We start from the raw sequence: 72089 nt of genomic DNA on the forward strand, positions 1-72089 counted from the left end.
ATCTTAATCTAATTTGAGGTTTGGAGAAGATGAGAGTAAAATTATCTTTCTATTGTGCTAATTTTTAATTTATTTTTTTAGAAAATCAAACTAACTCTGAATAATAGCATGTGTGATACAGTTTCTTTAGTTTGAATGGGAAATTAATGGTAGGACTTTAGTCCAAAATTAAATTGGGACTTTTTGACTATATTTGAATCATAGAGGGTAAAATACTCCCATCTCAAACTACGAGGAGATAAAATAAATTTTGCCCAAAACTTTTTTGCAGAAGAAAAAAGAAATCAATAAAAACGCATTACCTTCCTCACAAAAATATAATCGAAAATAATTAATAAATTGATAAATTAAAAAGAATAGTTACATGATAAATTGAGAAGTGGTTGATAGGGGTATAAAATCGACTTACCAGCCTGTGGCTCACTCGAAGTCTGCCTGTGGCCCGACCAGGCCCGAGCCCGAGTTCCTGAACTTGGGCCCTCTATTTTGAAGCCCAATCCAACCCATTTGGCATGGCCTACCTGAGGCCCCCCGAGGCCCAATGTCTTAAACAGGCTATTTTAGTGAAAAAATAATAAAAAATAAAAATAAAAGTTAGGCCTAGTTCACTGGCCCAAGGCACGACTCCCCAGCTCAGCCGATGCCCAAGTACCTCTAAGCCTAGATTTTTCGCCTATGGGCTGGCCCGGTCGGACCCGAAATTTAGCGGGAGCCCACAAGGCCCGATTGTAGGCCAGCTAAAAATACCAGAACTGGTGACAAAAAAAATATTTTAGTCGCCATATATTGAGTTTTGGCTACTAAAACCATTTAGACGCAGAATGTAAAATAAAACTTATTTTTTATCTTTGACGACCAAAAGTATAGTCGCCAAAAACATATATTCCGCGACAAAAAAATATTTTAGTCGCCGTATATTGAGTTTTGGCTATCAAAACTGTTTAGTCACCGAATGTAAAATAAAAAATTATTTTTTATCTTTGGCAACCAAAAATTTGATCGCCAAAAACATATTTTCAGCGACACAAAAATATTTTAGTTGCCCAAAAATTAAAATATTTGAAGGGAGACATTTCAAATTTTAGAGTGATTTATAAAATTAATTGGTGACTAAAAATGTTTAGTCGCTAATGGTGTAATATATATATATATATATATATTTGGTTAACACTCACCCTTGTTCTCTGTTTATTCTTCTTCACCACACCAAACCTCACCCCACTTCACATGACCACAGATCACCGCCACCGCCGCAAATCGCCACCGCCACCGCTGCCATCGCCACTGCCACAGATCACAGGTTCTCTCTCTCTTTCTCTCTCTCTCTCTCTCTCTCTCTCTCTCTCTCAATTGAGCTATGTCTCTATGTCTCTCTCTCCCTTCCTCTATTTCCCCCTTTCTGATTGTTGCTCTAGGGTTTTATATTCTTGATTCAGTTCAATTTTGTGTTGATTTCTTTAATGGGTTTGGTTGTTGTGGTTTGATTTCTGATTGTTGTGTTTCACAGTCGAGATATAACCGTGTGAAGCAAATCAACCTTGAATTTGCACAAGATATTGAAGACAAATATCTTGATATCCTTAGAAGCAAGGTAACATTTCTGGCTGTATTATGTAGTTGCACTGGTGCCTTTAATTGAAGAAATTGAAATGTGTTGACACTCTGATTGATAAAAGAAGAAGAATTTAATCGTCTTAGTTTTCATAATTATTAGATGCAACACACATTTCATTAGAGGTTCAGAATTACTAAGCCCCTACTTATCTATGCTTTACTGTAATTATTTTTGGGTTTTATTGAAGTTTCATGTTTCTTACTATTACATATGTTTAGAGCAAATTACCAAGTTTGGTACATGGTGATGGGTATTTTAATGGCCTAACAAGTGAAGCAATAGGGAACACTGAAAGTCTGAATTCATAAGACATAGGCCTCGCTCTCAATGTGTCAACTCTCATATGTAGAAGTATTATGATCTATTTCAAATATATATTAATTGTTAACATTAGTGATTATTTGCTAACATGAATTGTTGCTATATTTAACTATGCTGCAACTTCTATGTGCTTATAATTTTGATTGTGGATTTTTTTTTCTTCTTCTAAAATATTCCTCATGTATTATATCCAGTGAAATAAATTATTTTGTGGCTATTAATTTGTGTTTGTGCATTAATTCTTGTGTAGTTTACCTGCTATCATTGTATGAATTGCATTTGCATTAATAAGTATTTGTGTGCAGATTGGAGTATGATACCCTTGGTACTTTTGTTAAAGCTGTTGTTGTTTATCTTGGAACAACATTAGTGAAGGTTCGTTGATGCAATTTCACGTTGCCACTTGGCCTTTCATTTGATTCTTTTTTGTATCTCTGATTTACATCTAATTTTCTCTATTTCGATGGATATATTTCTCATCTCCAACTTCATAATTTTAATTTCTATTAAAACTTTTTTTCCCCTACGACAGTTTATTTGCCTGGCAACCTTTCTTAAGGTTTCTGAAAATGACAGCTTTGACATATCAGGTACTTTGTGGATTTTTTTTTTTTTTTCGCTTTCTTTCTTTTTCTTTTTCTTTTTTGTTTTTTTGTTTTTTGTGATATTGGGTGTTTAGACTTTAGATTCTATATGGAGGATTGTGTCGCTGAAGTCCTTATGTTCATCATCATATATTATAATCTAATTTTATGAGCCAACCTGTGAGAGCATGAGGTGTCTAGATGTAATACCTTATGAACAATATGCAAAGCATATATCTGGGTATATATGTGTGTATAATATTCTTTTCAATTATGTTTTAATATTATTAGTTGGACAAAAATCCATTCGCACCTTATTACACAGAAATTACAATAAAAAGAAAAAGAAATCTACTACTTTTTGTTACTAGATCATTTTGCAGGTTTTATGGTCTTTCTGACCATGTTCATGGACTTGAATATTAATGATATCTAAGACTTGTTACAAGTATTTATCCTCTGTTATCTTTTCTATTAACTTTGTCTTTGAAGATTGGGATTTCCGTTGTTTAGTCATTATTATGCAATTAATAAGAAAAAAACACTGATGTATAAAGGAGATTATTTGTTGCTTGTTCATTGATCCATCCAGTACTCAACTCTATCTCCCGTCTATGTGATAATTAAGGAATTTCTTCTCTCATGATCTGTATAAAAATGGCTACCAAAAAATCTCTGATAAGGAAATTGAAGCTATTACAACAATTTGTTTTAACCTAGGGGTGGGCGCGGGTCGGTTGCGGCCACGGAATCTCCAATCCGCATCCGTCCGCCAATCCGACAGATGTGGATTGAGTGGATTGGCGGTTTGGCGGATGGATGCGAATCGGTTTGGCGGTTTGAAATTTTATAAATTTTTAACATAGTTCAACTTGTGCACTTCCTCAAAAAAAAAAATAAAATAAAATATTACGGTCAATGACTTAAAAAAGTATTACAATTACTACATGTCTCATCCAAAGAGAGAAAGTTTGAAACTTTAGAATATCACAATCACTGCATTCCTCATCTACATATTACAATCACAGCATGCCTCATCCACATAAAGTATTACAATCTGTGGTCCTTAAAATATAGAAACAATTCAAACCACTAAAACCATGAACAGAGCAATAGTAGAGATTGTATGTGTCTATATTGTTACATTTATATATGTTTTTGAAAACAAAAACCAACCAGCATATATCATATTTTCTATTTATTACTTTTAGAGTTAGATTTAAAAACCAAAAAATATAGATAAATAATACGTTAATTTTTTTAATTCAAAAAATATATTCAAGTTGAAAACTTTTTTTCAACAGAATATTTGAACTCTTCTTCAATTGAAAACACAAACAAAATATTTAAACAAATTGAAAACACAAAGTCTTATAAATTACTAAGGGTGCTCGCGGTTTGGCAGTTCGGTTGCTGCCAAAGGAACCTCAAATCCGCCATCCGTCCGCCAAATTGACAGATTGGAGAAAATCAATCCGCAACCATCCGCTCGTCATCACGCATCCGTCCAAAATACGGCGGATCGGTTCGGAAAACATGTTAAGTAAACTACAATCTGTCAATTTCTAATTAGGAAAAGGAAACATATAAATGTGTCAATTCCTTAAGGTTATACATTTGAATTTCTTCTCCATTTGTTGTGGTTCATTCATTGCATTTTCATTAGTTGGTATATTTGTTGCTATATAACTGATATTGTTTGTTATATCCTCCTAAATCATTATTTGCCTATTTTAGTTGAAATCTTTGATAAACATTCAGTAAAGCTAAAAGGAATCATTTATTGATTTTTCTTTATTTAGTCTTGCTATATCAATTGATATATTCATTGTGTTATTCATCTAAATTCAATTGAGTTAGTCATCTAATTTTTCCGTTTCCATAAGCTAAATTACTTGTTAAATAAATTGAACCATATTCTGTTTAAACAAAAATCAAGCTCTGCATTTTTTATTAGTTACCTCAATGGTTTTTCCTCATTTTGCTTTGCTATATTAGTTATAATACTTGTTCAGCTATTCATCTTGAACAAGTTAGCTATCTGATTTCTTACATCCATTAGCTCAAATCACTTGTTAAGTAAACTACAATCTGTCAATTTCTAATTAGGAAAAGGAAACATATAAATGTGTCAATTCCTAAAGGTTATACATTTGAATTGAGCCAATAATTCGTTTGAAAAGATTAATTACATTTGAATTTTAATTATAGCCTCCAAACCATAAAAAGATAATAAATTTCTTTGATCATAAAATATAGAAAGATAATAAATTTCAAGTTCTATGTTTTTTTTTTGTCTTTTTGTTTTTGTTTTTGTTTTTTTTATAATTCTAAATGCAATGTTATTCAATAAAATATTAATGGATATTGTGTTTTTGTTACAGATTGATGATGTTGGCATGGATACAGTGATGTTTTTAGGCCAGATTTGTAACGCCCTCAAAATAATAACATTAAACCCATTAAATAAGACAAGCGTTAATAAACAAAGTTCCACATTCATTCATTTCATGAAAGTTCCATTACATAAGTATTACATGTTATCAATAAAAGCAAATGCCCTACGGGCTTACAGCTTTCCAAGTTAACACTTGGTTACAACAAAAAGAGTACTAACTCATACACCTTAAGCCCTTGGCTTGAATTTACATGTAATACATCAAAAGTAAAACGACAACATTATGTCCGCCTCTAGCCTCCCAAGCTATGTCCTTGGAGGTGGCATGCTTCCTGTACCTGAAATGATATTCCCATATAGGGTGAGCCACAGCCCAGTAGAAATATACTAAACCAACCATGAACAATGACTAAAATATTAGCAATTGATAGATGGCCAACACTGATACATTCACATAAATCATATATTTATGTCACACAACTTTTGAGTCCAAGTTTCCTTTCATTTTCCCTTTTTCAACGGATAGGCATATGAGCACTACCCACATTCTCAACAGATATGTATAACCACAATATCCACAGATAAGCATATAAGCTATATCCACATTCTACAACAGATATGTATAACAACAATATCCACAGATAAGCATATAAGCTATATCCACATTCTACAACAGATATGTATAACAACAATATCCACACTTCTCAAAGATAAGCATATAAGCTCTATCTTCACTTTTCTAGATAAGCATATGAGCTCTATCTACGGAGTTCATCCCCTATCTTCTCCCAACGCTATCCGGTTTAGAGGTACATCCCCCATCTTCCCCTAAACCGCGGAGTACATCCCCCATCTCCTCCTCTACACATAACGTATACAAACACATTGGTTCTATATACAATCACACAATACATACAATTAATGTATTCTATCAATCGTCAACTTCTATGACACGTTCCATTGATTAGTTTCTGTTTGCCTAATCATCATGCATTGTCTACAACAATCACGACTATCCTCCACCGATAGCCCCAAGCAGTTATTTCTAAACAGAAAATAAATGCACAATGGATATTCAATCAACATTTCATTTCCTCATTCCTCATTCCTCACAATTAATTATCCCAATTAATCAAACAATGTAATTAGGTCATTATCCATAATTACCATTTTAACCCTTAGGTCCCATTTTCATCAATGATTCAACAATTATTCCATTTCTCCATGCCAAACATGCATCTAGGTTTATTATGAATAAAACTCCAACTTTTGTAAATTTACACAAAAGCCCCTAACTTTCACAAAACTACCAAACCAACCCCAACATCTCAAAATACTAAAATTTAAAGACAAAATCCATAGAGAGGAGTAGGATATCCCTACCTTAAATTCGGAGCCCCAAAGGAGAAGAAGACAAAACCCAACGTGCTCCAAAACCCGAAATTTTCAGATTAAAATGAAGCCCTCGACGATCAACAACTTTTTTGTAAAGGCCAAAGGCGAGCAAATCACTCCTACTAGATCAAAACCTAGAGAGAAGGTAGTATCTAGAGTGAGAGGCTCAACAATGGTGTTTTTTGGAAAAGTAGGAGAGAGAAGAGAAAGTGAAAAAGTGATTTGAAGAGTCACAAATTCGGGACTTTAACCCAGGTCTCCGCTCGAGCGTAAAACACCCCGCTCGAGCGTCCACTCACTGATTTCCGCTCGAGCGGCCAACCTCCCGCTCGAGCGCAGAATGCACTCGCCCAGCACTTTTGCAGAACCAGGCCTCCGCTCGAGCTCCCTACCCTACGCTCGAGCGGCCACTCACACATCTACGCTCGAGTGGCCAACTCCACGCTCGAGCATACAACACTGCACAACAAATACTGGATGGGTGTATTCCCCGCTCGAGCGCAAACACCTCCGCTCGAGCGGACAGGCCAAAAATCTGGGCAACTAGTTTTGGTTTCTAAACTCAACCAACCTGAAACAAATCCGCCCAACACATCCTATAACTCAAATACGAAGTAAAAAGGATGTAAACAAGATAATAAACAACTACCAACATCCACGGACACATGTCCAGATTATTGTACAACAAGGGTAAACCCGGGATCGCTATAACCTCCCCCCCTTAAAGAATTTCGTCCCCGAAATTAAGCACAAGTTTTCAAAAACAAGTTTTTCTTCATTTTAAACAATGTTACACTTTAACATTCAACATTTCGACCCATTACCGGTCATCCCATCTCTCTAACAAGAGACACCTCACAATATGTAAACAACATATGTACTTTCAACATGCATTAACATTACGCATTATCCTTCCAATTTCAACAATATATTCAACACATATAGTGTCACATTCAACTTCCATATGAGGCAAGTTCCAAAACATACTTCCAATAAACCAAAACATTTTCAATGTTTCACAACTTAAGACATATATGAAAGCTCTTAAGTTCAACAATAGTGCAAAATTTAAATACAAGATTACAAATCAACAAACAAGTCCAGATATTTCTCGCGGACTTCCAACTCACGTTCCCAAGTGGCCTCCTCCACTCCGTGATGTTTCCACAAGACTTTCACCAAAGGAATGGTCTTGCCACGCAGGACCTGCTCCCGCCTATCCAAGACCCGAACCGGTCTCTCGTCATACGAGGCATCCTCATCTACCTCTAAATCAGTCCAATCCAACACATGTGATGGATCTGGCTCATACTTCCGAAGCATACTCACATAAAACACGTCATGTACTCCAGACAACTGCGACGGTAAGGCTAACCGATAAGCAACCTCGCCAATCCTCTCAAGGATCTCGAAAGGACCAATAAACCGAGGGGATAACTTCCCACTCTTCCCAAACCTCATCAAACCTCGCCTAGGTGATATCTTCAGAAAGACATGATCACCTACCTCAAACGCTAAAGGCCTCCTTCTACGGTCGGCATAACTCTTTTGTCGACTCTGGGCTGTAACAAGCCTCCTACGGATAAGCTCAACTTTCTCCGTCGTCTCCCTAACCAACTCCGGACCCAACAAAGGTGCATCACCCACCTCGGCCCAACAAACTGGAGACCTACACGGTCGGCCATACAAGGCCTCAAACGGTGCCATACCGATACTAGATTGAAAACTGTTGTTGTAGGCAAACTCTACCAAGGGTAAGTGCCTCTCCCACGTCCCACCGAAGTCCAGGACACAACCCCGAAGTATATCCTCGAGGATCTGAATAGTACGCTCGGACTGCCCATCAGTCTGAGGATGATAGGCCGTACTAAAGGTCAACTTAGTGCCCAAGGCACTCTGCAAACTCTGCCACAACCTAGCAGTAAAACGAGGATCTCTATCTGAGACGATCGTCACTGGGACCCCGTGCAATCTCACTACATCCCGAATATACAAATCGGCAAGATGATCCACCGAATCTCTCACGCGCATAGGAATAAAGTGCGCCGACTTAGTCAACCGGTCTACAACCACCCAAATAGCATCACTACCCCGCTGAGTCCTCGGAAGACCTACAACGAAGTCCATAGTGACATGTTCCCACTTCCACTCGGCAATAGGCAAGGGTTGCAACAAACCCGCTGGCCTCTGATGTTCGGCCTTCACTTGCTGACAAGTAAGGCACTTTGATACGAAAACCGCCACATCTCGCTTCATACCTCGCCACCAAAACTGGCGACCCAAATCCTGATACATCTTAGTACCTCCCGGATGCACCGCAAGGCGCGAATGATGAAACTCTCGGAGTACTTCCTCGCGGCAAGACTCCGGTACAAACAAACGGTCTCGGTATCTCACACTCTGGTCGGGATACACCGTCAAACCCTTCTCAACTTTCCCACTGGAGATCTTCTCTCGGAGGGATTCTACCTCAAGGTCACCTCTCTGTGCCTCTAACACTCTAATCACAAGTGTAGGCTGCGCAACAACAGAAAACAAGGCCGCAGCCTCAACAGATTCGCCCAGTAGCAAATCAAACTCACCAAGTGCCCCCAACATCTCCCATTCCCGGATGGCTATATTAGCTACATCACTAATGGGTTTCCTACTAAGGGCATCGGCCACAACATTGGCCTTTCCCGGATGATAGTGCAACTCAAAATCATAATCCTCGATGAACTCCATCCACCTCCTCTGCCTCAAATTCAAGTCTCTCTATGTAAACAGATACTTCAAACTCTTGTGGTCCGAGAACACCTCGAACCTCTCACCATAAAGGTAGTGCCTCCAGATTTTCAAGGCAAAGATCACTGCTGCTAACTCTAGGTCGTGTGTAGGGTAATTCTTCTCGTGTATTTTCAACTGACGTGAGCCATAAGCTACCACTTTCCCCTCCTGCATCAACACACAACCCAAACCCTCTCGTGAGGCATCACAATAAACCGCATAACCCAACCCTCTCTCTGGAATAATCAACACCGGAGCGGTGGTCAATCTAACTTTCAGCTCTTGGAACGACTTTTCACAAGTCTCACTCCACACATACTTGACTCCCTTCCGAGTCAATCTAGTCAACGGTGACGCTAGCCTGGAGAAATCTTTCACAAACCGACGGTAATACCCAGCCAAACCCAGAAAACTGCGGATCTCAAACACACTCTTAGGCTGTGCCCAATCTTGCACTGCCTCAACCTTGGATGTATCAACAGACACCCCTTCCCCGGATACCACGTGGCCTAAGAATTTGACTTCCCTCAGCCAGAACTCACACTTCCCAAACTTGGCATACAGCCTATGGGCTCTAAGTAACTCAAGCACCACTCTCAAGTGTTCCTCGTGCTCCACCTCTGAAGGCGAATAGATAAGAATGTCGTCCACGAAGACGACCACAAATCGGTCTAAGAACTCCCGGAAAATCCGGTTCATCAAGTCCATAAAGACTGCCGGTGCATTGGTAAGCCCAAATGGCATCACCAGAAACTCATAATGGCCATACCGCGTACGGAATGCCGTTTTCGGAATATCCTCCTCCCTGACCCTCAACTGGTGGTAACCCGATCTCAAGTCTATCTTAGAGAAACAACGGGAACCCTTCAACTGGTCAAACAAATCATCTATACGGGGCATAGGGTACTTATTCTTAACCGTAGCCCGATTCAACTTCCGGTAGTCAATACACAATCTCAAGGCCCCATCTTTTTTTTTTCACAAAGAGGGCCGGTGCTCTCCACGGCGAAACACTAGGGCGAACAAAGCCCTTATCGAGTAATTCCTGGAGCTGAACTTTCAACTCAACCAACTCTGCTGGAGCAAAACGGTAAGGTGCCATAGAAATCGGCGCCGTACCAGGCACTAAATCAATAGAGAACTCTATCTCTCGGTGAGGTGGTAAACTAACAAGATCTTCGGGAAAGACATCTGAATACTCACAAACCACCCTCGGTAACACAATCTGGGTCTTATCACACTCACTACTCTCAAAGCTAGCAAGTAGACCACTAAGCTCACTTCGCTTTCGCGAATCATACCCCGGTGGCAAAACACTACCAACCCGGTCTCCCAAGAAATGGAACCACTCCCCGCTCAAGGTACATAACGTGACCCTCTGGCGGTAGCAATCAATAACAGCCCGGTATGACGATAACTAGTCCATACCCAAAACAACATCAAAACCCTTCATGGGCATGACAACAAACGGAAAAGCAAGCCTATAATCGGCAACTTCTATATCACATCCTCTAACACCCTGTTTCAGGATCAACTCACCACCCAAAGGCGATACCACACAAATAGGAGATGCCAACAGTGCTAACTCCAATTCCAAAATAGATGCAAATGCAGCAGATACAAAAGAATGAGATGCACCCGTGTCTATCAACACATTAGCAACCGAGTTGCAAAACAGAAAAGTACCTCTCACTACTGATGGAGCTGGTACTAAATCCGGCGCGGTAACAGCATACACGCGCCCCGTAGGCCCCTGGTCTACCTGCTCACCTCTCGGAGCAAAAGACTGCTGCACAGACTGGGATGACGAAGCTCCCGGATTGGCCCTCGAGGCCTGCACAGACTGAGCTGGCTGAAAACCCTGCGTCTGCCGAGAACCAGACGCCCCCGAAGTGGCAGTCAACTGTGGGCAAAACCTCTTCAGGTGCCCAGGTTGTCCACACTGATAACAAGATAAGGGCTGCCCCCTGCCCAAACTCTGACTCTGCGGTCTAGCTGAAGAAGAAGCAGCTCTCTGACCCCCACCCTTCAGCGGGCAAACAGAAACCTTGTGACCCAGCTGGCCACACTTGTAACAAGTAAAATCCCCCTGATTGCCTCTCCCCGAGCCTGCACTGGGCACTGGAAAGGTCGATCTAGCAACACCACCCTGCGACTGCTGAGGGTTAGAACCCCTCTGCCTCCTGCCATCACCCTGGCTATCTTGGCTCCTCTTGGAGCCTCTCTGCCCCTCATCCTCCTCCTGCATCATGAGCTCCATATGAGCTGCAGCGTCCACTAAGTGTCTATACTCCCGAATGTAAGACCCACCAATTCTCAACTTGAGGCCCCGCCTCAACTTCCGCTCAAACTCATAGCAACGGCGTTCCTCAGACGCCACCAGTTCCGGTGCAAACCTGGACAGACTGGTAAAGGTAGCCTCAAACTCGGCCACTGACAAGCCCTGCTGATAAAGCCGGCTAAACTGATCCCTCAGCTTCTCTCTAGCTGCTGCAGACAAAAACCTTTCCTGAAAAGCATTCACAAATGCCTCCCAAGTACCACCAACACGAGCTTTCTCGTACTTCCACCACTGACCCGCATCTCCCTTCAGCTGGAAGGATGCCAAGGTCACTTTCAGTGCTCCGTCCTCGATGCCAAGCATCTCGAACGTCTTACTCATTTGCTCTAGCCACTCATCAGCCTTCAGTGGCTCCTTCGGATCCCCGACAAACTCATCCGGATTAGACCGGAAAAACTCTCTCTTCAAGAAAGAAGGCCCTGCCTCAGCTGCCTGATTCCCAGCTCTAAGAATACCCAAAGCTCCTGCTATCTCTCTGGCCAAGGCACCCATGGCCTGCTGACCCACTGGCTCGACCACGTTGGCCTGACCAACTCCCTCCTGCACTGCCGGAATCTCACCCGGTAACGGTAATTCCCGCCTCGCGGGTCTACCACGCCTAGCACCTCTTCCTCGTCCTGACATCCTAATAAAGGTAACACAGAACATTAGCACATTCATAAATGTGCCGAAACTAAACACTCACGTCCTAATGCATGGACAATTGTAATTCACTCCACGTAAGCACATAAACACATAAGCACTTACGAATTTCATTTCCGGATAATGATAGTCCCGAGGCATTACTAGAGTTCCGGTTAGAAACAGCATTGATCAAGTGCTTTTCCAACAAGACTCACAGAAACCCAAGGATCCAATCAACATCCTAGAAATTAAATTCCATACCCACATAGCCACATAAACATGTTATCAAATAAGCACATAGCATATGATACTACATCAAAGTCTCTATCAAGCGAGACAAACCCATTGTGATCCTAATCACTTCCCACGTACCCAAAGTATTCGAACCCGGTACGCTCTGATACCAAGTTGTAACGCCCTCAAAATAATAACATTAAACCCATTAAATAAGACAAGCGTTAATAAACAAAGTTCCACATTCATTCATTTCATGAAAGTTCCATTACATAAGTATTACATGTTATCAATAAAAGCAAATGCCCTACGGGCTTACAGCTTTCCAAGTTAACACTTGGTTACAACAAAAAGAGTACTAACTCATACACCTTAAGCCCTTGGCTTGAATTTACATGTAATACATCAAAAGTAAAACGACAACATTATGTCCGCCTCTAGCCTCCCAAGCTATGTCCTTGGAGGTGGCATGCTTCCTGTACCTGAAATGATATTCCCATATAGGGTGAGCCACAGCCCAGTAGAAATATACTAAACCAACCATGAACAATGACTAAAATATTAGCAATTGATAGATGGCCAACACTGATACATTCACATAAATCATATATTTATGTCACACAACTTTTGAGTCCAAGTTTCCTTTCATTTTCCCTTTTTCAACGGATAGGCATATGAGCACTACCCACATTCTCAACAGATATGTATAACCACAATATCCACAGATAAGCATATAAGCTATATCCACATTCTACAACAGATATGTATAACAACAATATCCACAGATAAGCATATAAGCTATATCCACATTCTACAACAGATATGTATAACAACAATATCCACACTTCTCAAAGATAAGCATATAAGCTCTATCTTCACTTTTCTAGATAAGCATATGAGCTCTATCTACGGAGTTCATCCCCTATCTTCTCCCAACGCTATCCGGTTTAGAGGTACATCCCCCATCTTCCCCTAAACCGCGGAGTACATCCCCCATCTCCTCCTCTACACATAACGTATACAAACACATTGGTTCTATATACAATCACACAATACATACAATTAATGTATTCTATCAATCGTCAACTTCTATGACACGTTCCATTGATTAGTTTCTGTTTGCCTAATCATCATGCATTGTCTACAACAATCACGACTATCCTCCACCGATAGCCCCAAGCAGTTATTTCTAAACAGAAAATAAATGCACAATGGATATTCAATCAACATTTCATTTCCTCATTCCTCATTCCTCACAATTAATTATCCCAATTAATCAAACAATGTAATTAGGTCATTATCCATAATTACCATTTTAACCCTTAGGTCCCATTTTCATCAATGATTCAACAATTATTCCATTTCTCCATGCCAAACATGCATCTAGGTTTATTATGAATAAAACTCCAACTTTTGTAAATTTACACAAAAGCCCCTAACTTTCACAAAACTACCAAACCAACCCCAACATCTCAAAATACTAAAATTTAAAGACAAAATCCATAGAGAGGAGTAGGATATCCCTACCTTAAATTCGGAGCCCCAAAGGAGAAGAAGACAAAACCCAACGTGCTCCAAAACCCGAAATTTTCAGATTAAAATGAAGCCCTCGACGATCAACAACTTTTTTGTAAAGGCCAAAGGCGAGCAAATCACTCCTACTAGATCAAAACCTAGAGAGAAGGTAGTATCTAGAGTGAGAGGCTCAACAATGGTGTTTTTTGGAAAAGTAGGAGAGAGAAGAGAAAGTGAAAAAGTGATTTGAAGAGTCACAAATTCGGGACTTTAACCCAGGTCTCCGCTCGAGCGTAAAACACCCCGCTCGAGCGTCCACTCACTGATTTCCGCTCGAGCGGCCAACCTCCCGCTCGAGCGCAGAATGCACTCGCCCAGCACTTTTGCAGAACCAGGCCTCCGCTCGAGCTCCCTACCCTACGCTCGAGCGGCCACTCACACATCTACGCTCGAGTGGCCAACTCCACGCTCGAGCATACAACACTGCACAACAAATACTGGATGGGTGTATTCCCCGCTCGAGCGCAAACACCTCCGCTCGAGCGGACAGGCCAAAAATCTGGGCAACTAGTTTTGGTTTCTAAACTCAACCAACCTGAAACAAATCCGCCCAACACATCCTATAACTCAAATACGAAGTAAAAAGGATGTAAACAAGATAATAAACAACTACCAACATCCACGGACACATGTCCAGATTACTGTACAACAAGGGTAAACCCGGGATCGCTATAAGATTGATGATGTTTGCATGGGCGCAATTTACATTATATTTTTGTTTATGGAAAACATGTACACCTGATATGTGTTGTTATTAAGATTTTTTTTAAAATTTTTTTTTTAAATTTGGACTCTTATTTATGGATTCTTATTTTCTTTGATATGTACGGTTAATAGTTAAGTTTTGTATATGGTTGAAAATTGAATGCTACAGGTTGTGGAAAAATATTTTTATTGAATGGTTGAGAATTGAATGAATGGATGAATAATTTTGTATATGCATAGGTTATAGGTGGTGTAAAAAATATTACAGAAGAAATTATAAAAACTAAACGAGACTTTTTGGGGACTAAACAAATATCACAGGTTGACTTTTGGCTACTAAACTTTTAGTCGCCAATTGTAAAAAAGAAACTTTTGGTAACTAAATTTTTAGTCGCCAATTCTCAAAAAGTGAAACTTTTAGCTATCAAATAGTTAGTCGCCAAACATACATGATCAATTGGCTATTAAATAATTTAGTCATTAAAAGTAAAAAGTATATATATTTAATTATTTTTTAAAAATATATGACAACTAAAGTTTTAGTCGCCAATAGGTCACTTTTGGCTACCAAAAAAAGTTTAGTGGCCGATTGTTTCCCCGACAAACTGTTAGCGACCAAACGGGCAACCAAATATATTAGTTGCCAAAAGCAATTGGCGACTAAAAACAAGGCTTTTGGCGACTAAAATTTTAGTTGCCAAAAGTGAAATTTCATGTAGTAAAAATTTTCATATAAAATGATATAGTTTCAATATAAACTTTTTACTTTAAAATATAAAATTCATAAAATAATTTTATTTATAAACATAAAATTATCATATCATATTTATAGAGTTTTATGCATAAATTTTATCAAGTGCATATTTGCTCACTACAACAAATTAAACTTTTTGCGACTAAATTTGCCAACTAAAAACAATTTAGTCGCCAAAAGTTCCACAGTAGGTGACTAAAAAAAATGTTTGGTTGGCGTTAATTTAGGTTTTAGGCTACTAAATATTTTTAGTTGGGGTATATTACTTTTTACCGACTAAAACACATTTAGTCGCCAAAAGTTTCACAATAGGCGACAAAAAAAACTTTTGGTCGGTATTAGTTTAAAATTTAGGCTACTAAATATTTTTTTAGATGCGACATATTAATTTTTCCTGACTACATAATATTTTCGTCGCCAAATAATTAGCATAATTTGCAGGAGGTAAATTTAATCTTCAACAACCCAAAATTTGGTCACTATTGTCACAGATTGGGTGTTTGTCATCCTCCCGAGAAACCAGCTCCACGAGTGGTACTGCATACCCCGTGAATTAAGCCCAAGGACCAACCCAGAAGATGTGATTGGGATCTACCCTGCTTGTCTTGCTGCTCACAAACTGATACGCTTGCAAGGTGCTTAGTGTAGAACTCGCATCCCCAATGAGTCGGTATGTGACTTTTGGCGACTAGAATATAATTTGGTTGGTTTTAGTTCATATTTTGGCTACTAAAGAATTTTAGTCGCCATATATTGGTGGTGTTTGGGAAGTGGTTTTTTTTTTTGTTTTTTTTGCCAAAAAAATACTAAAAGACAAAATTGGTTAAAAAAAAAAAAAAAAAACAAATTCAGACAAAATGCCACATCAAATCCAAAATTATTTCACTTTTTCTCTCACAAACATCACATCTAACTACAAAAAAATCAACTATCTTCCTAAACACAAAAATTTTAACCTCCTAAAATAATCAAAAACTAAAAAAACCTACTAAAATAATAACTTCCCAAACACTTCCATTAACATTTTTCGAGTAAAACATTTTAGTTGATAAAAACAGTGACTAAATAGTCGGCAAATTGTGCAAATGTGTATAAAAAAATAGTGGAAAAATTGCCGCCAAAATTTTTGTTCCTTTTTTTTTTTTCCTATCAATCTCTTTAGTCCTTCACAACCAAGTTTTTTTTTTTTTTAATCTCTCTTGCTCTCTCTCTTTTACACAGAGAATCAAGAACCACCGTTGCTCACCATCGCAGATGACCACCGCCGCTTATCTTCCACCGTCGCACATAATCACATCGCCACTTCCGCTCACCATTGTCTTGCCTCCCATCGACATTCAGGTTTTTATTTCTCTCTATCCCTCTCTCTCTTTCTCATTCTCTCTCCCCTTTTCCCCAATTCACTCTAGCTCTAGAGTTATTTTATTTTTTTATGCTGTAGGATTTTGATTTATGTGAAATGAGTAAATGGGTTTTGATTTGTGTTATTGATTTAGGGTTTTTTGAACTAATTATTGGTGTGGTAGATGAGATTTAGTGATTTAGCCCTAATTTCTAATCGATTCCTTTTACCAGTTGCACATGGGTCTCCCTCTTTCCTCTCTACCATGCACGCAAGAGTTCCTTGCCCCAACCAATCTCCGAAGCTCTCATCCACCAGGTGTTCCTCTTGCCTGTCTCTCTCTCACTAGCCCCTAGTTTCTGAATCCTAACAGGTCTCTCTCTCTTTCTGCCCTCTCCCACCCCTAATTTGTGAACCCTAGCATTTTTTTTCCTGCACAATGTTGCTGTTGCTCTCAGCCACCACCGTTTCCACCATTAGCCACTAACACACTCACTCGCATTCCCCTTTTCTCTTGCTCCCCAATTTGTGATTTTCAATATTTTTTTTTCTTTGATGAGCTTATTGTATTATAAAAAATAGTTATATTCTTTTGTAGTAGAATTTGGTTCTCTCAATATTTTAGGTATTTTCTGTGATTGTTGTGGCTAGGTTTTGAAATCATGTTGAATAATATTTGGATTATGCTTTTCTTTTTTTCTTTTTTTTTTTTGTTTATTTATTAACTTTTGTGATTGTTCTGGTGAGATTTTGAAAATACTAAAACACTCTATTAGGTTTTACTTTTTAGATTTTTTTTTTAATTTTTAAAAAAACTAGAAACTAGTTTGGAGAAAAAAGAAAAGGAAAAAAGGAAAAAGCACTCATCAATTTCATATCACTTTCTTTTTCTTGGGGTTGAAATAATATTTGAAAATTTGAAATTATCATTTTTCTTGTTAATTGCTTTCATACAATTTATGTTTTTTCAGATAAAAATTCAGAAAACAGGTTTTTAAAATGAAACCAAATAGGGTGTAAGAGTTTTCGAAATGTTTTTTTCTTTGTCAAAAACAATATCATGTACCAAATTCAGTTGGGGAATTACATTCAACGACTAAAAAATAATTTTTGGCAACTAAAAATTTAGTCGCCAAATTTGCAATTTCTTGTAGTGGTTAAAGTTGACTTTATGCTGAAATTGATCTATTATTTGACTGACTTTGATTCACGTCGGTAATCTAATCCGCTCATCTTATGGAACTAACAAAGAAAATTATTCATGCAAAAAATAAATTGATCCAATATCAATTTGTCATACTATTAGACTATTTTTATTTATACAATCAACATGTTCTTAAGAATAGACCGTCCATGTGTTGAAATACATATGTGATTTGATCATGTGATTACTTATGTTAGATCAACTGAATTTTTTACATACATGTTCTTCACCGCTTATATATAATTTTGGAAACTAAGTTAAAAGCCAACTTATTGACTTTTTAGTTTTTTTAAGTCATATCATCACTTTACTTTTTTGCACATTTTTTCAAAAAAAAAAAAAAAAAATAAAGTCAAAAAAAGTTAAAATGTTAGCTTTTAACCTTTCTCACGTGTTGTAAGAATCACATGTAGACCAATGGCAGAGCCAGAAAAATTGTTTAGAGGGGGTACTTATTAATTACAACATCAAATTTTTTTCTTCTTATAATCAAATAGATTAAAAAAAAAATTGATTAATATTAAACACAAAATCTTAAACATTTAACATAAGAGTTTTAATATATATATATTTTACAATTGATCATGTAAAATATCATAACTAAAAATATGATGTTACTTGTAACCAACTAATGTATTATAGGTAATACAAATGACTTTATGTCTTATGATAGATTATATATAATAATATACAAAGAATAGTAATAGCAGATCATTATCGATATATGGTATAATAATGTGATTTTTTATGCTTTCTTTATTTTCAATCAAAACAATCACCATTATTTTTGAAATTTTAAAAATGACATTAAGAAATTATTTTAAATGTTATTTCTACATAAATTTTTTATTTGTTAATTATTTTCCTTATGTACAAAACAAACAAAGAAAAAAATTGCAAAATTAGGGGGGGGGGCATGTGCTCCCAGACTCTTCATATATCCGCCACTGGTTGATTTCTTCTTGGTCTTCCTTTGTGTCCATCTTTGTTCCTTGTAGATTTAAATTTTTGCGTGTGTTGTGTGTGCGGGTTTTTTTTTTTTTTTGTGGCCTTAATTAAAACGAAACTCTAGAAAAACTGCAAAGGTCATAGGATCCAAACGCTACTTGTTGCTTAAGCGGTTGCGAAGGCTCTTTCTTATCTGTTTGGTTTTGTGTTCTAACCGCCTCCTTTGAATGAATGAATTAAAAATCAGTGGTCGTAGTGGACTGATAGTTTGAATCCATTAATCAAAATAAGCTAGTTTTTCCAGTTAAAATTGTTTTAGTCCTATCCAAACCATCTTGGTATCACCTCGGCCAGAGACTTTTTGATCTATTAGATTGGGTGGAGTTTTCTTGACACACTATACTTTGATGTTGATATTGAAATATAGATTACAATTCAAAATGATGACACTATTATAAATTTTTTAAATTGGGTGAACTTTTCTTGACACGCCACATTTTGCTAATGAAAGTTGAAGTGAGACAAATAGTATAGATTAAAAATGAATGTGTTGGCTTTTTTGGCTTTCGAAGGTTAATTATATAATTTTAAGCGTGTTAGCAAGGATCAATAAGTCCTTATAGAATTTATAATTGCCAACCAATTAACAAGCGATTGTGTTGAAGTTTTTTCAGCCTCAATGAAGAGGACTTTTACTGGTGGCTTGTTTAAGGGAAAGTTGTGAATAATAACAAGTAAATACAATTCAGAAAACGAATTTCATTAAGCAAATAAAAACTTACAATGAAGTTATAATGACCCAGCCTCGACGAGGTTCACAGCAACAAACTACTGAAAAAACTAATCCTAGAAAATGAAGTGCGGTACTGGAATTGAAGTGCTGGAAATGCAAAGAACTGAATACATAAAATTGGAAAAGAAATATAAAGTAGATAAACTAGTTTCTGGATCTGAGTCTGGGTCTTTCAATTTGGTGTCTTTTCTGGTATTTATACTTGTTAAGGGTAACCGTCGAAGTGGGTTTCCAACTGTTGAAATGTCCTCCCATGATTCTTGATCATGCTCTCTTGCAGTCAGTCCTACTACGCCATTCTTGCAGTTAGGCTTTCCTCCTGATTTTGAATTCAAATTTATGAGTAACCGTTAAGCCACGTCATCTCTCGTCTTCTAGCTGTTTCCCTGCAACGCAGACCCACCATTATCCATATGAGCTGCCACGTGCCTGTTGTTGATTGGAGACTTAAATTAACCCCCAAAATTGCCCTTTATGTGCCACGTGCTGAGCTGCAATTGGCCTATACAAAATATATAGCCAACACTACCTCCTGTACTAATATACTTAATACTTGGTGATATTAGTGGACCAGTGCACTTTGTCCACATCCTAGGACGTGCATGGACTTAGCTGAAGTATAACTGTCTTCTTAGAAAATGAAGAACTTCATTAAATCCTTCTCCATGCTTTGACCATTCCCTATACTATTTGCGAATACGATGAGACCAATACATCTCTAATGGCCAATCCAACCTTCTCTTACATTGATCGAGCATACGAGGCGGCATTTGTCAATGATGACCGCCTTCGAAAGAATGTTCATGCATTTATTGGCCACATTTATCCGCCCCCATTCATACAAGTTATGGAAGCTTTTGCACCATACGAACCTCTGGACCAAACATTTTCACAAATGGACCTTGGAAGCTATTCATCTGCTCCAAAACTCTCTACCTGAGACGAAGTTGCTTCATCTTCTAAAAATATTGGTTGGGATGGGATGCTTGGCCCATACCCACTCAACCTCAAACAAGGGGAACGCATACACCATTGATTTCCCAAATTTGATGATCCCACTGCAATTCATCCCTCCATGCGTAGTTCTGTAGTATATCCATACGTTCCCTTTAACCGTCTTTGCAGTCTTGAAGACAACTTGCTTTCAGCATGGTATACTTCCACCTTACTGTCAAAAATAGTGCGAAGGACTCCATTCCCTTTTGAAGCCTTAGGCATCAGTCTTGCATTCTTAGCCAAAAAAGAAAAACTTTGCTCTTCTGATTGGCTAGAATGTGTGAACCGGCCTGAGTTCCCACCTTCATTTGGAGGGGACCCAACTGCTTTTTCCCTGCCCATCAATTCTAACTGGATTGAAGAACTGAAACTCACCCTTTTCAAGAGCCAGCATTTTGCTTCCTACCAATCTTTAGTTCCTCCTCGTTACCAATAATATAGAGCCCAAACTCTGCTTGCTGATTTCTCCCATTCATCCTTTGAGGTCCTTTGAAACGACATTCCTTACAAGAACTTATTATGGTCCTGTGATATTGTCTCTCGAAGCCACATCCTCAATCCTGTGAACCCAAGCAAAGCTTTATACGTTCTTGGATCAACTTCATCTTCTACTCAACTGGCACCCAAATGCTTCTATTACCAGTGAGTTAATAGAGAATACCTCCGCTGCTCATTCAAATTCAGTACTGAGCAAAGAATCTTATTGAGGAATATGAAAACTTTAAGAACCAAGATTCAGGGTACGGGGAAGATGTCATTATGGGTGATGCACCTAGCGAAGGAGAAATGGATGAAATGGAAAAGACTCTTAGACAAACAGAATTCGAAATGAAGGCCCAGCAAGTCTTCTTCCACCTAAGGGCTCATCAGCTAGATAAACCAAATTTAGATAGGATAGAAGATAGGTTAGGAAAAGAGTATGTATTTATTGAATTTTGCTGGACAAAGTTCCATGATCTTGTGACTTTATCCATTTCTTACTTTTGTGAAATTGAGAATGTAACCAAGTAGGTGTTCCTAATGTAAATATTGCATATCAATAAAACTGAGCTCTTCAAATATCATCTGTCATAATCTGGTTTTATATTCCAATTGCATGATCGATTGCATGGCAATTATGGCTTTATGCCTTACTCTGTCTATGTAATCTGTGAATAATAGCTTTGAAGCAACCAACTTGCTTTGATGCTTGGCTTTAAGTGCTTCGAAGCATAGATTTTCTCATAGGAGCATCCATATTTGACTTAGGGTTTTCATGCTCTAATCATCTAATTAACCTATCATATATAAATCACAGTTTCTAATTGACTTGCTTCGAAGTGCTTACTTATTTCAGAATTCACAACTCTAAACAAGATAAGCATTTTAGAGACTCTTTCGAGGACATTACCTTGCAAAGATAATCTAGGAGTATGCTTATAAAGCCTTCAAAGAAAACAAACCTTAAATATAATTTTGTTTAAGCCATAAAATGGCTTCGAAGCCAACCACAAGGTTTCGAAGCCAAGCTAAGTCTTTGAAATAAATTTTCCTACCAAACTTACTCTTGAAAGAGACTGTGGCTTGGGACCCCTTGTGTTCTAAAGATAAAGTTTTAATTCCATATGAGTCAAAAGCCCGTCAAATAATTTATTTTGGGTTTACTTGACCCGTTAGGCTAATTGGGTACTTGGGACAGAAAAGTTTAAAACCCCTTCTTCTCGCATTTTTAACCTACTCACTTGTCCAAAAAACAAACCCTTTCACTTATATTGCTTTCACTCCTATTGCTCTTGACTACAACTCTTTGCTCTTTTGTGCACTTTCTTTGTCATCCTCCCTAAAAGTGCTAGTCGTTGAGCGTGTGAGCCCATCTGTGGCTTTAAAGAGGTGTATTGACGAAGAGATAGCCAAGTTCAGAGCTGGTGAACCGAGTGCCATAGATGGTCGCCTCTTTATTCCTCGTCATAGTGAACAACAGGAATACGTCTTGGGACCTATCTTCAGGAAGAAGCCTTAGCTCAACTTCTTGCTTTATATCCCTGTCTAAAGGATCACTACCTCTTCTATGAAGGGGGGCTTGATTGGGGAAGTTGGAGGATGAACCGACCCCACCGTTGCTGACCCACATTGAGGGTTGAATGGGAGGAATGGTATGACAGGGTTGTGTCTGCTAGAGGATGGGACTTGCAAATCCTTGATGTGCTACGTCTCTCCAGGTTTATTATTCCTAAAGATCTTTTCTTGATTCCTACAGCCCTTTGTTTTTGGAAATCGGCTTTCAATTTTTTCCAGTTTCGGTGTGGTATGATGGCCTCCACCGTTCTCGATATTTACCATCTCTTAGGGCTCTCACCACTTGGTGCTCCCTTTACACCTGGTTATCCAGACCTTCCAGTCAATTTCACCATTCCACCCTTAAACTCTTCTTTCAACGATTTTGTAAAATTTGAGAACAAGAAGGTAGGTTCTGTAGGTGACCGAGAGTTCTTTTCTTTCATTCTATATTAGTTATGCAAGTTTCTCTTCTGTATATTATCTCAACAGATTATGCCTGAGTTTGCCCCACTTGCCAAGGCTCTTGCTTCGAAGAAGATGATAGCCTTGGCTCCTTACGTTTTAGGCCATGTTTATAGGGCCTGTTTCTAATTTTGTGAGAAATCTCTGTATGTTAACCAAAGAGGCCCCCTCTGGGTATTATAGCTCTAGCTCTTTGCATACTTCACTGGTCTACACTCCTAGTGCTGGAAATTTTTGGTGCAAGAACCCACCACTTACAGAGAGAAATTTGCCAGGATTTCCCTATACCCCTCTAGTTTTGCCTATTATTTGACTTTCTTCCATCAACTTCCAATTCTCCACTTCTTTGGCCCTGTTTGGTAGAGCTGTGGGAAAGTGCTTATAGCTTATGCCTTAATAGCTTATAGCTTATAACTATGAACATAAGTTGATTTCTGACTTATAAATTAAGCATCTCCTGCCCCACTCAAAGAATAAGCTGATTTCTGACTTACAAAAAGCTATAAGCTGCATTGTTAAGCTAAACCAAATACATCAAAATAGCTTAAATTAAGCTGAAAGCTGAAATAAGCAGCTTTTAAGCTGCACCAAACAAGCACTTTCTTTTGTCCCTTCGAAAGCAACACAGGACCAACTTAACTAAGGACATTTTTGGCTGATAGGTAATGTTCCAATTCGCTGCACAAAGACATATGGGCCTCTATTTTGTTGCCAAGGGAGCTCTTTATTGGTATTTTGAATTCTGGAGTCTATAAGTGTATGTTTGAAGTTTACTGTCCTTCCCAATTTGCCAGGCCATTCGAGCTTACTCAAGAAATTCATATTCCTCTCTGTAGCCTCTCCAATACCAATCTCACAGTCAGAGACCTGAAGGTGCCCAAAACCAAATTGGAGGAAGCAACATTTAAACTATTACAAGAGGCGAGCAAGTTTAAATTCATCCCCTTTATCCCACATGGCACAGCTTTAAGAAGATTTCAAAGTTGGTGGACAGCCAATATGGAGGTGCACCTGGCAATACCTCCTAAAGATCTGCTAGTAGGGCTAAATGTGCCCTCTCAAGCCAAGCCCAAAGAGACTGGGACCACTGTTACTGTCTCCACTACCTCTATCATCCCAGCTCCTACTCATGCTGCTTCATTACCTCCTCTTAGGATCACTAGGGCTGCTTCGAAGAAAGGTATGCATTCTTGCTTCCCCTTTCTATTTCTTTTATAATGCCTTGGTCATTTGTTTATAATTTCTATTTTTATCGCAGGAGTTCCACAGGATGACTCTCCGTAGAGAGCTCAAGCTTTGAACATTCTTAAGGGCAAGCAACAACAACAAAAGAAAAGAAAACTTCTGCTTGACCTTGAAGAACTTGAGGCTCACCTGGAAGAGAAAGAAGCAGAGAAGGAAAAAGAGACACCATTGAAAAGAAAGAAGAAAATGACAATCTCTCTTTCTGATCTCATTGGTGATCTTACTCATAAGGTGGCTGCCATGGCAGTGGAAGAAGAGCACTCCAAAGAAATTATTGTATTTCAGAGGTTTGAAAAGAGAAGGCAGTAGCAAATACTAAGGGATGAGGTTGCTGTTGTTGATGTACTACAAAGGGAGGCTGCAAGGAAGAAACAAATTGTTGAGCATTGCTCCCTTCGCAGTTCTCCAACCAACACCACTACAACCTCTGAAGCTAGTAATTTCTTTTAATTCCCTTTGATAATTTTCCTTTCCAGGGTTTAACAAAAAGTTAACATTTTCTCTCTATTTTCTGATATGCAGCAGCAGTCATTCCTTCTTCGACATTGGCTTCCTCAGCCTCAAAAGGAACAAGGAAGGCTTATACTGAAACGCCAATGAGTATGCCCATTTAGATGATGCTTCTACTTCCCAGCTCTATACTCCCCATGCCTTCCTATTTGAAACACAACATCCCTCCTTCTTTATGCCTAGGCTTAATTTCATATTTGTCCCATCTATTTTTCATCTCATCCCATTCTACCCCTCCTGTAGTCTTGGCTGCCCCTTTACCACCTGAGAGAATTCCAGTTGCCATTTCATCTTTAGTGGTGATCAGTACTAGCAAGGAAGGCACTGGTGGCTCACTAATTCCTTTCCCACAGTCCAGCTCTAGTCCCTCTTCTCTTGACCTACTGGCGGCCAGGACAATAGACACTGCTAGGGACAACTCCACTTCTTCTCCTATCCTCAAGTTTCCATCTTTTCCTTCAATCAGCGACTCTTCTATATTACCAATGTCAGAGGATGAGATGGACATCATCGAGGCTCAACTGGCCAGCTTATTTGGCATATCTTCACGAGTTTGAGCACCAAGCAGTGAGATTGAGTCATTGGTCCTTGCAGACTTTCTTTTGGAACTTATTGAGAGCTCCTCAACTACTACTGAAGCTTTTTTGCCTCGGGTGGATTTGGATGCTTGCTTAGACTTACTGCAATCATTCTCAAGGATTCCATTTGAAGCCTTACAAAAGCCTATTATTAAAAATGGTTTCCTTTAGTGCTGCAAAGTATTCGAGCAATCCAACATGGCCTTTTCAAGTCACTTATCCCAAGCAGCATCCACCTTAGATTGTCATGTCAATATCTACCAGATGGCCAAAGCTACAGAAGAGAAATTGCTAAAAGGTAAGGAGTTTGTCTCCCATATACATGCTAAAGTGTTTGAATTAAAGGGACAACATTTCTATGCCTCCCAGTTTCGAATCCAACTCTTAGAGAAGAAAGCACAACTGGAAGAGGAGCTAGCCGCAGTCAATCTAGCCTTGGATCGAAATGCCAAAAAGCTCCAAATTACTAACCAAGGACTGGTTGACAGAAGGCAGGACATGATTATAGTCATTCAATTGTTCCCATCCCTTAGGAGTAGAGAATCAATTGTAAGGGAACAACTAAAACACTGTAATGATTTTTGGGCTAATTTATGGCTACATGTACTTAAATCTTTGTGAAATGAAATCCTCATTATTTATCCAAGTGTTCCATGCTCTTTTACTATTCTTACTTAGCATTTCTTACAGTTCTTGTGTTTCCCACACAGTTGAATAATAAGGCTTCAAATACTTGCCATTGATTTTCTTGGGATGTACATAGCCATTAAGATTTCTCAGATGGTATGCTTTTCCAGGCAAAACTCTATGAACTTGATATGATACTTTTCAGTTAGGTGACCATTTGCCAAATTTATAGCTTTACTTCTTATCGGAAGTATTGTTTTTCACACCAAATCACCTTCATCAAAGCTAATGTGCTTCTTATTATAGCTTTTGGCTACCTTCTTCTTTTGGAAAAGAATACTATTTAATGCCAATATTCTAGCTTCATCTGTATTTTCTACTTCCAAGAACATGTTAATTGGTCTTGGGACTTCACCCTCAAGGACTTAATGTTAATCTCCACAGTCAACACTGTATCATGTCCATATATTAAAGCATAAGGAGTAATCTCTGTACTTGACATTGGAGAAATTCTATAAGCCCACAACACATCTAACAATAAGTTATGCCAATCCCTGGGATTGTTTTCCACAACTCTTTGTATTCCTTTTTACAAGGACTTGTTAGATGATTTAGCTTGACCATTTGCTTATGCATAATAAGGGGTAGAATTAATAAGACTAATCCTAAATTTTATTGCGAAAGATTTCACCATCTTTCCATCAAACACAGTCCTATTATCTACAGTTATGGTCTGTGGGATGCCAAATCTATGGATTAATTCTTTGATGAATCCAATAATTTCAATTAGATCTATAACTTTGTATGGTTTAGCTTCGACCCACTTAGTGAAGTAATCTGTGGCCACTAGAATGAAGCAACGCTGCTTCAAAGGGGGTGAATATATTTTCCCTATCATATCCATTGCCCATCCTCTAAATGGCCATGGCTTTACCACTATATGTAAATCAGTTATTGGCACGTGTCTTATCCTGCTAAGCTGATGGGCACCACAAATACCTTCATGCACCTCAGCCATAGCAGTCAATGCTTCTTTTGACCCTAAATATTCCAACAACAATCCATCTGCTCTCCTTTTGTAAATAGCATTGCCGTATACTATATATTGCATGGACTACAATTTAATTTTCCTACTAGTCTTCGAAGAACGACCAGTTAAATATTGAATGATTGGATGTCTCTAATCATGTTCTTCCAAGTTATTCTGGTTCACTTCTACCATGATACCCCTTTTAATCAAAGGTAGTATTAACTTTTGATATGTTGCTTAACTTATGTTCACTTGGGTATCCTCATTTCTTCTGAAATTCGAAGCCTTTTGAGCTACATCATTGGCCTTGTGATTCATGAATCTTGGGATATAAGTCACATTGGCTATCTAAAACTAAGAAAGCAAATGCAATGCAGCAACATAATATGGCAACATGTTGCACTTTGACATTTGAAGATTCTTTTTACTTGGTTGATTACCAATTGGGAATTCTTAAATATATCAACTGCTTGAGTTTGTAATCCAATAAGTATCTCAAGTTCCATTATTAAAGCTTCATATTCAGCTTAGTTATTGGAACAAGTGGTTTCATCAACTCTGAAACCATGTGTAGTTTCTACCCTGTATGATGACTTAATTATAACACAATTCCAACCAGATCATTGGCTTTTGATCCATCAAACCACATTTGCCATGGCTCAATATTGATCATACCAAGATCTATTATCTCTTGACTTTCTGTTTGACATGGGTGATCTGCCAAAAAGTTAGGCAAAACCTGTCTTTTACTGCTTTTTGGGAGACATATTCTAGATGAATCTCTGAAAGAGCTAATATCCATTTGCAAATTCTTTCTCTTAACATAGGTCTAAATAACATGTATTTAACCAAATCTGTGGTTGTAATTACCAAGATAACAGTAGACAAAAGATAATATCTTAATTTTATTATTGCAAAGTACAAAGCAAGACACAACTTTTCTACAGCTGATTATTTACATTCACAAGAATTTAAAAACCTACTAAGGTAATAAACTGCTTACTCCTTGCATTCTTCATTGTCTTGAGCTAGGAAAACTCCCAATGAGTCCTCTGTTGTAGCAATGAATAACCTCAAGGGTTTATCTCTCCTTGGTGGCATCAACACTGGAGATTTGGCCAAGTAAGCTTTAATTCCTTTGAAAGCAGCTTGATGCTCTACTGTTCACACACTCTTCGTCATTTTTCAGTTTTAACAAAGAAGAAAATACTTTAGTTTTCCCTGCAGTGTTAGAAATAAATCTTCGAAAGAAATTAACCTGACTAAGGAATTTTTGTAATTCTTTCTAACTTGTTGAAGGTTTGGCCTCAATGGTGGCTTTGGCTTTGGCTTTAGCTTTATTCTGATCAATCTGTATTCCCTTCTTGTACACTATATACCTCAAGAAGTTTTCAGCTGATACATCAAAAACACATTTGAGAGGGTTGAGTTTCAAGTTGAACTTCCTTATGCTTTCGAAGGTTGCTGTCAAGTGAACCAAGTGCTCCTCTATAAACTAGGACTTTACAACAATATCATCAATGTAACACTCTAGGTATTCTCTAATGAGATCATGAAAGATAGTATTCATTGCCCTCTGATATATTGTCCCAGCATTCTTTAAACCAAATGGCATTTTAACCCATTCGAATGTGCCAATATTCCTAGGACACCTACATGTTGTCTTGTGGACATCTTCCTCTGCAATGCAAATCTGGTTGTAACTAGAATGCCCATTCATCATAGACAAAATCCTGTGCCTTGCTGAGCTGTCCACTAAGAGATCAACTATAGGCATGGGGTATTCATCTTTTGGAGTCGTCAAATTCAGATTTCTAAAATCAATACATACTCTCAGCTTGTCATTATTTTTAACCACAAGCACAATATTGGACAACCATTCAAGATACCTGGCTGTTCTAATGAAGCCTTCCTTGAGGAGTGAGAATTTCCTTTCACTTTCTGAACCACTTCAGGGCTCATCCGTCTTGGTTTTTGCTTATGTGGCTTGAAGTTAGGCTTCATAGGGAGTTTATGTTCTACTAATGACATGTCCAATCCAAGCAGCTCATTATAAGACCATGCAAAGCAATCCTTATATTATTTCAAGACAACCAATAACTGGTCCTTGTCATTATGATTTAACCAAGCACTGATATAGGTAGGTTGTTGTGCTGAACCTTCATCTAGGTTAACTTCTTCCAATGGGTCTTGCACTTGGGTATTCACTGATGTTTCCCCCTTACATTCCCCTGTCTTCGAAGTAACCTTTTTGTCTAATTCTGCCTTTATCCTTCCAGGTTCCACATCTTTGCTCTCTTCTTCGTAGACAAAATTTGTCCACAAGGCTTCTTCTTTTTGTATCTCCTAGACTTTAGTTTCAATATCCAATGCACAGTACTTACTAAGAGCAAAAAATCTGGCCTTTTGTTGCTCCTGATTAAAGCCAATCACCTTGGCTTCTCTCTTTTGCTCCTGCACCTTCTGGACTATTGATTTTACGTCCAATACTGAAAACTTGATTAAAGCCAAGGGTCTGGCTTCTTGGTCTTGATCTTCTTACTTACAACCAGGCATCATTGTCATCTTCGGTGATGAACTCTTCATTAGCACTCCCCTGCACTAAGTGCTTCAGGTGTGCTACTTCTTCATCAGCCGTCACTTCAGCTGTTCCATCAGGCTTTCTCAGCACACTGAGTGGTGTCACTCCTTCAGTGTATAACTTGGCCTCTGCAAAGTCAGCATAAGTAATAAAGGATTGGGGGTCTACGTTGATCTTCTCTGTCTCTCCATTGCATAATGCTATCATCATTTCTGATGCAGAGAGGAAGGCACACATTTGTTGGTGTGAATCCAATCCCTGCCATGCAAAGCATTATACTTGGCATTACTGTCTATAACAAAGAATGTTGTTATGCAATCTCTAGTTTCCATACTCAGGTTGATAGGCAAAATGCCCTGAGCCATTTGTTTGTTCCTAGCAAAACTAGCAATGGTTGTACTGGTTGGGATCAACTTGGGGTTTCTTTTTCCCAGCTTCTTCAAAGAAGACTTTGGAAGCAGGTTCACTGCTGAACCATTGTCCACTAACACCTTGGTTATTTGTATCCCATCGAAGTAAGCCTTGATATACAAGAGCTTAACGTGTTGAGTCATAGATATTGTGGGGTACTCGAAGGGATATGAGAGGTTAATGCTCACCTCCTTACTTTCTTCATCAGTTTTTATTGGCTTGGCTACTTCTGACTCATCTTGAATCATGCTAACCAATGAATCTTTACTAGAAACTGGAATGGGGTCATCTTCCTGACTTTCTTGGTTTCCTTCTTCAACTTGAAATTCCCGTGGCAGCACATATACCATGTTTACTGGTACTGAAGGGAATGAACCAAATTGAACTACTGGCTGTACTTGTTTCCCTTCCAAATTAACTTGTTATACTGCTTTAGAAGCATCTTCCATGCTACATTTTGGTACCTCTGTGCTAGCAGGTTCCTTCGAAGCAGTCTGTTGGTGATCTATCTCTGTTGGCTTGTCAACCAGAAAGGTCTGTTCGGCCATGAAGGCCTCAAACATTTTGTCTTTAGCCAATGTTTTCTCTTGGCCTAGTTCAATCCCTTCGTTTGTTTCATCATCACATTCCATTAAGGCCTTCTCAAGGCCTGCTAAACTAGATTTCTCTTTGATTCTCAGTTTAGCATGAACTTTAGCCAATTGCTCCATGCTGGTACTCCTCTTGATCTTAGGAACAGCTTCGAACCTACCCCCTCATCTGTTTGGTCTTTTGCTTATGCCATGCAAGTGCTCTCTCCACTTTCTTTTAGATCGTTTTGATACTGAGTGTATCTTCTTTGGATTTTCCTTCTTTGAGACCTGGAAATCATAGAAACCACATCTGGCTCCCTTGTTTTTGGGTTCTTTAATAACACCCAATTGTTTGGAGCCACCAAGGGAGGTTTGATCATTCTTCCTTGATCTCCAAAAACCTTTCTTTGGATAGGTATTTCCTTAGGTTTGTTTTGCATGACAAACCAATTTGGAACTATTGGGACCCATGAGCCCACTGGTCTGGCTGTTGGATCTGTTGTCCCACTCTTTGAAGCAGTCTTCGAAGCAGTCCTTGGGGGCCAACTATCAGTCTTAGTCCCATGCCTTGCACTGAATCCATGATTCCTTTCAGGCTGGTTGTTTACCTTGTAATAATTGGGTGGCCTAGTTTCATACAGAGAATTCTTTCTTTTTAATTGCATCCTGGTGTCTGGTGGGGCTACCAAAGATGAATGTTGTCTAGGGCCAGTTGGGTATGGCCTCTTGTTGTAGGTTCCGACTATTCGGTCCCTTTGCACCTCTTTGTAATACTGCTTCTCATCCACTGGAAGCCCTTTCAGTCCCTTGTAACACATTCTGCACCTGGGACGCATCGTTTGCATCACAGTAACTTCGAGGGAGTCTTCATCCAACATCCCTTCACTAGAACCTTCTCTTTGGCCTGTAGAGCTTTGTCCATCAGCTAGTGAACTTCTTGTGCTCTTTCTGAAGGCAACCTGGCTAGCCACATGCATCTGCACAGTAACTTCTTCCAATTCCTTCAAGGATAAGTTTTGAAAATTTGGCATGCCAACATTGGTTGTAGCCTCTCCAATCTCTGGAAACGGGTTGGTGTCAATTCCCATAGCTTTTTTAGACTTGGCTGAAAACTTTAGCCTCTCCTTTCGAATCTGTTCTTGGATCCTGTCTCGGAAAACAATACAGTTTTTAGTTGAATGAGACCAGGAATTGTGTCATTTACAATACAGTTTTCCTTTAAGTTCTTCTGGGGTAGGGATCTTGACTCCCTTTGGTAACTTTAGGAAATTTGCAATAAGCAAATGATCAAAAATGTCATCTGCTTTTGTTAAGTCAAAAGAATACTTCCTATGAAGGTCTTTCTTTTTAAACTGCTGATCTATTGTATTGTCTTTCTGAATTAGTGCCTCACAGGTCAGAGGCTCATTTCCTATGATATCTGTTGCATCAATTTCATAGTTAGGGTCCCTATAGTAGGTTTTATATGATGCATTACTTCGATCTTGTTATTTCTTGAGTAAAGTTTCATATCTAGACACCTTATAGGTTAACTCTACTAAGTCTTGAAACTCAGTTGAATCAAATTTCTTTCGAAGTCTAAATTTCAAGCCATTTTGAGCCAATCTTACAAACTCAGGCTCGAGTAGCATGACCCTACATTTGTTTCATGCCCTTTTAAATCTAGTAATAAACTGAGCAGCCTTCTCATTAGGCCTTTGGCTCAATCTTGCCAAATCTGTCATGGAAATTTCAGGTTCTGTTTGAAAAAATTAGGCATGAAAAACTTCCTCCATTTGCTGCCAAGTTTGGATTAAGCCAGGTGTAAGGTTTACATACCATACGACACAACAACAAAAAAGGTCTATGGTGATGAAAACGCATGATGAAAAAATATTGTCTCTAAATATATATGTTTTAGTAATGAAAATAAGATTTCGTCTCTAATTATATTATTTTTAGAGACGAAAATTAAATTTCGTCACTAAATGCTTAAAATCAAATAAAACAATAGGTGACGAAAATTTTATTTTTCGTCACAAAACAATTTCCCTCCCTTAGAAAATTTGGCGGAAGATCTGGCGCCATTTTGGAGACGAAATTTTTTGTCAGCATTGTAAAAAATTTTACAGAGGAAATAATTTCATCTCCAAATGTATTATTTTTAAAATTCGCCACCTAAGACATAGATATCACTCTATTTAGATGCATCTATTTTACTTTCTATATCTCTCTCTCTGTTACTCCCTCGCCCATCCATCTCTATCACACCGTCCGTCTATCTTTGTCGCACCGGCTAACCCGCATGTCGCAGGCTGGCACTCGCTACAACTGGTATCTCTCTCTCTCTCTCTCTCTCTCTCTCTCCTTGTTTTTGCCTCATTCTCTCTCTCCCTGCCCTCGTCTCGCCTTTTTCAAGCTCTCTCTCCCCTTTTCTCGCTTTTCCGACCTCTGTCTCCCCTCTTCTCTATCTCGCTATCCCCCTTCTAGTCTCTTTCTTTCATAACTCGTTTTTTCTCAATTTGAACCCTAATTTGTTGGATGCTTTGTTGCCTGCGACCTCTTCACTTGGTTTTTCTCTAATCCTAACTTGGTTGCTGTCTCTCTCTCTCTCCCTCTCTCTCTAGTTGTCCCCAATTTCTAACCTAACTTTTTTCATAATTGTAAGTTGCTGTGTAGAAATTAATTAGTGATAGTTACTGATGATGTAGTTCTAATTTGGGGTGCAGAATGGGCTATAAATTTCGGGTTTTTTGTAGGCTTACTTGTTAATTTCGGTCAAGTTTTAGATCTTGTAAGCTTAAAGGGAGGCTTATGTAAAGAAATTCGTTTACATCTCCTTGCGGAAGGGATTTTACAGTAAACAATTTGAAAACTTCTGCTCAATCAATCAGAAAATGCAATCAGTTGTATTCCAATCAGTTCATAAATACACAGGTCTATCTTATACTATATTATTCCTAATATTTCATTTGTAATCAGACATAGATAAAAGTTGGATTGCCCTACGTAGCACGGCTGATGGGTTATGGGAATAGTTTATTTGCAACCCCATTATTTTGTTCCACCAGTTTGTTTTACAGTAAAAACATTTTCTGAATTTTTCTGCACGCATACAAAATTACTAAGTTTTGTTATTTCTGTGAAATTTCACATCCTTACTTGGTTATTCTAGGACTGACTTGGTTCTGCATCATGCCTTTTCCAGGTTCGAGATTATATAGAGGATTGGCCTCTTCAAGTTCAACCCGTTGCAGGGAACTACGATCCGGTAACATTATCAACTTATATTTTACCGAAATTAAGTTCAAACTTCAAACCTGGCAATAAATGATTTTTAGGCAGAATTGTCCATGTACAGGTGACAGATCCAAAATAAATACGACATTCTATGTTAGTAGGACTGACATAGCGAGTTTGGCATACTCTTTTTTCTGAATTTGCTCTATGCAGTGAAGGTGTTCAAATTTTAACAATTTATATGAACTAGATGATTGAGGTTTGTGATATTTTTTATTCTTTATGATGGCCCAACAATCAAAATGTCGGCTGAGATTTAATGGTTGAATAAATTGCCTCAGGTGCTAAGACCTTTTTTGATTATATGTTTAGATTTTTTCTCTACAAAAAAGAGTAAAAATGAAGGTGGGACTACTTGGATTGGTATATTATATAGACCAAGGACAATAAATCTATTTGAATCCGGTAGTGTAGAATAATTGAAGATGACATTTTATCTTTTTAGAAGAAACATTTTATGGTTTTCCTCAAATGATGTGCAATAGTTCAATCTTTTCCTTCTCATTTAAATTAAGATCAAATGAATTTTGGTAGTATTATCGAATAAACCTTCTAGCTTCTATTTTTTAGCTCAATCTCGGAATTTATACAGTGGACAATAAATCTGAATTCTCAATCTTGGTTGATTGTGCCGATGGCGGAGCCGGCATTGAAGATGGAGAAGTAGAGCTAATGCTTCATAGGTTTACATAATACTTTTTTCATTTATTTTCTTCCCAAACATTGACTGGTTACCAATATCTTTTATTGATATGACACTTTGGAATAATTACCTTTCTTGCATACACAGGACTTACAATCTTTGATGACTCTAGAGGAGTTGGTGAAGCCCTTGATGAGACAGTGTGCGCTGAAGGCCTCACGGTATGATATCTTTGCTGTTTTTTTAAAGGCATCCTGTTTGATATGTGGAAGGGAATATCCTTTATCTATAAACACGAATGGCAAGGAAAATCAAGTCCATGCCTATCAAATAGATAGCATTATGCCTATTTAGACACCTTCGAAGAATCAGAATAATTGGAAAGCTATGAAACCACGACATAAGGGCAAAAGTTCAACATTTTTATATAACCCTCATGAGAATGTGAATTATTCTATCTTTGTTAAGCGTACGATAATGACATGATATGACAAGAAATGCCCTATTTTCTAACATGTTACATTTTGAATCACTGAATGATTGTTCATTTATATATAGGTTAAGGCATCCTTAGCACAAGGTCCTTACCCGGGGGTAATAATACTGTGGTTCACGTATGTTACAAGTTCAAGGATGTTACAAGTTCTTAGTACCGAGGGATTCCTTTATGGAACTAACAAGAATGCTATATATTGACTTGTTAGTGCTATTGAAGTGACAAGTATAATTAAGTATGAATTCTGATTTCTGTATATGATTCAAGCATAATGCATATGTATGAATTTGTTTCCGTTTATGATATGACATGATATGTATGGTTGGTCTGTAAAACCAGTTAATTACTGGTATGGAACAAAGTTCTACTTGGAACTAAGTGTTACATTGTGAGCCACCTCTAGAGTCTATGTGAGACACCTCTTGAGTCCATACATATATGAACTAGGCTTAAGGTCAATCTGGGCCTATGGCCATTCTGTATGATCTATTAGGCCAGAGGCCATTCTGTATTTCTAGTATGGAACAAAGTGCTGCAAGGCGAGCCACCTCTTGAGTCCATACATATGTGAAAGTTATGAGGCTGAAAGCCATTCTGTGAAAGTTATGAGGCTAAAAGCCATTATGTTGTGAAAGTTATGAGGCCTATGGCCATTCCGTATAAGTTGTTATGATATGAAACAAAGTGCTACACAGAACTAAGTGCTACGATGGGAGTCACCTCTAGAATCCGTGTGGGACACCTCTTGAATTCATACGAATATGTTCAAGGGCTATATGCCAACATGTTTAAAGGCTTCATGCCATAAGTTCAAGGGCTATATGCCAACATGTTTAAAAGTTTAATGCTACTATATTCAAGGGCTTTATGCCACTCTGTTCAAAGGCTTCAAGCCGTTATGTTTCAAGACTGGGCCTAAGGCTATTATGAAATTAGTACAGAATCAATTAACCTTATGCCCTCTTATTTATGTATGCATTGAAATGTGTTATAATTCAAGTTGAGTATTGAATTGTTATATACTATTATTCACTGAGCTTCGCTCACTTTGTGTTATGTCCGTTCTGTAGGTAATCACTTTGGGAGTCTGTCCTAACCCTTAAAGCTCACCCTTCAGTTGTCAACCTCAGTATGCCCAGGCTCCCAGACCAAGCCCATGCATTTATGTGGAGTGTTGTTAAGATTTTGGCTTGCACATTAATTATTTACATAAGGTTGAAATGTATGTATATGACCCATTTCTTTACCAATGTTCGGTTATACGCTCCATTATGTGTATGGGTATGTACATAGATAAATGGCTCTCACGTATGTGATCCTGGCATGTTAGTTTTAGCTCAATGGATATTATTCCATGTTACTTTGTAATATTAAATGCTTCTGTTCAGGCCCCATATATTATGTATATCAGGTTACGTGTCCATTTCTGCATAGGTTATGCCCGAACTTTTAGGGGCGAGTTTGGGGCTATGACAAAGGGAGAGGGTAGAATGCTAGTTGAGCTGGACTCAGCAATGAATCGAGATGGCAAAACTTCCCGTTCGGGAGGTAAGGCATTTATAGCACGTGACAGGCGCCACTCTCCAAGTCGACGAAGCAGGTCACCGAGGAAGGAGAAGCGCCAACGGGGAAACTCCCCTCATTCGCGAAGTGAGGTGAGTGAACCACCACGCCCATTGAGCTTTTCGATTTTCGTCAGGAACAAACTGATGATGGAGGCAGATTCTATCATCCGCGATCCGAACATGGCAGTCGAATTTGCATGACAGATTTTTCCGCCTGAAGTCCAGCAGTCGATGGTTGGTAGACCTGACTTCGAGGTGTTTCGAGAGGGTGTTCATGGAGCAATGAAAGGGCTGTACACCGCCTATAAAATCGGCATGCACCTCCTTGCTGCACGTCGTGAAATAGAGAAGAAGGATGAACGAATTCGAAACTTAGAGGCTCACACGGAGAAGGCTGAGCATGAGCTAAGGAAGGTCAAAACTGCCGAGCCGCGCGCGGCCGGCCAATCTAACCCGGTTGTGGAGGAAAGGGTGACCCAACGGCTGATAAGTCATGCGATTGCCAATCGAGAGACGGCAAGCATGTTTGCAATAGAGACTGCAAGGTCCAGTGGTTATGAGAAAGGCTTCCACGATGGTCGGGAAATCGAGATAGACAAGACCAAGGACAAACTCGCCGAGGAAGTATGCCAATGCGAGAATCAGGGTTTCAGATATGGGTGGATTAAGGCTCTCCAAGCCGCAGAGGCTCTGAGAGAAGCAGGCATCGAATCGGCATCTCCGTTATACCAACGTCATCACTTTCCCTTTGGCATTTTTGAAATCGAGAAGAGTGACGAGGAGGGTGAGGCCGAATAGAATTGAACGTATTGTAAATGCTCCAACAGATTGGGCACAAATTATGTACTTATTGGTTAATTTAAGAAAATACCCCGTTTCAAATGTGTGCATGTTTCAATTTATGTTTTGTACATTCTGAGCCAATCGGTTAATGTAATGAAACACGATTTTACATGCTTGCATGTTTTGACTTTTGTCAACAACACGTGCCTTTTAATTGTGAAAATCATCAGCAGCACGTCGAAGCAGAATTGTTATTCGGCCCTAGTGCGTCATGCGCGGATGGCCGCTCTGAATCCGGAGTCTCATTCAGCCCAAACGTGACCTGCTCGGATGGGGCTCCGAATTCGGAGGCTTTTTCATCTTGGCCAATCATGATATCCACGAAGGGAGCTCTGAATTCGGAGTCTCATTCGGCCCAAACGTGACTTGCACGGATAGGGCTCCAAATTCAGAGGCTTTTTCTTCTTCGCCAATCGTGATATCCACGAGGGGCGCTCCGAATTCGAAGGCTTTTTCATCTTGGCCAATAGTGATATCCACGAGGGGCGCTCCGAATCCGGAGTCTCATTCGGCCCAAACGTGACCTGCACGGATGGGGCACCGAATTCGGAGACTTTTTCATCTTGGCCAATCGTGATATCCACGAAGGGAGCTCCGAATCCGGAGGCTTTTTCATCTTGACAAATCGTGATATCCACGAAGGGCGCTCCGAATCCGGAGTCTCATTCGGCCCAAACGTGACCTACACTGATAGGGCTCCGAATTCGGAGGCTTTTTCATCTTGGCCAATCGTGATATCCACGAAGGGCGCTCCGAATCCGAAGGCTTTTTCATCTTGACAAATCGTGATATCCACGAAGGGCGCTCCGAATCCGGAGTCTCATTCGGCCCAAATGTGACCTGCACTGATAGGGCTCCGAATTCGGAGGCTTTTTCATCTTGGACAATCGTGATATCCACGAAGGCCGCTCCGAATCCGGAGGCTTTTTTATCTTGGCCAATCGTGATATCCACGAAGGGCGCTCCGAATCCGGAGTCTTATTCGGCCCAAATGTGACTTGCACGGATGGGGCTCCGAATTCGGAGGCTTTTTCATCTTGGCCAATCGTGATATCTACGAGGGGTGCTCCGAATCCGAAGTCTCATTCGGCCCAAACGTGACCTGCACGGATGGGGCTCCGAATTCAGAGGTTTTTTCATCTTGGCCAATCATGATATCCACGAAAGGCGCTCCGAATCCGGAGGCTTTTTACTTCGAACTAAAATTCTGTAGAGTGATACAAAAAGTTGCATTATGATAGTGAAAGTTGTACACGGCGAATACACAAAACAAGTCATGACCCACATGCCGGGTTAATGATAAAATTTACGCAGATGCATGGAATTCCAAGGGCGTAGCAGACTCCTCCCAGACATATCTTTGAGTCGATATGCCCCTATACCCGCTATTGAATCGATTTGATAGGGGCCGTCCTAGTTAGGACCCAGTTTTCTGTCAGTCGGATTCTTGGCAGCCGGAAGTACTTTCTTGAGGACCAACTCTCCTGGGGCATAGCGATGTAGCTGTACATGTTGATTATACGACTTAGTAAGCTGCTGCTGGTACCATGCCATGGATGCAAGGGCATGGTCTTTTCGTTTTTCAATCAGAATCAAATCCAAGGCCAACATCATGTCGTTTCGGTCCATATCAAAAACTTTCGATTTCAAGGTTGGGAGGCCGATCTCCAAAGGAATGATTGCCTAGGTTCCAAAGCATAAAGCAAACGGCGTTTCCCCAGTGGATCGCCTCGGCGTAGTTTGATGAGCCCACAACACACTCGGCAATTCTTCGACCTATTTGCCTTTAGCTTTCTCCAGCCTCTTCTTGATGCCGTCCAAGATGGATTTGTTAGAGGCTTCGGCTTGACCATTGCTTTGTGGGTAAGCCGGCATGGAGAAATAAGACCGGATACCATACTTGCTGCACAACTCTCGGTAGACGCCACAATCAAACTGAGTGCCGTTGTCTGAGATAAGTGCTCTTGGAATGCCGAATTGTGTTATGATAATTCTCCATACAAAGCGCTTAACATCAGCATCTCGAATGTGCGTTAGTGCCTCCGCTTCAACCAATTTTGTGAAGTAATCTGTCGCGACAATCAAGTATCGCTTGTTCCCTGGGGCCCGCGGCAATGGTCCGACGATATCAAGTCCCCACTGGGCGAACAGCCAGGGACTAGTGATAGAGCTTAACTCTTCGGCAAGCAGATGGGTTAAGGGTGAAAACTTCTGGCACTGTTCACATTTTTTCACATAACATTCGGCATCAGCTCTCATTGTCGGCCAATAATACCCCTGTGTTACAGCTCGATGAGCCAAAGAGCGCCCACCAAAATGGGCACCACAGCTACCTTCATGTATTTCAGTCAGGAGTTCCTCGACTTTATCCGGATGAACGCATTCTAGGTAAAACCAGAAAGGGATTTTTTTGTAAAGCTTTCCTTGCTAATCCAAGTAGTATCGCAGGGCTTTGTTTCGCAGCTTGTGCGCTTCTTTCTTATCTGATGAGAGCTATTCGGAAGATAGGAATGCAGCAATGAAGTCCATCCAACTCGGACCTGACTCTGCGACATTGATCTGAACTTCCTCTGAAGGGCCAATGCTCGGATTAAGGATGAAACCCACTTCAATTGTCCGTTTAATCTCTGAGTTAATGGCGGAGGCTAGACAAGCCAGGGCGTCTGCATGTGTGTTCTGATCACAGGTTATTTGGTTCAATTCATGATGATCAAATTTTGCCAAGGAATTTGCCGTTTTCATGTAAGTGGCCATACGGTCGTTTTTGGCCGCGTACTCCCCCTTTAGTTGATTAATCACAAGTTTTGAATCACAAAATATAAACAAACGCCGAGCACCCAGGAGGTGTGCATTCCGCAAGCCGGTTAGCAGGGCTTCGTATTCGGCCTCATTGTTCGATACTTCGAAGCCGAGTTTGACAGCCTGCTCACTTATTGCTCTGTCGGGAGCCATGATCACTACTCCGGCTCCGCTACCGCATTGATTGGACGATCCATCACAGTACAACTGTCAAATGTCCCCAACATAAATTCTCCAGTTCGGCTTAGGTTGAATTTTTTCAGACTTCAAGTCGGTGTGACCCCCAGTGAATTCGGCCACAAAGTCGGCAGCAGGAACTAAATATCATACTAGCCGAGTTCAATAGCCCACTTTGAAACATGCCCTGATGCTTCTGCACTGCGGAGCACTGCCCGAAGGGGGTAGTCCGTTAGTACCCCGATGGTATGCCCCTGAGTAATGCATCAATTTTCTTGCTGCCACGATGAGGACTAGGATGAGTTTTTCCAATGGAAGGTAACGTGTTTCGGCATCAACCATTGCCTTGCTCACATAATACACTGGTCGTTGCTCCCCAAGCTCTTCCTTTAACAGTACGGCGATGACAGCCCAGTCGGAGACTGCTAGATATAAAATGAGCGGGTCACCTGCCAAGGGTGTTGTCAAGAGTGGAACTGATCGGAGGTAGGTCTTAAGACCGTTGAAAGTGGCTTCGCACTCAGAGGTCCATTCAAAAGCCTTACCCTGCCGTAGGGTATGAAAGAATTGTCGGCAGTGATTTGTGGAATGATTGATGAACCTATTGAGTGCGGCGGCCATCCCCATCAACTTTTGAACCTCCTTCACCGATCGAGGGGAGCCAAGTTCCAAGATTGCTGTGATTTGCCTCGGGTTGGCTTCGATTCCACGATGGTTGACAATATAGCCAAGGAATTTGCCGGATCCGATCCCAAATGCACACTTGGAAGCGTTCAGCTTCATTTTGTACTTTCGTAAAATGCCGAATGTCTCCTCTAGATCGGTTAGATGAGTTTGCTCTTCTTTGGACTTAACCACCATATCGTCAATGTACACTTCTATAGTACGGCCGAGTTGCTCCTTGAACATGGCAGTGACTAGTCTTTGGTAAGTTGTCCCTGCATTCTTCAGCCCAAAAGGCATAACCTTATAACAATAGGTTCCTCTTGGGGTGAGGAATGCAGTTTTATCTTGGTCCTTCGGATGCATGGCGATTTGATGGTAACCTCTGTAGGCATTTAGGAAGCTCATACGTTGATGACGCGCTGTGACATCTACAAGTTAGTCTATTCTGGGGAGAGGAAAACAATCCTTGCGACAAGCTTTATTTAAGTCCGTGAAATTCACACAAACACACCAAGTCCCATTTTTCTTATTGACAACCACAGTGTTCGACAGCCATGTAAGGTAGGTAACTTCTCGGATTGCCCCGGCATTGAGCAACCGGTCAACTTCCTCAATAACGACAACAGTGTATTCTGCGGCTGACCGCCTGCTTTTCTGAATAATCGGCTTGCATTTAGGGTCAACGTTTAAACGGTGCTGCGCAATAGACAGATCCACACCCGGCATCTCATATGGTGTCCACGCAAATATATCAAGGTTGCCGAGCAAGAAGAAAATTAGCTGTTGCTTGTCGGCTTCATTCAGGGAGTTGCCGAGCAAGAAGAAAATTAGTTGCTACCTGTCGGCTTCATTCAGGGAGTTGCCGAGCAAGAAGAAAATTAGCTGCTGCCTGTCTGCATCATTCAGAGAGTCCCCGACCATGAAGAACCTGTCTGGATTCCTGTCAATTTCAATTCGATCTAGGGCTTCCGTGGCCTTTTCACTTGGGAGCCGCCCAACATCGTCGAGGCTCTCTCGATCCGACACCTCAATAGAATTCACTTCCAACTCTTTTGGTGTCTTTACAGCAAGGAGATAACATGCTTGTGCCGATTTTTGGGAACCACGTATTTGCTCAATGCCGCGTTCTGTCGGGAAGCGGAGTAGTTGATGATAGGTGCTTGGCACGACCTGTATGGTATCCAATCAAGTTCGCCCCATGATGAGATTATACGGCGAAGGTAGCTTGACGACCAAAAATTCCACATCCACTGTTCGGGAGCCCGCTTGAACTGGTAGTGTGATTTTGCCCAACGGGTATTCTAGATTATCGTTGAAGCCGAATAATGGATAAGGAGCCGGAGACAGGTCTGACTCGGCGAACCCGAGTTTGATGAAGGTCTGGTAATACATAACCTTTGAAGTACTCCCCTGGTTTATGAGAACGCGTTCAACGGTGAATCAATTTACGCGTAGTTCGATGACCAATGGATCAATGTGGGGGAGTATTACGCCGATCAAATCAGAATCGTCAAAGGAGATATTCGGAGCTTCATGGGGCCGTTTTGTTGGTGTGATTTGCTTTTGGGGGCCTGGATGCGACTGAATTGCATACATAGTTGGGGCTGTTGGCAAGCTGTATATCATATGGATGACGCCAAGCAACGCCCAGACCGTTTTTGGGGGTTGTCTGATCAAAGAGCTGCAGAGGGCACTGCTGGATATAACCCCATCTTGAAGGCGGTAATGGCCATGGAGTCATTGCAGGCATCGTCTACCAGATTAAAACATTCCCAATACCACGCCGAATACGCACGAAAGGTTTCCCTCAGTTGAATTTGCATTGCCCACAGAGAATTGGCTTGTTTCGGCTGGACCTCATTAGTGATGAACCTTGCCCTAAAGGATTTTTGGAGTTGGTGGAAGCGCTTGATCGAAGCCGGCTCCAGTTTATAATACCACTTGACAGCCAGTGGTCCCAAACTGCTTGGGAATATTCGACACATGAGGGCCTCGTCGTCTGCATGGAGCGTCATGGCTTGCTTGTAATGGCGAATGTGATCGGTGGGGTCTGATTTACCATCATACAAGGTGAATGACGGTGCTTTGAACTTTTTGGGTAGCGCTGTCCTAGCAATCCGTCGTACAAAGGGGTCATGCTGATCCTCTTTATCTTAACCATTTCTTTTTTGCTTTTTCCGTGCACGCGGACTTCCCTCAGAGGAACTGGAAATGTTGACTCCTCCCTTCTTTCTAGATTCCAGGGATGATGAGTCAAAGCCACTGCCACTATCACGTCTCCAAGTTCGAGATCATCGACCATCACTTCTCAGAGGTCGTTCTGGCTCTTGGTGCGCGGCTTGTTGGGATTTTGCCACTTCCAAGGCCAAATCTTATCGAAGGCGCTCGTTCTCAGCCATCATGTTTTCTAACCTCTGTTCACTTTGCTTCACTTGCTCCATAATCGCTTGCATTGTCTCATGTGCTAATGTCGAGGGTGAATCGAAGTTCAGGACCCTTCTTGCGGTAATATTCTCTGGCCCAAGCGTGTTGCTTGGAGTGGTTTCGTCTTGTGGCGTAGGGTCGCTAGTGACTACCGGAGGATCTTCCGTCGTGCCCGCCATGGGTGTGCTTGAGTATTCCCACAGACATCGCCAATTGTGGGGGAGTGGTTCTGGAAATACTCTTTGGATCTAATGGGGCACTCGAGATCCTCAGGTAGTAACCTGAAAAGAATGAACACTCCTGTCGGGGGTGCTGGAATTAGCACTCCGATGGATAAGTCAGTATATACTCTCTTGATTGATTTTATTTTAAGTTAAGGGTACTAGTTCTCACATACCTCTCTTTGGTCGTTATTCTTCTATTTATATATGATCTTGGCCGTTAGGGTAGGGCCCACTCTTAATCCGCCATATAACTATTTACTCGGCTCCTCACTTAACTGGCTATGCGGCAGATTAGGATACCTTTGGATTTGTACAAGATTAGGCTGAATACAATGTACATACCTCGACTCTCCAAGTTCAATTATTCGGCCTCTTTGCACCCCCTGATCCTCGGCCCTTCATTAGTTATAGTGACGTGCTGAGATGTTTTGAAAGGAATGAAACTAAGTAGGAAATTTTATTTAACTTACAATTTCCTTTGCAATTTCAAAATGCTTGTTGTGGCAATCTTTTGCTGGCCTCAAAGAGTCATAGTGTCTTCAAATCCCATAAACATTGTCACAGACCACAATTGTCCAATGGTTGTCGTGGTTGATTAGGAAATGGATATATCTGTTTTTTATTGCTTCTGGAAATGGTTGTCCATTATTTTTTCTCTCAATGCTTGATCTTGGTTTTGTAGTGGAGTCTGTAATTTATATATGTTTGAAATATGTTATAAAACTATATAGTAAGATATGTTAAGAAAGTAGAAAATTTTGCAATTTGAATAATATTGAAAGGTATGCTAAGTTTTGCTTACATTGACGAGTGTTGAGAAAACGTAAGATCTTCCCGCGTATGGATTTCTTGCAAAGGCTAGATCATGTTTCTCAAATTCTTCAATTGATGGTTGGAGTGCCAGTTTCATTTTTGCGAAGGCATCAATGACCTAAAACATGTTATATATGAGAATAGGTTAGGTTTGTGGAATAGGTTATTGAATATGAATAGAAACTGTAAAATTGTGCAGTTGGAGACCTACATTTCCATATAAGGCTTCCCTGTTGGTCAATCTGCATATATCTGAAAAATATATGCAATTTTCATCTTCGCTGCTAGACCAGACACAAGCACTTGATTGTGTGTTGTTGATGAGTTGAATTTGGTCTTGGTCTTTTTTGGATAGGCTATGCCAAACCTTGTTTGTTTTGCAACATGAAATGGCAAGTGGCTTGTTGGGGATTGATTCTTCCTTGAAATCCTCATCACTTTCCAATACTTGAACTTGTGTTTTCTCTTGATTGGCATCCTCTTTTGGCTTGGTTTCAGTAACACCTTCTTTCTCTTGGCCAATATCTTCTTTCATCTTCTTTCTACTGCTATTTTGTTTCATGACCACCTTCTTTTTGCTCGGGTTCAGTAGTAGGTTCTTTCTCTGTTGCGATTTTTTCTTTTTTCTTTTCATTCTTCTTCTCTTTTTCTTCATCGATACCCTCGTTGGTTTGGGTACATCAACAACAGTTTCTGTCTTGTTCCTTGTATCTTCTTTGGCTTTTGTTATTGGTTAGCATTCAAAATCTGGCTTATGTGCTTGTTTTCTTGACTTTTGTTTGATTCTCTTGACCATTGATCTTTGTTGGGGACTTCCAGTTTTTTTGGCGGACATTTCCTTCAATTGGTCTTCTTTTTTACGCAATTCAGCCATGAATTTTTGTTCCATTTCTTGCATTTGTGCTCTCATGGCTGCTATGAGTTTGTTCTTGTCGTCCTCTTTGGTTGATGTTTGTGCTTGGTCATCACCTATAAAAATGTTGGATTGTGTTTTGGTTAGTTTAATTAAATTTTGCAGTTTGCTTCAGTATTAGACAAGAGTTTACCTTGTGCATGAAATGTGTCAGATTTCTCTTGGAATTCTTCTTGTTGTTTTGTCCTTTTTCTTCTTATTGTTTTGCTTGTTCTTTTTTTTCATGTTGTTGTTATTGTTGGTCTATCAGTTCTTGTTCATTGACTTATTATTGTTAGTTTGTTGGTTCTTCTTCTTGTTCTTGTTGTTAACCTTCTTCTTCATCAGTGTCTTCTTGTTGACCACCTTCTTCTTTTTCTTCTTTTTCTTCTTCTTCATCATTATCATTGTCTTGTTGTTCATCAGCTTCTTCTTCTTCTTCAGTCACTTGTTTTTTTTCATCATCACTCTCTTCTTCTTGTTCATCACTTTTTGATTCTTCTTGTGGTTCTTGCTTTCTTTTCTTTCTTTTTTATTGTTCTTCTTGTTCTGATTCTGATTCTGATTGGTGTTCTTCTTCGAGAAAGTCATCCTCATCACTGTTTAGAAGTCTTTTTTTTTTTTTTGTTGCCTTTGTTTGTTTTTTCCGCTTATTGTCCTTTTTGTGGTCATGTTTCTTTACTGAAGAGTCTGTTGATGTGCTTTGATTGATATGCAATAACTGTATTTCTTGTTCAGTTGAGGTTAAAGCACTTTGGTCACCTACATTGGAACAATGTGGCATATATCAGTAATACTGTAACATTGATCAGTTTCATAACATGATTTGTACTGTGAGTAATGTGAGTTAAGTGTTGAAAATATGTTGTTTGAACCTAAAAGCTTTTACAGTTTCGTAACATGATTTTTACTATAATGACTGTGAAAGGATTGTTGAATAGATTTGTGCGTTGAAACTGTAAATTTTTACAGTTTCATAACATGGGTGATGTTAAATAGGTGTGTGCTTTGAAACTGCAAACTTTTATAGTTTCGTAATATGATTTGTACTGTGAGTAATGTGAGTTAAGTGTTGAAAATATGTTGATTGAAACTGAAAACTTTTACAATTTCATAACATGATTTTTACTATAATGACTGTGAAAGGAGTGTTGAATAGATTTGTGCTATGAGAGTATAGAAGAGTTTGAATTCCTTTTCAAAGTCAGCAAGGCTGATGTGTTTCCACTTGGAGTACATTTTGCCAAGGTTCCACTTCATAAACCTTGGGAAGCTTTCTTTGTTAGATGGTCGGAAGAGTTTACTGTGCTCACAGTACCGGTACTGTAAAAAAAAAATTGAAATATGTTAGATAGTTCGAAATAGTTGGATGTTTGATATTTTTGTGTGAAGTAGTTGAGTAGTGTGTTTACCAAGAGTAACATGACGCATCCAGTGACATGCCTTGGGTTGTTGTTTGCATTTGCCATTGAATTCATCAGTGTGTCTTTTATTGCCTCAACCCAATTGTACTTCTTGATGTTGTTGAGATTGTCAACATAGTTGAGGAAACTCCAACTGAGTGTATGGCCTGTTGTAGGCATGAGAAGTTTCAAGCACAAATAAAGGGTGATGACCCTTACAAGAGCTTGACGATCATTGGTTGATTTTTCTTTTTTTGTTTGTTGAAACATTTTGGTTGATGACTTGCCATCCAATCTCTTTTCTGATTTGCACATTCGTTTGTAAAATGCAAGCTCAAAATCCTTTGGTCTTACATAGGATTTGGTGGTGATGTTGTCTTCTCCACAGTCGATACCAAAAATGAGCCTTACATCACTGTTTCTGAGTTTCATTTCCTTTTTGCCAAGTATAAATGTTCTTTTTCTTTTGTTGTAGAGTGTCATCATTTCTGCTACAATGGAATTGTAGCATCTGCACCAAGAGGCCTTCAGTTGTGTTGAGGAGAGAGCATTTATAATGGGCCAAAAAAGGGGTTTTTTGCAGCTCTGTTTGTTGGGCTGTTGTGAATTTGACCCCCTTCAACAGTTTGATTACTGTTCTGATGTTGGAACGGTAATTAAACTGTTGGACTCTCTTTGCAGGGACTGCTCCTTTTTTTCTTTTTGATGGCTTGGTTTTTGTTTTGGGAGTTAATTGGCTTTCTTGGAGCTTTCTTTTTTTGGTTGGAGGAGCTTCTTGTGTTTTTGTTGGCTTTCTTTTGTTTGTTTGTTTGTTTGTTTGTTTTTTTTTTTTTTTTTTTTTTGTGGTTGGAGGTGTGGTTGGTGTTTGTTGTGTGGGTGTGGTATGTGGTGTAGTTCTTGGGCTTTTTCTTGTAGGTAGTGTGGTTGTTTTGTGGATTTTTTTGGTTGCCTTTGGTTGTGGTGGTTGGGTTTTTTGTGGAGGGGGAGATTTTGGTGGAATTTCAGTGAATATAGGCGAAGGACTGTCAAAAGGGGAGATACTTAAATCCCTGATTAGATTTTTGGGCATATGGGTTTGTTTCTTCCAATATCTTCCAACAGCTATTTCTGAAAAAATGAAAGCGACTGCAGAGCATGAGTAATATAGTGATAAAACTGTATAATTTTACAGTTTTATATGCAGTTTAATATGAAGTTATATCTATTTGTTGTTAATAGTTACAAAATTGTATAATTTCACGGTTTGGTTTGCACTTTATAATAAGTTACCTATTTGTTTTGAATAGTGATGAAACTGTGTAATTTTGCAGTTTCATTTGCAGTTTGAATAAATTTAGATATGTTACTTGTAGAGTGATGAAACTGTCTGATGTTTTAGTTTTATAAACAGTATCAACAATAAGAACATCTCATTGTATTTTGTAAACAGCAACAATAACAACGAGAAGATTAAGTATTTAACAAAATGTAGCAACAATACGAAGAAGAAAAGCCAATATTTAACAACAAGAAGAAGCAAGAACAACAAGAATAAGAACAAGGAGTTGAATGTGTAAAAACAGAGATTTATGTGTAAAAACAGGGGATTAGAATGTTTAAAAATAAGGGACTATAATGTTTTAAAACAGAGGATTATATATAAAAGAGGGTTTATACATTTTGAAGTATGTAAAATGTGTTTTACAAGGGTTTTTTTTTTTTTTTTTTTTTTTTTTTTTTTTTTTTTTTATGGAAGTGTTATTGAAACGGTATATACGAAATATGAAAGAATAATGTACAAATTTGAATGAAAAATAATAAATGAAGAGAGATGTTACTTTTTTTCCCCATTTTTGTGAATCGGAAGTCAGGAACTATGAAATTTCTTCTGAGTCGTGATGGTTCTTCGTGTTGTTGAGAGTCGCCGATTGGAGAAGATGAACGACTTGGTGTTGTGTTGGTAAGAGTCGACGATTGGAGAAGATGAACTGGTTCGTTTTGTGGTTAGGGTAGGGTTTCAGAGGTAGTGGAATCGAACGGTAGAGAGATGGAGGGCTGAGAATGCAGAGTCGAGCGGCGGAGATGTGACAGTGTACTGATTAGATTGAGATGATCGTAGGTGAAGGTTGCGCGCGTGTAAATTGGATGATATTGTGGGTATTTTCGTCTGATTGATAATTTGAAGACTAAATAGAGTATTGAATTTGTTTTGGGGCTAAATGAGGCATAATATGTTGGGCTTGGACCTTTGGGTCAGTTTCCCAAAAAAAAATCATAAATTTTGTGGATTTGGGATGTATGTTGTCACAAAACCCATACTATCAAACCCATGAGATTTGTTCCAATTATATTTTGATGATCTGAGCCGTCATATTATAGGATTCATTGAGTATATCTTTCATATAAAAAATGAAAGTCATCGGACAAGTATAACCATATAATCAAGCTGAATAATAATTATAAGAACTTATTAAAATCACTAGCTGTATATTTTTCTTAAACATAAACATGATCTTGTTACGGGTCACCTATGTCTAATTAATTTAATTTTTTTTTCATGGATGATCTACTCAACAAACCTTACATTATGAATAGTTCAAATTATTAAAATAAATTCAGGACACGCTTGTGCCTAGGTTGAAATTTTATACGTTTTAAGTATATTTACATTTAATGGATTTAAAAGTTTAAAAAAATGTATATTTTTCTGATATGTTTGTTAGTGTTTAATGATTTTTTTTTTATTTAAAAAAAGTCATAAATTTTATACATTTAAAAAACTGTTTAGATTGACTAGATTTGAAAATTGAAAAATATTAATTAAAGTATTTAAAAAAATTAACTAAAAACAATAAAAGATGGATTGAAATTCAACAATTATTTTTGAAAACTCTAAAATCAAAGAGTGTTTTAAAAATTATTTCAAAATCACTAAACCAAATGAGTTTTGGATCTTCAATTTTTTAAAAATTATTTTCAGAATGTACAACCAACAAATTTATCATATTTTGTATGTTAATTCGAGTCTTACCCTATTTTCTCACCTTTTTTATTGTTTAATTGTGAAATTCACTTGGCACATAGAGAAGTCAAAATTTCAAAACACCAGAATAGATGTCTAGGGAACAAATTTCTAAAGTAGCATTTACATACAAAACCTAGCAAAATATTTTTCTTAGATACAAAACCTAAAAAAAAATTGATTCAATCTATTTCAATGCAAAGAATTTCTTAGACATTCTAGGTTTTGTACAGAAAACATAGATTGCTAAGAATTAATTTCGGGATACAAATCTTATTCAATCTCATCATTATTTCTATTCAATCATGCCTAACATATAATTTTACATGCCTCTTCCTCCAATTTTTTTCAAATACACACAAACAAACAGAGGGAAAGCAAAAGCAAAAAAACAAAAGAGAGAAAAAAAATGAATGAAACCTGAATGGAAACGCAAGTGATTTCGATTGTATGCATAAACGACTTGAAGCTAAACCAAATCGGGAATTCCACAGTTCAGATATGCATCTTTGCTCACTACATATATATAATAAAAATAAAAATAAAAAAGCATTTTTTTTAACAGCTACAAGTCATCGCAAATAATAGAAATATATTTGCAAAAGACCTTTCGTGACGGCTCATGTGACGGCAAATGGAAGACACAAACGTGGGATGACAAATACTTTTTGCAACTGCAAAATTGTGACCACCTAAGAGCATCTCCAACGCTGTACTCAAATTTTTTTTTATCAAATTTCACTTGCTAGATCTGATATCGCGCGTTCCAACAAAGTGATTTGGGATTTCATCTGTCGACTGGGAGGATGACTGGGGGGACGACCGGCCGATCGGTCAACTGGCCAATGTAAATTTTTCAAAAAATTTTGCAAAGAGATGGTCGGCCGAGGGACAACTAGGGGGACATCTGGCCGATCGTCAGATGCTCAAGAGCTAATGGCTCTCTACAGTAATTTGGTGAAAGGTTCTAGCATGCTCAATTGGATGAAAAATTTGAGATATCCTTAATTTGATAATACAAAAGATGAAGAGTTGGAGCACCAGTTTTGTACAGTTTTTCATCAATTTTAAATTTGATGAAACGAAACAATCAGGGGGACATCCAGTCAGTCGTCCGGTGCTCAAGAGCTAACAGCTCTCTGCAGTAATTTGGTGAAAGGTTCCAGCATCCTCAATTTGATGAAAAATTTGAGATATCCTCAATTTGATAAAACAAGAGATGAAGCGTTTGAGCACCAATTTTGTATGATTTTTCATCAAATTTAAATTTGATGAAACAATAAACGATTGGAGATGGTCTAACCTACTTATGGCGATTGATGTTTTGCCGTAGCCCAAAAAAAAAAAAAAAAAAAATACCAAAAATGGTTTTTGATGTATACTTTCATTGCCCAATAACAAAGAGTTTATGAAAGAATCTTGGATAGGTTTTCCACCTCTCAATCATGTAAACAACAATGTTGATTCCAACAATCTTTGTAATAACCCACCCTAACACCTAAAAAACTAGTATATGGAAACAAGAAACCGGCACTCCTTTATAGTCTTGTTACATAGTCTGGAAGAAGAGCAACAACTCTTGATATTTTGTTTTAACTTTCTACAGAGCAGCTCCATAGTACGCAAAAAAGCTAAAGAAGAAATCTTGCCATCTAAAGTAATCACTCGATTATTCAACTAGATACTCACCTTCAATGTCACACCTCATACAGCTTCACAAATTGGAAGTGGTTTAAGAAACTTTTCATGAAATTACAGTTACATGCATCTTCTAGTTTCGTCAACTGTTCTCTACAAACAACATAGTTCAAACTATCACTATGAAAACTCTGCCTTGTATCATTCAGCCATATAAGTTGATACTTCATATATAGGGAAGAAAACCACCAGTATAGTAGTAATCTCATACATCCAAGCAAACAAGTGTGTGTGTGTGTTTGTGTGTGTTTATGTAAGCCAGTTGATTTAATCAAATAACAAGCTACAAATCAACCACTCGATCCTAAATTTTGGAGCAAAGGTATTTATAGAGTATTCATCTTCTACTTGCATGTTTTGAGAATAGCTTAGTTATAATAATAGTTGTTTTTGTAAAAAAACCAAACCACCAAAAAACGTTTCTCCTTGAGTTTTGATTTCAAGTTCACAATAATTCTGATGGGAATGCTGATTTAGTGCACTAATAGCTACAAAATTGATAGTTTAGGCTGATTTCAAGTTTCAGTTTGCAATACCTAAAGCTAAAATCAGTAGCTCATAAGTTGTAATGCATACAACTATAATAATAAATTAGTTTCCAATGTGGAATGTCATTGATACTTTTAATAGTTGTATTCTACTTTTTAAATTGTGCTTCTTAGTTCAATTGATAAAAAAAAAAACAACGCCCAATTAGTACACATTAATATGTGTTTGGGAGGAAAAAGATTGGGTACACACCTAACATTTAGCATAGTGTACAAAGTGGTTGCCCCATGACTTGAACTTATAACCTCAAGGTTATTAGGCCAAGATTTTACCATTGAACCAATGGTAAAATTGCATACACATTTAAAATTGCATACGTGAAGATTTTATTGAGCAATAAAAGACACTCCTATCTCAATCCGTCTATCAGTTAAAACATGCAATAAAAAGCAATTTTGATGTTTGATTAATAATTTCACGTTTCAAGTAGAGCTTTGAAATTTCATGCACACAAGTCATAGAAAAAAGGCAATTTCACTATCACTAACTGGCACATATAGATGTGAGGGAATACTTCCCCAACAACAAGATTCTTGTGGCTGTGACAAGGTACATGGGTTTTTAGAATGATCAAGTTTAGGCCAAGGTCTTTGTAAAACCTTTGAGAATTGATCGAAATAAAAGGAGGTGAGCAATTGTGAGTGCATAGGGAGAGAGATTGTTATCATACCAATTACAAGAGATACAGGATGAAGACCATATTTTTCTGCAATGTCAATATATGGCTGCAAAAAAAATAAGTTAAGCATGTATAAAATACTTACTACAAACAATCTTGAGCTTAATGAAAAACTCCAACAAGTTAGTAATTATCATCTGTTCCATTTTTTATCATAGTTGAATGCTTCACAATTTCAAGAAGAATATGTTGTCTCCTCAGTATCTCAATTTTGAGCTACTACAAAAATAAATCTAATACTTAGTGTAAACAATTTGCTTACTTTGGTAGCTTTTTTTACAAGAGTGTTGGACATGTATCTGGACTTCCCTTCTGAATACCTTGGACAGGTTGTATCTGGACTCCCCTTCTGAATACCTCCATGGGCAAAAGAAATGGAGCAATGAGATATATTCATCAAGAGGTTGCAAGATTTAAACAACACTACTAAAAAGCGGACCTTTCGCGATAGTCTTAAACGTCACAAAAGGTTCACATGCTGTCACAAAAGACTTTTTGCAACAGAATAGCAACATGAAATGAGAGGTAGCGAAAAGGGGCATGACAAAAGGCATTTGCGACGGTTACAGACTGTCGCTTTCTTGTAGCAACGGCAAATCAATGATTTTTGCGACGATTTAACCTAACACAAAAAAGTGAAAAATATACCACTTTTAGCGACGGTTTATGATGTCGTCACCAAAAACTTTTTTAGAAAATAGTTGACATCGCAAAAAATATTATTAGCAACGGTCTAAAACGTTGCAAAAAAATAGAATTAAATCAATAACGTATTCTTGACAATTTAAACCGTCGCTAAAGAATTGAACTAATATGTATATGTGACAAGTTAATCCGTTGCTAATAAAATACAAAAAAATGATGATTACATTAGCGACGATTTATTATTGTTGGGAAAAAAAATTATTTTCATAAAATAAATATATATTTTATTAATTCATTCCTTTTACAAACCAAACAACCAAGACTTAAATCCCATCAAATGGGGTCAACTACATGAATCCTTCTTTTCCACGTAGCTTTATCAAAGGTCATTTCATTAGTCAAATTAAGTAGAGCCATATCTCTATCTACAATGCTATCCAACATTAATCTAGGCCTACCCGGTCCTTTAACACTTCCATCTACCGTCACTGCATCGCATCTCTTCACTACTGCCTCTATTGGTCTCCGTTGAATATGACCAAACCATCTCAAACGATTCTCTCTCAACTTATCTTCTATCAGTGCTACTTTTACCCATTCTCGAATACACTCATTCCTAATTCTATCTTGTCTAGTCTTGCCACACACATCCATTTTCACATTCACAAAATCATATATACGAATAATAATATATATGTATCCTATAACGATACAGTGTTAACCAAACATTCTTTACAAAAAATATATAAAACATCATCCAAATATACTAATAATTTTTGATAATTCAAAAACTCAAATTTGTATCTAAAACAAAACCAAAACCAAAGTATCAACGGTACAAATAAAAAAACATATATATTAATAGCTTGTTTTAGTATCAACAAATAGCTCCAATATCAATATGCAAAGATATCATCACGTACTCAAAAGGATAACATATGCAAAAAGAAACAAACAAAAAAAATAATAATTATTATTTATAACATAATTAATTTCAAACTTACAAAAATGTAAAATATTTTATATTTATTTCAACAAATAAATAAATAAATAAATAAGATTGTAACATATGCATAAAACAAGAGCCACACAATGTATCTTCCAATAGCTTTTCCAACCGTTCTTAGACCTCGGGATGGTGTTTCCAAACGAGCATTTGGTTTTTTTGCTTTTAAGATAAAAACTTTGCAATATTTGGGCCCAATTGAAACTCCATCAATTTCACACAACAGATCGTCACTAATAAGAAGTCTCTACGTCAATTGGACTGCTGGTATACATGAAATATCCAAAGAAACTTTAATTACATCCTACACTGATGGTAATACTATTAAAATCAAGTATTGATTGAACACATTCCGCTATAATCTAACAATAATAGAATAAACACAAAACAAGAAATTTAGCCAAATAATTGTGCTTAAACACAGACACAGCAACCCCTAGTAGTTCATGCTAGTAGACGTGAAACAAATGTGAGATTAACAACAATAAAAATGCAATATAGGTGACATAAAACACAGAACAAATAATCAATGTCAAGAGACAGAGTCTCGTCTTTTCTGACTAGTCATTTGTACCTAGTAAGTCATGTGTGTTAGGTTTCGTTGACATCCGACGCCGTTTGAGCATTTTAGTGTGAACCGGTTCGAAAAAAAGTTTCTAAAGGATACGTTTTCACAAATGGAAATTAGGCTCTAGATTCAAAACTGAGAATTGGTTTTAAGTCCCGTCTTTTCCTACAAGTCATTTGTGCCTAGTTAGTCTTGTGTGTTAAGTTTCGTTGACATCCGACAACGTTTGACCATTTTAGTGTGCCAACCGATTCAGAAAAGAGTTTTTAAAAGACAAGTTTTTACAAATAAGAATTAGGCTCTAGATTCAAAATCAGGAATCGGTCTCGAGTTCCGTTTTTTCCTACAAGTTATTTGTGCCCAGCAAGTCGTGTGTGTCCAATTTCATTGACGTCTAACTCCATTTAACAATTTTAGTGTGTCGACCGGTTTGAAAAAAATTTTTAAAGGACAAGTTTTCACAAACGGAAATTACGCTCTAGATTCAAAACCGGGCATCAGTTTCGAGTCCCGTCTTTTCCTATAAGTCATTTGTGCCTTGTTAGCTGTGTGTGTCAAGTTTCGTTGACATCCGAAGTCGTTTAAGCATTTTAGTGGGTCAACCGATTCAGAAAAAGAGTTTCAAAATGACAAGTTTTCACAAACGAAAATTAGGCTCTAGATTCAAAACCGAGAATTGGTTTCTAGTCCCGTCATTTCCTACAAGTCATTTGAGCCTAGTTAGTCGAGTGTGTTAAAGTTTTGTTGACTATTATCACTTCTATTTTTGGAAAGAAGATGAGCTACGTTGGCTAAGATTTGGATTTCATTAAGTTACTTATCAAAAAAAATAAAAGAGTTCATGAAGTTTTTTCTCATTAATACGTCGAACTTTGACTTCATACAAAAACTATTGAGAGATCAAAAAGGCCCTAAAACAAAAATTGAGCTCACCTATGGAATCTACAAGAAGAAAAGAGGATGCAGGGGGAAAAAAAATTCATTTACACCAAAAATTATAAGAATTACCTTAAGCTTTAAAAGTACATCTATTGATTTCTCTCTCCCCATGCACCACATAATACATAAAGCTGCCACAATCCAAGCTTTCTTCTTTCCGGCCGCCCACCCTCTCCCCCCCCCCCCCCCCCCCCACACGACAGCATCAAGTCCTAAAATTCAGCAACCAAGCAGGGAGAAAGCCTTTTCCCTACCACCCCCCGCCGCCCCCCCCCCCCCCCCCCCCCGACAGCATCAAGTCCTAAAATTCAGCAACCAAGCAGGGAGAAAGCCTTTTCCCTACTTCGATGCCCTTATTCCACCCATAAACCACTAAATCACATCCAGTCTACAAGCTCTCTCAAGTTCCTTGGGTGAATAAATAAGTTTTACCATCAGGACCAGATCAAGTCATTGAAATGCTCCTAAACAAAGTTTTCAACACAAGCTGTAAGGATAACTTTTTGGACAGGCATGATTTCTTCAAGTAATCAACCACGAGAATTTGCATCAACTATTCAACAAAACTCTAACCAGAAAACAATAAAGAGATTAGCATCCCTTAGAGGGCACTGTACTATTAATTCATATGGTACAAACTACAAAGGCTAATCCAATTGGAAAACTGATTGTTGAGCACAAAGCCTAATCTTCAATACTAACGAAACAGATAATTGCAAAATCCAAAGAATTAAACAAAACCCTAAACCCCAATTGCAGGAATTGAGGCAAAATACTTGAGACCCAGCAAGCTTCTCAAACTTCTTTACCCAATCCTCCATCATAGCATCCTTCCCGAAATCCTCTACACCGGGTTTCAATCATAGAGGTTTTAGAAAAGATTGAAACTACTATAAAACATTTTGCCTTGTAAAGTAGTTGACAAGCTCTTTAACGCCTCCAATCAAACTGAAGGAGCTTTTGATTTTACACAGCAACACAAAGCCTCCACTTTGGGTAGAGATTTTAAAAGTTTCCACTCAGATTGACAACTTTAGATTTTTGACAAATCCAATACCCAGTGTGGAGGTTTTAATGTGGATCTGGAAGAATTTTCATTTACCTCAAACATAAAGTCCCTAACTTTCCTAAGACCTTTCTTGAATTTCAATGCGGCTTATTCATGGGATACCCATCTTAATTGGTTACAAAAAGTATTTATGTTCTTAACATGTCTAGAGAGATGGTATTGATTGAAGTGGGGCATCATCAGAAGATGTTAGCCTCCAGGACTGTCATCATAGTGCACCCCTTCATTTTCCAAAATACAAAACCTAAGCAAATTACATGAGCTGAGCTCTAAACCCACACCTGCAAAGCTTAAAAAGAGACTCGCTCCATGAATATAACAATTTGACTTCTCCAATTGATGAAGTACTGAATGAGTTGAATACCACAAGACTACAAAGCCATGCATGCCAAAGAGAAAGAGGTCATTAGTTGCAACAAAATACAGGGACTTCAAACGTAGATGGCAATTTCTCAATATCTTTCCACAGGAATATCATACAAAAGCAGCACAACATATATTACACAACTGAAAAGTAAAGAATAGATTAGATTTAAAGGTGCAACAATAAAGCCGCATCAGATCCTGCAGAGCTCAATCACTTTCAACATTCCCATGATCATTAAATAAGTGTCATCACAACCATCAAAATAACAAAATGCTCCCTTGGAATTTGAACAACATTAGTAAGTAGTCCCGACTCCTGAAGAACCTAAAATAAGCAAACAATTACGTCCATCTGTTACCAAGACCAAGGAACAAAACAGTTAACAATAGTTCAGGCCTAATCTGCCATTCCAAAAGGAGTCATATTAACAAGATACCCCATATCCAGCAATGCACAAGTTCAACTAAAAATGTCACTTGTTCAGATAAAAGTAAAACCAGAAGGCAGAATATTAACCAATAACCACTATCAGTGTTTCTATATCAGCTAGACATTCAATCATATGATAGTTGAAAGAGATATACATCTGTATTCCACAAAATAGTTAGTCCAAAAAGAACTTCTAGGAAACCAAGAGCTTAAATAATTAACTAAAATAGTTACATTTTTATTGCCAACAAAACTCAGCAAGAGTGCCAAGTACTCTGGTGCAACATGTTCTTTACTTGATTAGCCCCCTTGTATGCATATCAAATCCCAGAAAGGCAATATGACCAGAGGCAACTCCATAATCCAGCACTGGCTCGGCTTCATGTGTCACTGAATTAAACTATTACACTCCTGTACCTGTATTGTCCAGATTCAACCCACTGCCTTCATATTCTGAAACACCATTTGTAGCATATGTCTGTGCAGCAGAAAACCTATCCCCCCCCCCCCTCTCTCTCTCTCTGTCTCTCTCCCCCCGATCTTCGTTCTCCTTACAAATCAAGTGACCTCACTTTCTTTCTCTTATTCTCTTTTACTGATATCTATTCCATTCTCTTCGTATGAGATCAAAATTTCTCCTCTCCAAATCAGCTCTCTCTCTACAAATCCAATGTGCAGTCTGATTCAATTTACATGAAGATGAATGACAGTTTGATTCAGAAATTAATATTGAAGTCAAAATGAATTCTTAAGTTATACATTACATCCTTTCCAAATTATATATAAACCACAGGCAGGAATTGCAGCAAGACTTTGACGAAACAAAAACAAAAAAAAAAATTTGTAAAAAGTTTCTAATAAGCTGCATAAAACAAGGTTATTGAATAATTAATCAGCAAAATGTGAAAAGAAGTTTATTAATTTGGCGGTACTGCTAATAGAGAATGTTAGAATTGCAAGTCATGGATAAGTTGGGGGGGGGGGGGGGGGAGGGGATATGAATCACATGTGCCGCTGCTGCCACCATAAGTTGCTATTATTATAGTAAATAGTACAAAAGTGGAGGAGAGGCGGCTAATTTATGTAAAAGTTGAGCAGGCCGGTAGAGCATAAAAAAAGAGAACATGTTATGTGAGGTTAGCTAATAGCCATGATATCTTCTATGACTTGGGAATGGTTTTAAATTAATTATTTTGGTTTAAAAATCAGGTACAAATCAAATCATCTTTTTGTATGAATCGAATCATGTGATTATTTGGTACTTTATAGTGTAACTATGAAATCTCACATAGGCTGTCAAGTATTTTACATTGTGCTCGGCAGCCAACCCTTATACAATGTTACCTGACTAACTTTTGTTAAAGAGTGGCCTAATTTTTCACATACACAGAGAGAGAGGTTGTTTAATTTTTGGGTCCACCTTCTTTAGAGAGAGTGACAGAGAGCGAGGTGGGAGTTGGTTCAACTTTTGCAACCACCTTTTTTGGACTTCTGAAGGCCAAATAGAGAAGAAACCATGAAGCAGAAGAGACAGCAAGTATAGAGTACAGGTTGAATTTTGGAGCGTCTTCTTTTGGACTTTTTGAAGAGACGAACAAGAGACTAAAGTGCCAAACATTGGATTCTCATCATTGTGTCAAGTTCTAGTCTAGATATGGAAGTTCGTCATCATCATAAAGAATGGTGATTCAGAATTGAACAATATGATAGAAATTAGTTAAAAATAAAATAAAATTGTGTAATGAAACTCCCAATATGATACAACATGCTGTCAACAGCCAATGCAGGCCCATTAAGTCATCTGGACCAAAGAACCGGGTCTTGGGTATTTCAAACTCTTCATTCACCCAATTTTTGGTATTAACATCGTATCTTCAAAGGACACGATACTCAGGCCAACCCACCACAATACATGGCTTGGGAACATGTATAGCTGCAGAGAATATACGTTTAATGATAATTGGAAAAGGTGGAATAGGAGCAGGGTTAGGTAGAGACTCCCATTGATTTAGGCTCGGGTCAAAAGCTATGGCCCATGGTGATGGTGGTGGTTCTAAACTACCCAGGCAATAAAACTTGTCATCCAGAACCAAAGTGCGTATATCTGTCCCTAGGGCATGAGGCAATTGAGGAAAGATGTCTAATTTCTTGGCAATAGGATTATTACCAAGGTCAATTCGAACCAATTGATTTCCCTTTTTGTCATTCCTTCATTGACGAACGAACTAGTATAATGAAGATTTGTGAATCACCTAGCTAGCACCACTTAAAGTATGCAATTTTGTAGTCAAAATGGGTTTGAGAAATTGATCAGAACCAAAATCATACCTTTCATAGTCGTCTTGGTGAAAAGGAAGACGAGGGTTGTTGTAGGGAAATTGTTGATTGTCATGGTCGACGTCCTTGGAGACTTGAAAAGCGTACCAATAAGACTCATCAATATCAGTTAGACAAATATAGGCAATTTTTGAAGAAGAAGATGAAGAAGGTGGCAGTGGTAATGGTGAGCTTGATGAGATTGAGGGTGGTGGTGATTCAGAATATATAAATGGATCAGGAACAAGATGAGCAATTTCTATAACAAGTTGGAGACCGACTCGCTTTACCTCTATGTCGGAGGAGACGTGAAGAAGATACCAATGAAAGCTGTTACAGTCGGCAAGACAAAAATAGACGAGTTTTGAAGATGGAGAAAAAGGTGGTAATGGTGAGAGCCGTTGCAGACCGACTTGCTGATCCTCGTCGTGGTCATCGAAAGAGGAGGGAGGATTGGGGTTGCTACGATGCATCATCATCTTCTTCTTCTTCAATAAAACCTAGGGTTCCAAAGCAAGAGGGACTCCCATTGCAGGAACAATGTTAATGTATAAGTAGGGAAAGAATTGTTTGGTTTGTTTTTCAGAAAAAATTTTGGGAAAAATTCTCTATAAATAAATTTTTAAGATAATCAAATCAAACAAATTTTTTTAAAAGGAATCTCAAAATTTTGTTTAGTTACTTACTTTCCAAAATCATTCCTTCTTTCATACACATCAAATCAATCATTTTTTTTTAAAACTCTCTCCCCAAAACAATTTTTCAAAATTATTTCTGAAAAAAAACAAATCAAACAAGTTTTCATACTTTTTATCTCAAAAATTACTGTACAAACACAAACTAAACACACCAAGTGTTTATGAAGAGGCGGCTCCGTTCATAAAAATAAAAAAACGTAAGGTGGTGTTTGGATATATTTGGAGTATGATGATAGTGATTTAGAAAAAGAAAAAAAATATATGATGATAGTGATCTAGAAAGAAAAAAAAAAAAAGTGATTGTCATTTGTTAAAAAAATTTATTACGCATAAAATTTTATCAAATATTTTTGGTTACTTTTAGTAGAATTTTAGAATTATAATTTAATAATAAGGTTGTATTTTGAATTTGTAGTTTTGAAATTATGATCTGAAAAGAGAAAATTTGTTTGGTTATGAGTTTTAAAAAGAGTTTTCAAAACTTAATTCAAAAACTTATAACTCATAACTAAACCCAAAACTCAAAATTCTATTCAAAATTTGTGGGAGCTGAATAATTTTTGATCAACAGGAGCGGACCAATCCGGTCCAGAACATAACTTCTATTCGGCATTGACCCTATCCAACTGAGGGGCCGAATAAAAGAGCCAGCATTCCTGCCAGTGAAACAAGGGCCGTGTAGAAGTACACGGCAAGGACTAGGAGTAAGAGAATACTATAAATACAAAATCTTCAGTCCTAAAGAGGTATGTGAGAATTATTGTGCTTAACTTAGAATACAAGCTTCCTCGAGTGTAGATACTAACTTGCCTGTCAGAGTGCTAATTCCGGCACCCACGACCGGATTGTTTATTCTTTTTCAGGTGACCAGAAGAGGATCACGAGCATTCCCCAGGATCCTGAAGAGTATTTCCAAACCACTTCCACAATTGGCGCCATCTGTGGGAATACTCAAGCACATCCATAGCGAACGTGACGGAAGATCCTCCGACAGTCATTGTCGAACCCATACCTCATGATGAAACTACTCCAACAAACTTGCTTGGACCAGAGACTATCACCGCATGACGTGCCTTGAATTTCGCCTCACCCTCGACTTTGGAGCACGAGACAATGCAAGCGATCATGGAACAAGCAAAGCAAAATGAACAGAGGCTGGAGAACATGATCGCTGAGAACGAACGCTTCGTGAAGATTTGGCCTTGGAAATGGCGAAGTCCAAACAAGCTGTGCGCCTAAATTCGGAACGATCTCCGAAGGCAGGTGGTCGACAACCTCGAGCACGACAAGACACTGATAGCGACTCCGACTCATTATCCCTAGAGCCCAGGAAGAATGGACGACATGAAACCACCAGTTCTTTCGAAGAAAGTCCCCGTACATAGCAGAAGCGAAGAAGGAAAAGTTTGGACGAAGACCAACATGATCCCTTCGTACGACGGATCGCAAAGACTGCGCTACCAAAGAAATTTAAAGCACCGTCGTTCACCCTGTACAACGGTAAATCAGACCCCACCGACCACATCCGCCACTACAAGCAGGCCATGACATTGCATGCAGATGACGAGGCCCTCATGCGCAGAATATTTCCCAGCAGTTGGGGACCGTTGGCGATCCGATGGTATTATAAACTAGAGCCGGCTTCGATCAAAACCTTCCACCAACTACAAAAATCCTTCAAGGCTAGATTCATTACCAACGAAGTCCAGCCAAAGCAAGCCGACTCCCTCTGGGCAATGCAAATCCTGCAAGGAGAAACACTAAGAGCTTATTCGGCGCGATATTGGGAATGCTTTAACCTTGTCGATGACGTTCGCAACGACTCCATGGCTATCACCGCCTTCAAAATGGGACTACACCCAGGTAGTGCCCTCCGCAGTTCCTTAACTAGAAGACCCCCCAAAACAGTCTGGGGGTTGATGAAGAAAGTAGAGGAATACTGCAAAGTGGAAGACGACGCCTTGCGGGTTAAAGTTGGACACGTGGTCAACAAAACTGCCCCTCCCGAAATCTCTCAGCCAATAAGTTCCGTACCACTTCAAAGCCCTGAACCACGACAGCGGGCTAAACGAGACAAGAGACAGGATTCTCGCTGATCCAGCGATCGATGCCCATACCAAGCCAATGGGCAACTGCAGGTCGATAGCAGGCGCACAAAGCGCGCTGACAAGAAATATACGGAGCTGTCAGAGCCAATCAGCTCAATTATGCCCAAGATTCAACATATTCCATTCTTCAAATGGCCATCCAAGATGGTGGGACCTCCTGACACGAGAAGGCGGGACAGACGTTGTGAATATCACAAAGATCACGGTCATGATACGGACAGCTGTTATGCCTTGAAAGACTACCTTGAGGAATTGGTCCAAGATGGTCAGCTCCAGCAACACGTCCGGAAAAGCACAATCAAAACTGTCGCCCTTCGGCAGGAGTCACCTCCCCTCGGCTTTATACATATGATATACAATCTTCCAACGCCACGTACCGTGCATGCAATCCATTCAGTCCCCCAGGAGCAACGCACACAAACGAAACAGCCCCACCAAGCGCTGAGCATTATCTTCGACGATTCCGATCTTATCGGCATAACACTCCCCCATATTGATCCATTGGTCATTGAACTACACATGAACCGGTTTACCATTGAACGCGTCCTCGTTGACCAGGGGAGCACTTCGAAGGTCATGTATTACAAGACCTTCATCAAACTCAACTTCAACAAATCAGACCTATCTCCGGCTCCTCATCCATTGTTCGGCTTCAACACGAATCCGGAGTATCCGTTGGGGAAAATCACGTTACCCGTTTGGGCGGGCTCCGAAACGGTGAAAGTGGAATTCCTGGTCGTCAAGCTCCCTTCGCCGTATAACCTCATCATGGGGCAGACTTGGTTGCATACTATTCAGGCCGTACCAAGCACCTATCATCAGTTGCTATGCTTCTCGACCGAACACGGCGTTGAGCAAATCCGGGGTTCCCGACAATCCGCACAAGCATGCTATCTCCTTTCTAGAAAGACACCAATGGAGACGCAAGTTAACTCTATTGAAGCATCAAATCAAGAGTCTCGACGAAGTTGGGCGGCTTCGTGATAAGAAGCCACGGAAGCTATAGGCGATATCGGTAGCAGCTTCTCAAGACGTTTGATCAACGCATCCAACTGCGCCGCTGTACGTCGATAAAGTTGCCCCTGAAGGCATTTTTGGACGATAGAAGGCTGGTTGATGGAGAATCAGGCACGCAGCCTTGCTCCTAACGCACTTGCGTGAATTCTATCATAAAATCCGACTTGTGGGAATGATATTGGTTCTGAACAGCTCACCATGTACACTTTCCACTTATGTAATGCAAAGATGCCTGTTTACTGACTCTGCAATCCAGTTCAAAAGCCTCCGGATTCGGAGCGCCCTTCGTAGATGTCATGATTGGCCAAATCAAGTTTCCAGATTCGGAGCCCCATCGGCGCATGGCATCCTTGGGCTGATAAAATCTCCGAATTTGGAGCGCCCTTCGTGGATGTCACGATTGGCCAAATCAAGTCTCCGGATTCGGAGCCCCATCGGCGCATGACGTCCTTGGGCCGATAAAGCCTCCGGATTCGGAGCGCCCTTCGTGGAAGTCACGATTGGCCAAATCAAGTCTCCGGATTTGGAGCCCCATCGGCACATGGCGTCCTTGGGCCGATAAAGCCTCCAGATTCGGAGCACCCTTTGTGGATGTCACGATTGGCCAAATCAAGTCTCCGGATTCGGAGCCCCATCGGCGCATGGCGTCCTTGGGCCGATAAAGCCTCCGAATTCAGAACCCTATCAGCGCATGGCGTTTTTGGGCCGTTAAAGCCTCTCGAGTCCTTAGGCTGATAAAGTCTCCGGATTCGGAGCCCCATCTGCGCATGACTCTTTGGGCCGATAAAGCCTCCGGATTCGGAGTGCCCTTCGTGGATATCACGATTGGCCAAATCAAGTCTCCAGATTTGGAGCCCCATCGGCGCATGGCGTCCTTGGACCGATAAAGCCTCCAGATTCGGAGCTCCATCGACGCATGGCGTCTTTGGGCTGTTAAAGCCTCCCGAGTCCTTGGGCCAATAAAGTCTCCGGATTCAGAGCCCCATCGGCGCATGACGTCTTTGGGCCGTTAAAGCCTCCCGAGTCCTTGGGCCGATAAAGTCTCCGGATTTGAAGCCCCGTTGATGCATGGCGTCTTTGGGCCGATAAAGCCTCTTGATTCGGAGAGCCCTTCTAAAATGAAAACATTTACACATCTAAGTAGGGATATGTAGGCTGAAACCAGTACAATCGCATGAACAAGACAAAACGTGCCAGCATTCAAAGTAAGATGCTCAAATTAAACATACAAAAGTTCAGAACGAGATAAACTTTTAGAATGAAACATTTTATTCAATTAAATAGTAATTACAAAAAACGCCATCCGCATTCGAAGCATTACAACATCTATTCTCATACGACATCGCGCTGTACAAGCCGCAGTGCCAAATCAATGCCCGCTGATCAGAGGGCACCCGCAACTTGAAAATGCTTTGATCTGACCGTGCTTGAGTCCACAATTCACACCAACGAGATAATCGCCCTTGAGACGGAAACCTTTGGCACCATAGACAATGTCAAGGCCAAGATCCAAGACAAGAATGGAATTCGCCACGAAAACAGCAATACTCAACGGCCGCGGAGCTACGTCGGCCCCATTTCTCGGCCGCGGTTGCGGACAACTTCGCCATCGTTGTTTCTCTTTTTGAGGTGATCTATTTTGACGACTTAAAGACTAATGTTTCTTGAGCGCCCTGCCTCCCGTGCGAGTGTTTTCCCCGCTGCGATTCGTCGCAATATCAGACTCGACCAGAGTCCGAGCTTCTTTCCTGCTAAAGAAATGCTCCATTCGACGATCACACTTACGTAACCCCGCGCAACAAAATCGTTTTAAAACGAGTCTGTGCACAGAAAGTGAAGTCACTAGAGCGACAAATCCGAGGCATTTTATTTCTAAAATCTTTGCAGTAGCCCCGAGGCGATTTCATTAACACTGAACTCCAAACGACGGACGCCAAGCGACATTTGCTGCAGCCACTTCATGCACTAATTTTTGCCTTGTTAAAACGGCCTAAATTACATAAACGGTAATTATGGGCGAATGCCTTGAAGTCCATGTACTGGCTGGGGCAAGGGCAGATTTATTAATCTAACTGGCCGAGCATCTTGGCCCCATGCCGATCGATACGTGCCACAGCCACTTCATGCACTAATTTTTGCCTTGTTAAAATGGCCTAATTATATAAACAAAAATTATAGATGGGCCGACTGTCTTCGAAGTCGGAGCCCCATCGGCGCATGACGTCTTTGGGCCGAAAAAGCCTTCTGATTCGGAGCCCCATCGGCGCATGACGCCTTTAGGCTGAAAAGGCCTCCGCAGAAAATACGCGTGTACCGAATAAAATTTTCAACGAAGCAAAGTTGGAATAAAATGAGCACTAATATAAATAACAAGTGTGCTACAGATTGAGAACTAAGCATTTTATTAAATTCGGTGAATAAATACATAATTTCACTTTTAATCTATGTAAGCATTACAAGGATTTCTTGGGTCCGACGGCTTCTTCGTCATCGCTCTTCTCAATTTCGAATGCAGAGAAAGGAAAATCATTCTGTTGATACAACGGAAACGTCGAATCTAACCCTCCCGATTGGAGACTTGCAGCTTGTCGAAGCGCCTTGATCCAACCGTGCCTAAATCCACGATTTTCACATCGGCAAACTTCTTCAGCAAGTTTCCCCTTGGTTTTCTGAATTCTGACCTTTCGGCCGTCATGGAAGCCTTTTTCATAGGCCGTACCCCTCGCAATCTCGATCGCGAACATGCTAGCCGTATTACGATCGGCGATCGCATTGCTAATCAGCTTTTGAGTAACCCTCTCTTCAACAACCGGATTGGGGTGGCTGGTTGATTAGGGCCCGACAGACTTGATTTTCCTTAGCTCGCACTCGGCCTTCTCGGCGCGAGCTTCTAACTTCCGAATGCGTTCATCTCTCTGTTCTATGCCGCGACGAGCGGCGCGGAGACGCATGCCGATCTCATAAGCCGTGTACAGTCCCCTCATCGCCCCGTGAACGCCTTCACGAAACACTTCAAAATCCTGTCGACCTACCATCGACTGTTGAACTTTGGACGGGAAAATCTGTCGAGCAAACTTGATTGCCACAATCGGATCTCGAATGATCGAGTCCGCCTCTGTCATTGGTTTATTACCCACGAAGACTGCAAACTCAATGGGCGAGGAGTCGTGTCAGGTTGCCTGCCGGAACCAAGCTGAGAAGACTTACGCTGTGGCTGTTTGTCCCTCCTGGGCGACCTACTCCGACGACGAGGAGATTGGCGCCTCTCCCGATCCCTCGAAGTCCTACTGCCCATGCGTGAAGGTTTATTGCTTCGACTCATAGCTCCTCCCAGCTCAGCTAGAGTCTTCGCTTCGCCTTTGTTGTTGAAGAAAAGTTTATTTGACATTTGCGCTTGTTCAATCTTCCTCAAACAGCTAGATTGAAATGCTGAATGAGCACATAAATAGGACCCTCGTTCACAAAGTACACACCCATTTATTCCCTATGGGGGCAGCACCTCCGAGGCAATCCCCTCAATGTTGAAGCGCTAACTACCCGGCGTCGAACGAATCATATGCCCCAATCGCATATATTCAGCATTCTACGATCACGAACCCACTGGGACAAGGGCAGATTCATCAATCTAGTCGGCTTAAGTACCCCAGCCATTCTCTAAATCGATGCCTCAACACAAGGTTCTTATGGACGTGTTGTTCGGCGTTCTACGATTGCAAACCCGCTGGGGCAAGGGCAGATTCATCAATCTAGTCGGCTTAAGTACCCCAGCCGTTCCCCGAATCGATGCCTCAACACAAGGTTCTTATGGACGTGTTGTTCAGCGTTCTACGATCGCGAACCCGCTGGGGCAAGGGCAGATTCATCAATCTAGTTAGCTTAAATGCCCCAGTCGTTCCCCGAATCGATGCCTCAACACAAGGTTCTTATAGACGTGTTATTCGGTGTTCTATGATCGCAGACCCGCTGGGGCAAGGGCAGATTCATCAATCTTGTCGGCTTAAGTGTCCCAGTCGTTTCCTGAATCGATGCCTCAACACAAGATTCTTATGGGACGTGTTATTCGGCGTTCTACGATCATGAACTCGCTGGGGCAAGGGCAGATTCATTGTTTGAATCAGATCGCTAAGCTCAGTCGGTTTGTAAGTCTGCCATCTCACGTAGTCTTGGAATTTTGTCCTAACCACTGATTCTCCTAATTGTCTACTCATACAACAAACAATACGAGAAATATCTTGAAAGCATATGAAATTTTCATTCATAAATTGGGCGCTAACAGTGGACATTTTACATATGAAAATCCAACACAGATGAAAATCTACTAAACAAAAACAGACATTGAAATCGAGAAAAATCTAACAAAACTAGAATGTCTCCCAAATCAAGTCTCAAGGTCAGACTCAAGCGGCTCAACGTCCACTTGCTTGTAGGGAATTGGCGTGGCCAATGTAACTCCAGCGGCAGCAAGGGCTGTGAGCTAGCCGTGTTTGAACCCCCAATTCTCAAATTTGGGGACTTCTTCTACATAGTCCTTAAAGGCGGAGCTCTTCCTAGCCTTGAACGCCGCTGAGGACTCAAAGTCGGCTTTCTCCTTAGCCTGCTTCAACTCTCCAAACTCGGTCTCCAGCTTGGCAAGTGCCTCCTTGGCTAACTTGAGCGACTCCTCACTCACATTTGCCCTCTCCTCGGCGTCAGCCCTGAGTTGATCAGCAGTTTTGGCCCTTTCCTTCTCAGCCTCGGATCGCGCCCTTTCCATCGCGGCTCTCATTGCCTCGAACTCCGCCCTGCTCCTTTGACCCTCGACTTCAGATTGCAAACAGCCAATCCTTTCAACATCGTCATGCTGGCGGCGACCCAATTTTGCGATCCTTCCAACCGTCTGCAAAACAAAGGATTGTCATGTGCCAAGAAACATCAAATGCAAACCAAACCAAAGATTTAGTCACGTACCAGAAAAGTCGACTGGGCGGCTAATGCTATTGTCGCCAAATCCGGCTCGGCACGAAAGGTCACCTTGTCAGCTGGCAAGAAGACCGGGGCAGCTAGGCTTAGTGCCACAGCTGCATCTTTCAAAGCCGACGCTTCGGAGGAGATCGGCATATTTTTTTATCTTTGGCTCAATAACAAAAGGAGCAACCACAGCCGACTCCTCCAAGTGTGGCCGTTTTTCCAAGGTGCTCCCTTTGGAGCCGTCCTCACCCTCAGTATCTCGTTTTTTACCCCGATCCTCTTAAATCGACCGAACTTCTGTAATCAGGGGCTCGACCTCCTTTTCCGTCTTAGCCATGACAACGTGAGCCGTTTCTTGTATGACAACGGGAGCAATAGATTCAGTTCGGACAAGTCCAGAACGGATGGCTATGGCCTTTTGTCGGGCGGCTATGCGTTCGGAATTTCTTTTTTGTGCCATCTACATAAGATTATCCCTGGCCATATCCTCAGAGAAATCGCTGGGAAGATCTCCCAAGTTCGTAAAGATATCTTCGGCGTCCCCTCGGCTTGATGTAGACAGAGGATCAGAAGAGTTCAACCCGGCTTCCTCAAAGGCCGAATTGCTGGCTTCGTCAACTTCCGCGGCCAACTCCTCCGGGTCCTCGGCGATCAGTTTGGCAACTTGTCCTTCCACATGCTCAGAATCAGACGATTCGAGGCCAATCTGCCTTAAGTTTTGAAGTTGGGGAAGATGAGGGTCGTCAGTTGGTTATCACCTCGTGCGATGGGAATATTATCTGCCGTCGAGAACGTCGTGTAGGTTAGCTCGTAACGTCGGAGAATGTGGGCTGCCCTCCCTTGTTTTTGAAGGTTTGGACAGCTGACGAACTGTAGCGCGGTTTTAATTTCTGCGAGCACAACTTCGTCGTCTGAAGTCAACACTCTCTTCAAGTCGCTGCCTGCGTAAACAAAACGATTAGTTGAGCTAAAGTGCCGAATACATGCATTTGTAAGTAACAGAAATAGTGATTTGGTCGGCCACCTGGTTCGCCTTTTTGCCTTGGCACAGGATCTAGGCGATCTTTCCCTTCACCGAATTCCTAATTACCATGGACAACGACCATCACGTCATCGACACGCTTGCCAGAGCTAGCAAGCATGGTCACTAAGTGGTGGTCAGTGTCCTTGGCTCTAAGAAAGTAGCGTCCCAGACGGCCAGTAGACTTGGCTAGGACATAATACCTAAATTAACTCTAAGACGCCGATTTATCTCTACAATGCCCATTATGATGCGGAAGAAGTTCACATTGGGTTGGGAAGGAATGAGACCCCAGTACCGAAGAACGGCCCTCAAAAGTGGGTGAAGAGGAAAACGGACGCCACCCTCAGCAATTGATAGGAGAGGAAAGACGATTGTATTCTCGTCTTCCCTCACCATATCAGTAGTGCTGTCAGCCAAAAGTGACAGATGAACGTCATTAGGGATGGAGAAGTGGCGTCGAAAGCTGGAGATTCGATCCATAGAAAGGAGCTCCTTCAAATGTTTCTCCATTCTTGCCGACTCAAGGATTACGAAAAACCAAAAGCAGATAAAGAGGGGGAATCAAAAAATGTAGGAGAAGAAAACTTACAGGAGGCGAAGGAAAGATCGAGAAACAAGGCGTTGCAGAAGCTGCGAAATGCAGGAGTCCCATTGGAAGACGAGCCAGATATCTTCGAGTATTCAGAGCTTACATTCGAAGAGACAAATTCAAATCGCATTAAATGGAGGCAGTGTACGAAGGGGCAGGAAAGCGTTATAATGATCAAGAAGCATGTACGCGTTCTGCCACGCATCGAGAAGAGGAATAACCTGTCACGCCCCAAGCTCCGTAACAACGCCGCACACTCATTTAAGTGAGCATGCAAGGCTAAGAGTCCAACACATAACCAACAATGTAAAATGCTCCAATTAAATCCTTAATGTCATAATGCTAAAATCCATAAAAATTGATTATTCTTATCATATGAAATTATCCACCAAGTCCACTAATAAAATCCATTAACAAAACAATAATCTAAGTACTTAAATCATAGTCCTACTCTCAGCACTCCCACATGTAAAACTAATCTCGCGCAACTCTACTCTTCAGAATCTGAAAAAAAAAAAAAGAAAAAGGGTAAGCTAGATAGTCCAGTAAATAACCAACCATCACTGCTAGCTGGATCAAGTATACAAAAATAAATAAATAAATCGATAACCAATAAATATAATTTTTTTCTACAGTTCAATAAATGAACAATTATTTGTAAGATGGTTTCATAGCTAAAAATAAACAATGTACAATACATTTTAAATGAAAAGCGAACAACATAATTCAAAGTAATTCGTTGTTCAAATCGATGGTTCGATATTCAGATGGTTCAATAATTTGATTCATAAAACCCAAGTCTTAATGACTACGGTCAATCAGCCCGTGACAAGGCCCAGAACCACACATAGGCCGGTGGTAAAGCCCCAAAAGAAACTAGTTTCTGTGCCAATAAATAACCCCTATTGGCTAGGGTCCAAATCATAGTCAGACTAGAGTGATGTTCAAAATTCAAACAATACACAACTTTTAAATAAAATATTCGATATTTTCAGAATAAATATTTAGTACAATTTTCATAATAGTTCCACAAAATATTCAAATAATTTTCATAATAATTTTCGATGCTGTTTTATACTTGACCCATATTTTATTTTAAGAGAACATGAAGGCTATGAATAAATACTTATAATTTTAAACGATTCAATAGGAATAAAAATGTACCAACAGTGATAGAGGGTTACTTACCTCAAGCGCTTAAAAACAATATTCCAACACTAACTCCAAACACTCAGCTCCACCACTTCAATCGCACAAACCTAATAAACAAAATCTCAAATAAATTAATATTTTTACGTGTTACATGCACCCACAAAAGCCCTATCATATTAGATTAATGTATTGCTTTAATATCCAAGTGATCAAACCATTCAACCCAACTTTATAGCCATACACACCCTTACCCATAATACAAAACTCCATTGATTCTATTACCCACCCAAAGGTACACTTACACATTGCACCCAATTCTCAAAACCTAAGTAGGCACCTAAAGATCTACCAAATTCCCTTAATGCATTGATTGTTAAATTCCTCAACATAAACTTAACAATTAACAGTAAAGACAG

General features: G+C 39.6%; 2 protein-coding genes across 15 annotated transcripts; one reads left to right on the top strand and one right to left on the bottom strand.

Annotated features, from left to right (window-relative positions):
• Positions 1 to 1173: 1173 nt before the first annotated feature.
• On the top strand, positions 1174 to 36471 carry LOC114306578 (alpha-mannosidase). 10 transcript variants are annotated; one of them, XR_014362579.1, is made up of 13 exons: positions 1179 to 1300; positions 1508 to 1591; positions 2242 to 2311; positions 2469 to 2526; positions 15754 to 15982; positions 16534 to 16653; positions 23889 to 24274; positions 24353 to 24775; positions 24862 to 25725; positions 33836 to 33898; positions 34498 to 34610; positions 34718 to 34791; positions 36137 to 36471. XR_014362579.1 is itself a non-coding variant. In XM_082917029.1 (8 exons), the coding sequence occupies exons 4-8, from the start codon at positions 2506 to 2508 to the stop codon at positions 34731 to 34733; spliced, it is 333 nt and encodes a 110-aa protein (XP_082773155.1). In that variant the 5' UTR covers positions 1179 to 1300; positions 1508 to 1591; positions 2242 to 2311; positions 2469 to 2505; the 3' UTR covers positions 34734 to 35090. The 10 variants fall into 10 exon arrangements, 1 of the variants encoding a protein (XP_082773155.1); XR_014362580.1 differs by having other exon boundaries at positions 23931 to 24274; XR_014362576.1 differs by lacking the exon at positions 24862 to 25725.
• A 20965-nt stretch (positions 36472 to 57436) lies between these two features.
• On the bottom strand, positions 57437 to 60701 carry LOC114269878 (uncharacterized). Of its 5 annotated transcripts, XR_014362583.1 has the most exons (3): positions 60429 to 60692; positions 60151 to 60232; positions 57905 to 58501 (listed from the first exon to the last, which is right to left on the bottom strand). XR_014362583.1 is itself a non-coding variant. In XM_082917031.1 (2 exons), the coding sequence occupies exons 1-2, from the start codon at positions 60615 to 60617 to the stop codon at positions 57735 to 57737; spliced, it is 477 nt and encodes a 158-aa protein (XP_082773157.1). In that variant the 5' UTR covers positions 60618 to 60695; the 3' UTR covers positions 57437 to 57734. The 5 variants fall into 5 exon arrangements, 2 of the variants coding, with proteins under 2 accessions (XP_082773157.1, XP_082773156.1); XR_014362585.1 differs by lacking the exon at positions 57905 to 58501 and adding an exon at positions 57437 to 57717 and having other exon boundaries at positions 60151 to 60695; XM_082917031.1 differs by lacking the exon at positions 57905 to 58501 and adding an exon at positions 57437 to 57744 and having other exon boundaries at positions 60151 to 60695.
• Positions 60702 to 72089: the final 11388 nt, after the last annotated feature.

The sequence above is a fragment of the Camellia sinensis genome, chromosome 2 (assembly GCF_055761805.1).
Source record: "Camellia sinensis isolate YWXY chromosome 2, ASM5576180v1, whole genome shotgun sequence".
Lineage (NCBI taxonomy): Eukaryota > Viridiplantae > Streptophyta > Magnoliopsida > Ericales > Theaceae > Camellia > Camellia sinensis.

Excerpts from the sequence above, each read along its gene's own strand:
- LOC114306578 (XM_082917029.1), top strand. The coding sequence starts at position 2,506 with ATGACAGCTTTGACATATCAG. Across the intron at positions 2,527-16,533 it reads TGACAGCTTTGACATATCAG|AGAATCAAGAACCACCGTTG; the intron begins GTACTTTGTGGA and ends TCTTTTACACAG. Across the intron at positions 33,899-34,497 it reads TTGCAGGGAACTACGATCCG|CTCAATCTCGGAATTTATAC; the intron begins GTAACATTATCA and ends TCTATTTTTTAG.
- LOC114269878 (XM_082917030.1), bottom strand. The coding sequence starts at position 60,617 with ATGATGATGCATCGTAGCAACCCCAATCCTCCCTCCTCTTTCGATGAC. Across the intron at positions 58,502-60,150 it reads CACCAAGACGACTATGAAAG|ACTGCACATTGGATTTGTAG; the intron begins GTATGATTTTGG and ends AAATTGAATCAG.